The sequence below is a fragment of the Stegodyphus dumicola genome, chromosome 3 (assembly GCF_044657685.1).
Source record: "Stegodyphus dumicola isolate Sdum_Otavi_A_Nest chromosome 3, ASM4465768v1".
Classification (NCBI taxonomy): Eukaryota; Metazoa; Arthropoda; class Arachnida; order Araneae; family Eresidae; genus Stegodyphus; species Stegodyphus dumicola.
In genome coordinates, this window is record NC_140770.1 from 132229437 (window position 1) to 132301525 (window position 72089).

The window sequence follows — 72089 nt, forward strand, 5'->3', positions numbered from 1 at the left end:
GTATACTTCAAAATTAACTGATATATTGATCATTTAATCCTTCTGTTCTAATATATTGCGATATTTAATATGATATCGCTATCTTATAAACCATTCTTGGTGATATTTCATTCTGTAATAAGGAAGTAAATTTAATACTTTTCTGTGAGCTCAAGGATATGATATGTGTAATAAAGGACCAATAATTATGGAAGACGAGAAAGGTGGGAACCTGAAACAACTGGATCATAGGAGAAACTTCGAAGTGAAAGATTAAGTACAGTTGTGACTAAATTGTGCTGAAAAATTGGGTACTCTAATTTTGTGTACTACAAGGAAAATACGCATAGTGAAACCACATAAAAGTATTTCATTCAGTGTTACTTTTCTTTTATTTTCGCCATCGATGGAATAGTTGGCCCACTGGGTTAGTTGCTTTTCGAACTATTGAATCCCGTCGATGTAATTAAAAATAAATAAATATAGTAAATAAAAAGCTTTGCACTGTGTCCTCCAGGATTTGATTACATTTAGAGCTTAGTGATGTGTCCTCTGGGAATTGACCACGCTAAACTAGGGACATTGAAAGAAGTACCAGAACATGGAAAGAATGTGCATGGCGGGACTACTGAGAGTAAGGGGAACACTTTTCACTATTATGGTACATGTTAGGCATGCAGATATATGAAGGATATGGTATAGACCTAGGTACAGATGTAAAGATGAATAAATACATTACAAATTGTGAAATACATTAAATGAGTTCTGGATTAATCATAATATTGAACATAATTAATTCAGTATTACTTCCAACAGTTCTACAAGTTATCTACTTAACTTGGAAGTCGATTTTCCACAGTGAAATTTAAATCTGAATGATTTAGAAGTGCCTGGACAGTAGGTGCGGGGTTGCTATATACACAACTCGACCTTTCCTAACGGACATTCCTCCTCTCCTGTCCTCCGTCATAATGGTTCGTGGCATCGTAGTGAACATCAAGCATTTATATTGTAGGGATTTAACATATAACTAAGTGTAACTTGTGTCAAATCCTTGCATAGATGTATAAGCGACTTACTGCTTTGTCTAAGATGAAAGAGAACTTAAGAAGGATTTTTTATACCCTTCTTAAGTTCAGAATGTAGAAGTCTTATGTTCTTACCTTCAGAATGCAGTTTATGCAGAACTTAAGAAAGTTCTAAAATGAACCTTCTTAAATTCGTAAATTAAGTATTTCTTTAATTCTGCAGTTATGGTGCAATTCAAAAGTGATGAATTCAAATTAAAACTAAGTTGTAAGTGAGCCAAAGGCTACACAGCAATGAATAATGACGAGGCTGGCTGAAACTTACTATATTGGCGAGACAAGCACTATTAGTAAGAATAACGCAGCGGAGAAGGTAGGAATGCTATTATGGAAATTCAACTAGTAACGTGGCCTTCAGCAGACGGAACACATGCTGATTAAAAATCTATGACCTTCCTTTAAATATAACCTCTTTCTGGTTTATTGGAATAGGCGCGAAGTGAAAACTAGCATTCTGGCAATACAATACACAATAAAACAATCAGCGCATAGAGACTTTAACCTAATTGCGTTATTTATTAATTTGTTTTGACAATAATCAGAAATGAAATTTTACGCAACTATAACCAGTTTAAAGTTTTATTTTGTACACAATTTGGTAACAAAATCAGATTAGTATATAAGGTATTTCTCCCACCTTCTTGGCATGCCTTCGTGGTGTGGTGGTCTCCACGCTGGGCGCGTATTCCAGAGGTACGCGTTTCGATTCCCGGCGCAGGCGTTTGCTCATTTTTCATCTTTTCCGCTTCCAAATTACCTAATGTTTCTACAACTGGCGCCCGAACTAAAAGAAGGGTGAATAATGATTCTCCACACCCAGGATTTGGCGATTGAGTCCCCTAAAATAACCCATTCGCCCTTTAGAAGGTGGAGTATATAAGGTATATATCCCGCCTTCTTGCCATGCCTTCGTAGTGTGGTGGTCTGCAAGCTGGGCACGTATTCCAGAGGTCGGCGGTTCAATTCTCGGTGGAGGCTTTGCTAATTTTTCAACACTCCTGCTTTAAAAAAATCCTAATGTCTCTACAAGTATTCCTTTAAATACAAATTTTGAGAAAATGCCGAGAGAGCTTCAGGAATTGAAATTGAAATTATTCTTTTAACTGATGGAGACTGGGGTATGCGATTAATAAGGATAACAGGTCTCTGATCAAAAGGTATATGAGAATCAATAGTAGATATTTAAAATCAGGTAGAACATTTAGTATTGCACATTTTGCAAAAGCTGAGCTGGTAATCCTTTTCACTTGCCTTTTTTAAGGTGAAAAATAACTTTCTCAATATGTCAGTTTGAACTTCCTTAATATTATAAAATAGATTGCATAATTTCTTATTACTTGCGACTTGAAAAAGATATTCAGTTTATATCATTTTTTAAAATACAGTTTTTTCCCGTTCTTACTAAATCCATGTCTATAATAAATTAATGCTTTTTTTACATCTTAAAATGGATCTCTTTTTTTTCCTTCCATGAACATACACCGAAGGCTATGTTTAAATATTTTAAAAAAATGGCAGTTTACAATAAAGAAAGGTTTACGACATCCCTATTATCAACTAATATATATATATATATATATTTAATTTTCTACTTTAATCTACTACACTTTTGGGGGCGCGGTAGGGTATATACTTAGTGACTTAAATAAATTAATTTGGTTTTAGCCGAAAAGGATGTTAGAATTGGCTATTGGTCTCGAAACAGGATTTAGCGACGTATATTTTAAATGTCTGAAACACTTTTCAAACTGAACGGAACTGAACTGAACGCCACTGTTCAGGCTCCTGACCTAAGGTGTTATACCAAGCTGGATAATGTATAATTTCAAATAATGTACACTTTTCAAAAAGTTGCTCCCAAGTATTATACCCTGTATTACTGTTTTAAAGAAAATAAATAATGAAGGATTTACATAAATGTATGTGTGTTTCTCGCAGTAAAAGAATGATGGCACCTAGGGTTATCAAATTTTAAATAAAGCAGTCCTCCACCCGAACCTGGAAGCCGAATATTGAATTTCGAATCTTCTTTTTCAAATTTTGTAAAACTTTAGCGGATTTTTAACAAACTGAAAGATTTGAAATCGAGCAATGGCAACATTTAACTGATTAAAACATTGTTATCTCCAGCGCGCGGGCCTGTATATCATAAATTCTAAATATATGCTGTTTTTAAATATTTTGTGACTTTGCTCAACAACTGAATTTTATCTGGCATCATTGCGAAGATCACGATATTTAATTAATAAATTTAACACGGAAAAACGTTAATAATAAAAAGACAAAAAAAATGTTTTACAAGCCATCATACAAATCTGTACATCGATGTGATAAACTGAGAAAAGGTTGGAAAAAATAGAAAAATGTATGCCAGTGCTTAACACTTCATTGGGAATCTTAAACATATGCTGTTGTTATAATTTTGCAATTTTAATGTTGAATTGTATATGACGTAAGTGCAAAGAAAATGATGCCTAATATTAAAGCTAAAAAGACAAAAAGAAATGTGTTAGCAGGAGTGAGGGCAACAACAGACTGGTAGACTGCGAGCTCAGCGAGAGTATAAAAAAAACTTAAGAAAACCTATTGGGCTACGATTAAAATCTGAGTTCTTTCTGAACTTTTTGCTTCTTTATCTTTATTTTTTTAACATAACGTAAATAATACATGTAAATAGAGTGAAAGGTAGCATTATTAATCTAAACAGGGCTAGTGAAGAATAAATACAGTTTTCTTGAGCGAAAATATTGCCAGCTATATTTCAATCCATATTTCAGCGTAGCAGAGTTTATTGCCATGGCTGTCAGTGATATAGTTAATTTTACCAAGGTGGATGATATTTAGTTTTATGGTTTTTTGTTACGCTTCAGTGTTTCGCGTGATGTCTTATTCCGTGAAGTGTGGGTATTCGTACTATAAGGACTACGTTTGCATTTCATTCAATAATCTTAACTTAATGTTTTGACAGAAGGTCATTGATATAAATTATTACTCTAGTTAATTTAATTATTAATATTTCATTTGCATGATTTGGAAAAATGAGCGCGTAAATACATCATTTTTTCGGTTCATATAGCAATAATACATGAATTCAGAAAATATTCAGGCGTTTTGTAGTGGGATTAAAGAGAAAATGCTTGTATAAATAGATTAATGTAAGGTAAATAAAATAAGTACGTAAATAAAAAGTATATAAAAATTAACAAAATAAATAAGTAAATAAATATAACTTAATTAAATAAATAAAAAACGAAAAATAAAACTTTACTTCATATTTCAGTTGCTAAGCATTTTGCACAGTGGCTTTCAAAACCTATATCACAAGACATAAATATAAATAAAATGAAATAACCAACTATACCAAATTTTTACAGACTGCAAACAGCGTATTCATAAAATATGACAAGTATGCACAGAAAAACAATTAATAAAATATTTAATAAAATTTAAATTTTTAACAGCACCTCCTGCTCTGTGTTCTAATGCTGTTATATATAGGAAGACGATTGTGAATAGCTAATAATTTAAAGAATAAATAAAAAAAGTAAATAATAAAATTGGTAATAAAATCTAATATAAAAATAATTAATCCCTGTGTAATAACAGCATTAATTATCATAAGTCTATCTCAAGGTGTCTGCTTGTGAAAATAAATTTTGTTTTTAAATGCACAGTTTTTATATTTGATACAAAGATTGCTCACATTCATTATACGGATTGCAAATATTGTATTTTTACTTCTTTGTACGAAGTAAAAAAGAAGGATTGTAATCGCGAAAAGTTTCAGGCAGCATATTTCAACGAAAATATCCATTTTGACCGCTTTCGAATGCAATTTAACGATGTATTTGCGTGATATCTGTACGTAAGGATAGGATAAAAGATTCTTTTCCTTCAAAAAAATTATAAAATCGCTTTAAAATGAATTCTGAAGAGAATTTTTTGTGGCGTCTGTACGAACGTATGTACGTACGTATCTCGCATAACTCAAAAACGAGTAGCCTCAGAACGTTGAAATTTTGTATATAGGACTACTATAACATGTAGATGTGCACCTCGTATTTTGGTTGCAATCGGCCGCGCCAAACGTATATATATATATATATATACATATCCACTCTGTTACCCGGCTCAGTTTCTTTACTCTCAGTGATCTCAGTTTCTTTATTCTTATATGTTTGTAAATTGTACATTTTTTGGTTTAAAAATGATTGAATTATGTTATTCTTATCTTTCGGTTGAGGTTTTCATGCCTTTAGTAAATCTGTATGCAATATTTTTAGAATTATCAACAATTTTAAGGTTGTTTAAGTGCCGCTAAGTCTAATAATTTTTTGATGGCGGCCATTGCTTGCTAACATTTGAAACACCAAAGTAGTGGATTTGTTGCCAATCTAGAGAAACGTAGCTTCGCAACAACAAAGATAACGCCTTCATTTATTATTGCGAATTAAACCATGCTTAATGAATTTCTGGAATTTTTTCGAGGAAATAAGTGTTTAAGATTTACTTCGTAATTTTTAATACAGATATTTTGAGTTTTTATGTATTTTTGCCTTGTCGCGAAGTGAGAACTGAATTAATTGAATGAGAAATACTAAATCGTGTGTGAAAAACTGTTTCTTTTTTGTTTGCTTAATTTCTTTTATACATCGTTCTAGCTTTATTATGGTATTTGAATAGAACATGTGGCAACGATTAGATAATTCTTTAAATGATATAAATTTTTTGCATTCTGAGTTATAATATGAACGAAATATAATACTGTTAAGTGAACCTAGCGCCAAAGTGTCGCTATGGTAAACAAATAGTGTGAATTTTAAAGAATGCATTTATTCTATTGTGATTTATTCGCTGTTGGTGAAGTAGGTGTAATTCATTTAATTCAATCCAATAAGTTTAAACGAAATGCAAGAAAAAATGCGTATAACTTAATATTCCGTACAAGGAAGTCATGTGGTGTACACATCAGATTTTTTTATTTTTAATTTGTCTCATAAATTTTATTTGCATTTATCTAAACATTTAGTAGTTTAGTCAAGTTCCTGTGCATTACTGCCTAGGGCTCAATGTTTAAGTGTAATAATTAAAATAAGAATTGTGCTTAGTTTTTAAACGGATTTTGTTTAGAATTCCTTTCCCTCAAAATGTTCTAATTCTACACTTGACATTGTAAAATACACTTCAGTGAAAGCTGCTGTAAAAGTAATTTCCTTCAAAAAATAATGAAAACCAATTTTGGGAATACTACACAATTTAAAGTCGATATGAAAAGCTTAAGAGACATTTAGCACATTAATAACAATTTTAATAACATTTAATAACAATACTAACGTTAGAAAGAAATATAATAAATAAGATTTTCAATTTTTTTAGCGTGCAAGTTTATAAATATTAACTACAATCTATTACAAAACTGATTTTGGGTAAAATTCCATTATTTATGACAAAAGAAAAAAATGAACGGTTAAAAGAGCTTCTTATAAAATTTGTATTCTTTGACAGGATGTATACAAACTTTAAAATATTTGAATTAATAAACTCAGTTTGCGCGAGGTTCGATTATAGCATCGCATCCAAAAGACTTCAGAGAAACTCCGAATGATTTTAATTGCGTCTTTTACAGATCTTTGCAATTTTTTCTATGTAACACTCAGATAAAGACTTCTTTATGAAATGTAGGTAGTCATGCTAAAAAGTTTCGAGACAAATAATTAAAGCAGCATAACCTCATACAACATAAGGGCAGTCCAGATTGAAGATAATGAAGAATGTGTACTCTAAGTCAATGCGTTTAGAGATAATGCCAAGTTGCAGTTACCTTTATTCGCATATTTATATGTATTATCTTGTCAGAATATATACATCTTACATTAAAGCTAACATGCCCTTTTTTCCAACATTTTATCCATTTCCTTAATTTTTAAAACAATTCTATTTTTGAAATAAAATATGTTATTTGCAAACCCATACTACATACACTGAATGACCACAATATTCGAGTCGCCTCCTAAGAAGCCTATGAACGGAAAAGTCTATTTTTAGTTCTGATCGCTACTAATGTTCTTCTAGCCAGGGCTTCTACAAAGTACCCATATCCTTCCTAAGGATCCTATCTTTTTTTGAATTAATGGCAGCACTTATTTCATGCACATTGGTTGATGCCTTTTATAAGCTTTGAACTGATCTTTTGACTTCCACATACAAATGCTAAATAGGTTTGAGGTTAGAGGATTGAGTTAGCCATATAAGCAATCAGCAAATTAAATCATGCTCCTTTAAAAATTTAAGATCAATTGCACTATTACTAGCGTCCTGTTGAAAACGACAGTCTGCGTCACAGCCATAAATGAATGTACATGATCAGCAAAAATATCAAGATAAAGTGCAGTGTTCAGAGCTGATTTCATACATTCCAAGCAAGAATTGTTTCCTATGAAAATATTATTCAGGCCATAATTTCATAATACGTTCTCATTGCACGATATTTTGATCACGTTAAGTGCATGATGGACCAGGAAATGAAATTTAATGCACCAAGGGTCGGGAGTCCAGTTTCAGTGTCCCTGTGCCCACAGCAACGGTGATTTCTTGTTTATGAGTGATAACGTAGGCATTCTTGGCGGTCTCCAGCGGTTAAAACATTTCCATTACAAAATTCGTCGTAGTGTGGTTTTAGACAGGCTTTCTGAGCACCAGAATTTCATAGAGCTGCATTTTTCATTACGCCTTTCACGTTTCTTATTCACCATATTTTTGTCCTTACTGCCTTGATTTATTTTGCTCAAATGACGTTTTATAAACTAGTAAGGTACTATTGCGTAAGTAAAGCCCAGAATCTTATCCGTTACAGACATGTTAGAACCAAACTTTCTTGCACCCACAATCATGCTTCTTTCAAGGTATCTTTTATTTTACAAATTTTAACGCAAACAGCATGGATAACTACTTCTTATAAAACTTATAGTGGCTCACATAAACAGGTCATGGTTTTTGTGTCGGATGTAAGTCATTCTTAGATTGATCCATGGTAAAATATCGGTGAACCTAATATTTTGGCTTCTCGATGCATGGATCATAGGTTCCATGTAAATATGTGACGAGGACCTACGGAGAAACCATTTAAATTTAAATATACGTTTCAAACTTTTTCTCTTGTTTGCATTAATTACTTTCGTAAATAAGGTGATTGGTGCTTTTTTATAAATATTTTGATCTTGGTCTATCAGTTACATGAACGAATTGAACAAAGCTATGCAAAACACGAAAAACCTAATATACAATGATACTTAAATTATGTAAATATAAGTAAATATAAGTAATACTTGTAAATAATAATCAAAATGTTGATGCCGATAAATAATGATGATGATAATGATAACAAAACTATATAAAATTCCAAATCAATGTGTAGCAAGATCATGAGTGTTTAACTAAGCCCACTGACAGTCAATGAAGTTTGGGAATAACTACATTATGCATGATACTGTATTTTCTCCTTTCATATTTCAATATCTGATCAACTTATGTCAAAATACTTATGTATTATACCTAAAATTATAATATATTCTTTGCAGAAATCTTTAGGATCTTTGAAGACGAGAATCAGAAGAAATCAAAATTAATGTGCCTTGCCCAGCATTCGAACTACTGATTAACCAATACTAGTTGCACATGCTAATCATTTACACCAGAAGCACACGTAGGAGGTAATGTGAGAATTCATTACATTCATTTTCATTTAAGGGTAACTGGAAATGAGCGTGGAATCTATCAACCAAATCCCAGAGTTGACGATTTATCATACACCATGCTTTTAGTTTGGACGTCATTGTGGATATTATTATCATTTTCTTAGCGGGGAAAGTAAAACATTATTTGTATTTTCAGCGGGATTTAAACCAAAGATCCTTTAATGAAAGCTCGACGTTAGCATTATCATCACGAAAGCATGCAAGTAATAAGACAGATAAGACAGGAGATGAGATATTTTTTGACATCCTAAAATAAAAAGCTTAGCAAAAATGGACAAAAATAGAAAAGTTCTTGAGGGCCAATAAATGTTAGTATAATAATCTCGTACTGTTAAAAAAACAAATAGAAAACGAAACTTGCAGTAAATACCAAATGAAGAACGAAGAAAGAACAGGGAATTGGAGAAAAATAATTGCATACTTAAATGCTCAAAGGCCATTTGAAAAAATGTAATTGACGTTACCAGCTTAAGAAACAATAACAATGAACAGTCAAATGTTGTTTGAAATAAAAACAATCACTTTTTAATTTATCCTAATTAAACACATTTTATTCATTTTATTAGTTTACAAAATAATACGACAGTTAATCTTTAAGCACAATCGAACGTTTGTGAAATGTTAGTACACACGAGGGACAAATATTTACCCCAGACTAAGTGTCGTAAAAAGTGCACAAAAATCTGATTACAAATGACAACAGTTTTATAGGTATCAGAGGAATCCAGTTTAGCATTTAGATTGTAATGACTAGTAATTTTCTACGAACTGGTACATATGTTTATTTTTATCTTGTAGTCTCCCCCCTTAAGATTTTTATGTGAGTTCTTCAGAAGCAGATTATCGCCTAGAATAAATCAGTATATTAATAAAATTCATATATTAATAAATAACATATTTGAGTATAAATGCGTATTTTAATGTTTCCAGAATGTTTTGAAAAATGTTATGATGCTAACGCTTATTGTATTATTTATTAAGCTCGGTATAAATGTTCTTTCACACCAATAAATCACGTCCAAGAAAAAAGATAAGAAAGCAACTTTAGATTACATTATTTACATATAATGATGAAAACCTTTGAAAGATACATCGTGCTAGAGAGTGCCGCTTTATAATGTGCCCATTCATAGAGTTAAGCTTGGGTACTTTTAACTGACAGGTTATTCTTATGATTCAAAATGTAAAGTTTATTTTAATGAATATGTTTTTATGTTCTTAAAATCTTATTTCTTCTGTCGAACCAGAACTGTGGGAAATTACATAGCGAACGAAAATAAGATAATAACGTTTGGTAACTCAGCCCGGAGCGATATATCTGTCAATCCACCCGCCATGTTAATTCTGGTAATTTAGAAGAACTTTCTGGCTGTTGTTAATATTCATATTTAGAAGTTGCGCTTAAGTAGGGGACGAGCTGACAGGACTTAGGCTCTGTTTTATTTTAAATTTAAACTATCGTAACTAAAACTTGTACATATTTACACTTTGATTTACCTACAGATTATAAAATCCGTGCATGCCTACGAAATCCTAATAGAATGAATGCACATAGAACCAATGAGAGCTTGATAAAATTTATTTTCACAAAAGAAACACTTTACATATCTGGAACTTTCCACAAATGTACTCATACAGTGCTTCTCAATATGGCACAGCACAATCAATAGTTCTCACTTCAAACTTCTAAGAAAGTTAAACATACCTCACTGCAAGGCAATCTAAGGAGCGAACACTGAGTTCTCTCAATACTACGAATTTATCTCTGAACTAAATGCTAACAGCTGAGACCTGATGCTCTATCCAATCTGATATATTTTCCTCCGATGGCCGAGAAATCTCTAGTACGTTAATTTCTCGAAATTACTGAAGGAATATGTACGGCTAAAGTTACATGTGAGGGACAGATAAATTACACTTGCACGTAGGCATCAATTACAGCGCTAATTACAATTATACAAGGAATGGACAGAATTGCCACCAAATGGTCGCGAAGATTGGAAACTTGCGGCCATTTCTCGACAAATTTGGTGATAAAATTTAGTTGCCAATGACATCGCCAACTTAGCGATATGTCGTCAATTTAACGAGATAGGCATTTACCTCAATATTAAATAGTCTTGCTATTGTAATCTTAGTTTTTCAAGAAAGCTTTCGTCTCTTCAGACTCTTCACGTATTATACAATGGACACTACAATTTCACATATAACTTCACTTGAATTATTTTCATATATGCAAAATTCATAACATTATAAAGAAAGTTTTAGTTTGATTTTGCTCTTGTTTTGCTTGTTGGACTATATGACTGATTTATGATTATATGGGATAGAAGGCCTTTTCTTAGAATTTCCAGGGTTATTGATGGCTCTCTAACCACTTTTCGGAGTCCATCAATCGTGGCGCGTTTAGCTTAAAAAGAGCCGTTTTTCAAGACACCAATGGCACAAATGTAACAGTCTTCATGTTTTCAAGGAACGCATTCGTACTTATCACTCTTTTCACTGTGTTTAACAAGTTTGTTTTGTATGCGTCGTCTCGTCTCACCATGCTCGGGCACAGATCAGAATACTATCTAGGGTAAGCTTATGTGGATCATTATTAGTTCAGTTCTCAGCTGTTAGTATTATTAGTGTCATTATTGCATCGCAGCAATAAAACGACGATAGCTACCTTTTGAAGAGCATATGTTCAACAATTCAACAAATCAAAATAGTAGCAAGAGCGAAAGCAAATTTAAAAAAATGCAGTTTACATTTAGTCAAAGAATGGAAATTGCAGATAGTAAGTAGAATAATGTAAATATTCTCAAATGAAAAAAAAAATCTAATAAAGCCTAAAGTTTCGAGATATAAAGAAGTTAGTAGGAAAGCGTTAAAATGCACCGTTTTGCTATGTGAAGTAATCTTCAATTAAAGATGCACCTGTGTTTAATGAGGGAACTTCGGCAAACTTTTATAAGAGTAAATATTGACGAGAAACCGTTCCTTAAAACTTAAAGTCCGTTCCTTAAACTTAGATTTGCGCAAACATAGTTAATAATATACAAGCAAATGTAACAATTTCTTGCATTTTTACTTGAGAGATCAAACATGAATACTAATAGGGAAAACAAGCTAAAAAATTTACTTTTACCAAAGGAAAAAAAGTTTCAGGTACGAATTATTTTAAATAATGTTCTGGGAAAAGAATTGTTGAAGCTTTGAGGAGAAATAAACTTCAGATAGAATTTGACTTATAGAAAAAGGGTAGTTAAACTTTAAAAGAAAATGGTTGTTAAAGTTATAGAAAAAAGTATTTAAACTTAATTTTGCATCGAATGAAAGCTGTTATAATAACACAGTAATCAGACGGAGTGAAATTTTTCCTTTTCTGCGTTGTTATTCACAACGAGAATTACTGTAAATAAACAAGGAAAAAAGAAACATTTTGAGAAATAACGACATTGCTTCGACTTAGCATATAAAACCGAAAGATTTAAATTATTATAACTTAGATTAATATATTTTAGACAGTTAAAATGCTGAGATTTAAGTAATTATTTTATAAACAGCTTAAACATGTGGTGCTAAAAAGTCAAGATTTTGATACTCTTAATCGACCGAAATAATAAATTTTATAAGGTATTTCTTCCGTTTTCTTAGTATGCCTTCGTAGTGTCACGTGGTCAGGACGCTGGACGGGTATTTCAGAGGCCCGTCGTTTGATTCTCGGCGAAGGTGCTGCTCATTTTTCTTTAAAAATAACCTAATCACTCTACAGTCTTTCAATTGATAAAGAAGGTTAGTGATTTCCATAGATATATATCCGTTTTGTTTGCGTTCAAATTAATAGTAATACCACATTCTTCGCCATCTAGTGGCAACTTTTGTAACTATTACTTTGAAACTGACATATAGCAATCTTAGAGCTTTTACAATAAATATACCGCTTGTTGTATTCCTCTTTCCATCTTCATTTTTCGAGACGCTTAATTTTGAAATCAGGGACTCATTTGCTGTACGCCCTGTGTATATATACACTGAAGTGACAAAAGTCATGGGATACCTCCTAATATTTTGTCGGTCCTCCTTTTGCCCGGCGAAGTGCAGCACCTCGACGTGACATGGACTCAACAAGTCGTTGGAAATACCCTGCAGGAATATTGAGCCATGCTGCCTCTATAGACGTCCATAATTGTGAAAGTGTTGATGGTGCAAATTTTTGGGCACGAACTGACCTCTCGATGATGTCCCATAAATGTTCGATGGGACTCATGTCGGGCGATCTAGATGGCCAGATCATTCGCTGGAATTGTCCAGAATGTTCTTCTAACCAATCGCGAACAATTGTGTCCCGGTGACATGGCGCATTGTCATCCATAAAAATCCCATCGTTGTTTGAGTACGTGAAGTCCATGAATGGCTGTAAGTGATCTCCAAGTAGCTGAAGGTATCCATTTCCAATCAATGATCGGTTCAGTTGCACCAGAGGACCGAGTCGATGCCAAGTAAAAACAGCCCAGACCATTATGGAACCACCACCAGCTTGAACAGTGCCTTGTTGACAACTTGGGTCCATGGCTTCGTGGGGTCTGCGCCCCACTCGAACCCTGCCATCAGCTCTTACCAAGTGAAATCGTGACTCATCTGACCAAGCCACGGTTTTCCATTCGTTTAGGGACCAACCGATATGCTCACGAACCCACGAGAAAGAAAGTATTTAAACTTAATTTTAAAAGTATTTAAACTTAATTTTGCATCGAATGAAAGCTGTTATAATAACACAGTAATCAGACGGAGTGAAATTTTTGCTTTTCTGCGTTGTTATTCACAACGAGAATTACTGTAAATAAACAAGCAAAAAAGAAACATTTTGAGAAATAACGACAGTCGCTGCAGGCGATATCGTGCTGTTAGTAAAGGCACTCAAGTCGGTCTTCTGCTGGCATAGCCCAAGGAAGACAAATTTCGCTGCACTGTACTATCGGACACGTCCCACATTGATTTCTGCGGTTATTTGACGCAGTGTTGCTTGTCTGTGAACATTGACAACTCTACGCAGATGTCGCTGGTCTCTGTCATTAAGTGCAGATGGTCGGCCACTGCGCTGTCCATGGTGGGATGTTATGCCTGAAATTAGATACTCTCGGCACACTCTTTACACTGTGGATCTCGGAATGTTGAATTCCCTAACGATATCCGAAATGGAATGACCCATGAGTCTAGCTCCAACTACAATTCCGCGTTCAAAGTCTGTTAATTCTCGTCGTGCGGCCATAATCACGTCAAAGCCTCTTCACATGAATAACTTGAACACAAATGAAAGCCCTGCCAAAGCACTTCGCATTTATACATTTTCTACGCGATACTACTGCCATATGTATATTTGCATATTGCTATTCCATGTCTTTTGTCACTTCAGTGTATATGTATAGGTGCTCGTATGACACAGATCTCCTGGTAATGAATGCACATATCAATCCAAATTATTTAATTATTTAGTCAAAGCTGCAAGATGATGTACACAAATTAAAAAACAACAACATAACAATGATCAAATATTACAATAAAAGTAGTGCGTCGTTCTGTTGTAAAGCTTCTTTTCGTTCTATCATCTGAAGCACTTTTCTTTGGTTTCAAGTTTAGCTGCAGCGCTCCTCATATTACACTCGGTCATCCTGATACGACACGTCCTCCTGATCGTGAATATGCAGCAAAATTTGAAATAATTAAATTTAAAAAATATAAAAAGAAAAAAAAATCCTCTGTGTTTCTTTGGATCATGCTTAGGGACGTCTTAAAGAGAAAAAAAAGAAAGAAAAATCTCTTCTCCAGAGCATCTTAAATGCTAAAATATCTTCTTGAGAAGCATCGCTGGAAACATCTTGGCGAGGAAAATAACTTTAACGTCCTAAAAATCTTGTATATATATAAATTCTAGTAGAAGGAAAAGGAAGAGAGAAGAAGTAAGTCATTTCAGTCAGTTAAAAGGAATTATTGTATAGAAAATTACTATTAATAGGAATAAAATGAAATGAAAAAAATAGTAAGCAACAAAAAGAATAAAAAATCATTAAATGGAAAAAAATTCATGGATCAAAGAACAGAGCTATTAAATATTATATGTCCATTTGAATGGTACATAATTCTAAGTAAAGCTTTCAGTTTGAAGAAGTCCATGGCTTTTATCATATCAGGAGATGTGAAAGTTTTATTGGGGTCCTCATGTATTCTGCCTTTTTATACTTCATAACGGTTATCTGGCTTATCATTTGCGACTTTATAGGATCCTAAAAATTTTGGACGGAGTTTCATTCCAGTTCCAAACTGAGTTCGTTGAAGAGCTATTTTATCACCATCTTTATATAAGGTTCGACATTTATGGCTTTTAAGTAACGTCTGTTTTCTTCTTGAATTTTGGAAATACCTTTTTTCGTTTTATCACGTAATCTTTCTTTATAAAGAAAGATTAAGGTGGAAGAAAAATGCTTCCCTTTAAATATTTTTTTTTAAATTTTAATAGCTTTAAATTTTAATATCTTTATTTTTCATCTTTATGCCAAAACGTAGCTCAAAGAGTGTGCAATTGGTGGTTTGAGATGTAGTGCTACTGATAACTGTTTGAACAGAGGTAAGGTGTTTAAAAAATTTTTCGAGTTCTTGTAAGGATAACGAGATTATAACGGTAATCAAAATAGAGTGCATTCTTTCAATGTGTCCGTTTCCATGTAGATTGTCAGTAGTTTTTGATACATGTTCTGTATTGTAGTCACGATAATGATAGGTTGAACCTCAATTGATATAAATGAAGTTCAGTTGAAGTAAAAGCTGCACCTTTGTCTGAGGTAATGCGGCTGACGTTATTAAAAATTGTTTGTTGTAATTTCAGCTTGTCGAGAGCGTCTTGCGTCACTGTTAATGTGACAGAATAAAGCCAAAGAAACTTTGAGAACGCATCAACAACTGTAAAAATATATTTATAGTTGTTTGTTCAACTTATTGGTTCCAAAAAGTCTATATGTTAAGCACCAAGTAGCGTACTGCAATTTAGTGGTGAAAGAAACCTTCTGCCTTACCAGATTTCCTGAAAGACTTAAAATGAGTTTTTATTACAACTGTAGACAAATTACGGATGTAATAATCACATTTAGCTACAACTTCCGTTTTAAGGGTACAGAAATGAACTTGAAGTAGCAAGTAGCATTTTTTGGTCTCTACCGATTTTATACAGAACACTATTCTTTCAAGAGTAGTTGTTTAAATGAGTTCTTGATAAAGTTTGCTTGATCCCAGTAATGAACTTATCATTTGATTGCGCATTAATAAATTTTTGAGTAACACTTTCGGTGGAAATTTACATAACAAAAAGCGACTTAGAGCATCTACATCTCTAATTAGATGTTCAGATCTGTAATTAAGACACGATAAAACGCCGAACAAATACTAATCCAGAAGTCAAACAACAAAAATCAGTGTTATATTTTCAAAGGACTAGATTCGATGGTTTTACCGAACCACCATCCTCAGCTGCAAAAGCGCAAATGAACGAGATAGGATATAATGATCAGATAAGATAAGAAAGCCCGTACAGAAAATAAGCTCGTGGCGCCATCTATTGATGAAACCAGAACTAAAACATAATTTCTTTAAAGGCCGAAGGCAAAGAGGGATTGGAATTAGGATCAAGAACAGAAAGATTTTTTTGAATGTGAAATGCCTCTAGAAAATCCAGTTCTCTGTTGTGTACATAATTGTTTGATCGCGTTATAAAAAACCAGGTGAATTATTTTTCTGATTTAAGAAAACCTTAATTTTATTTAATACTCAATTATTATTTTAATGCTTTAATTTTGGGGAAAAACAGATGTTTCTAAGAATATTATTTATTTAAAATTTTTTGTCCAAGATTCGATTCATTGTGATAAGAATTCGGGAAGGGAGGCGATTTTGCTAAGTCATGATTTTCGCGGGTTGTTTTTGTCACTTAGAAAGTTCGAGAACAAATTTCTTTTGTGCAATTGACCTTTTAGACAGGATGTACGTGACGGAAAGGTCAGAGGTTGGCAATTCACCTTCGATTTAAGTCATCCTGTTTGGCGATCGGGAAGTCCGGTTGTTGGCTAAGTGAAGAGGGGCGCGCATGTGTGATCACCCTATTTCGGTCATTCGGGGGAAGAAGCGCAAATTTAGTCCCAAATACGGGAGCGATAAATGAAGCCATTATGGGAGCCCGTGTTTGTGACAGACGAAGAAAATTAGAGTTTGAATGACTTTTTGACAGACACTCAGATTTTAGACTAGTTGTGAAGTGAGGAAGGAAAAAGATGTAGAGGTCTTCGAGCTGTGCTTCCGGCGGGGAGCGGCAATTATGCTCCCCGGCTGCGTGTTTTAGCTACGAATTTTGAGAAAAGGATATAGAGGGCTATAAACTAAACTATTGCGCGAATAACTAATAAAAAAATTAACAGAGACTTTGGTCTTTATCTGGATCTGCTAAGGCCAGGACGATGTCTTTTGACTTCGACTTGAAGCTGAGGGAAGGAATTATGTTACCGGTGACCAATGAAAACCTGCGTCAGCCGTTCTCTTGAATACCTAGCTTAATAGTCTACGTTTTCCCTTGTTGAGCGTAGATTCTATTCCGACAGCCGTGCGGCGCAAGCTCTTCTCCTGCCTTCCAGTGGGAATTTTTTTTTTCTGTTGAAACCAGTTGCAGGCGTGAGAATCCGATGTCTCACCCAATCATTTCAAAGCCCTCTTCAAGTCGTCTACTTAATAGATAAGTGTTTTTGTGTTATCAATTTTTCCTATGAACTTAAAAGAAATACCAAAACATTCTTTAAGACTTTATACTTCATATTGAATCTCTAAATTAATTCTAAATGGCTGAAATTGGCTCCGTTTGCCTTTATTTACAGAGACTAAAATGGAAAATCTTAATAAGTTAATTATGGTATAGAAATATAGTTTGTTTTTGCGAAATTATCCTTAGCATAGATATTGAATTTCAGAGGTGTACCTGTAAAGAGTAAAAATGTATTGTTTTGATCGTCCTAGGATTTACTGCAGTAGTTCTGGTTAAAATTAAATTAAATAGGTCCTAAAGTGAATTCTGAGACTAATTTCATTAAGTCAATTGAAAAGAAAATGAAATTTGTTAATCCTTAATTTTAATGTGTAAATGATATAAACTGATTAGTTTACATGTGTAACTGAAATAAGGAATTGAGTATTGATTACCTAGGATGTGAAATTTAATTAAAAATTTTGCGGAATCTGAATAAACTTGTATTTTAATCTGGAAACCTATTTTTATTGTTTTCTGTATTTCTATTTATGTGTTTCCTTTATATTTTGTATTTACCTGCTGTTTATCCGATCCTCTCACGGCACGGTCCCGGATGCATTAACACAACACAAATAATTTTACCACTAGTATGATCACTAAAAATATTGAAACTAACTAGCCATAAGAGTTTATTTTCAGTTTGGCATTTAGTTAGTTACGGTTTCACCTGCCTGTTTCTGTGTCGGTATTTACCTTAAGATACCGATATAGAAATAGAACATCTCCAATGGAAGTTGTTTTTTGAATAATTTTGTCAGCAGAAAAATTGAAAGTGGGATTTTCGGACCAACAAAATTTTGTTGGACGACAGAAGACTTCTGTGTTTCCTTTTTTCTAACATATGCCTCATGTTCCTTGACGCGAAATTTTAAGGCTCTCTTAATTTGGCCAATGTAAATTAAACCACACTGGCAATTTTTCCTATAAATCAAGTCCGGATTGGGGTCATGTCCGGATTGGGGTCCTTGAGTATGGAAATCGGAATTTTATTGATGAGACAATTAACGACCCAAAAGTTAAATTTCTGCAAAATATGTGCACCTTTATAGCTAATTGATGGAAAGAAGGGAGTGACTACAGAATTTTTATAATCTCCTAAAACAAGAGTGTGCCTTTTAGTGTGTTCAGATGAGAATTTTTTAACTGCTTGATTAATAATGTTGGGTGAAAAGCCCCTGTCAATAGCTATTGCTTTTAAATAATTTAGTTCTTCATCAAGGACTAGTTTGGAGGAGCAAACTTGAAGAGCACGGAAAACATAGGAATAAAATGAAGCTAACTTTTGTTTAGTCGGATGACATGATTTAAAGTGAAGGCAAACCGATGAAGGTTTACGGTAAACCGTAGTACTGAAGTTGGATGTGTTACGTGTGACCAGAATGTCGAGAAACGGAAGAGAATTGCAAGTCTCAAGTTCAAAAATGAACTGAATAGCAGGATCAATAGAATTCATTGTTGAAAGAACTATTTAAATCATTTTTATTACCTTCAAACAGGGTAAAAGTATTGTCTACGTAGCGGAACCATGCCGGGAAGTTTAAAGTTTCAAACAATTTTGATTCATAATAATGCATGTAGATATCAGCCAGGATGGGACTGAGGGGGCTTCCATGGTCAATCCCTCAGTTTGCTTGTAATATTTATTTTGGAAAACAAAATGTGTTTGTTTCAAACAGAGTTGAGTGAGAGAAATTAGCTTGTCAATTTCGATTCAAGAGAAATGAAATTCGCGAAGTTTGGTTTCTAGACATCTTAGTGCACCCTCCACTGGAACATTGGTGAATAATGATTTGATATCAAAAGAAACCATGAGTCAATTTCTAGGAGAAATGTTTTTAACCTTTTTTTACAAACTCTATTGAATTTTTTTATGGTGTAAATGTTATTGTCTAATAGACTTGAAAATCTAGAAACTAAATATTTAGCTAATAGATACGAGGCAGTACCTAAATTTGATACAATAGGAAAGGACTACCACTTTTATGAATTTTGGGAAGAGCATATAATCTGGCACAATTCCCAACAGATGATCCTCAGCGCTTTTGCAGCTGAAGATGGTGGTTCGGTGAAACCATCGACACTAGTCCTGTGAAAGCTTGAAAATATAACCCTGATTTTTGTTGTTTAACTTCTGAATTAGTCCAGATCTGCGTTTAATAGCGCAATCAAAATTTAAAGGTAATCAGCTCATCCAGCAGCTTTAGGTGTTATACCCATTTTAGATATGGTTTTCTTCAAAAGGATAAAATCCGAGAAAATATAAATTTTTCTCCAGCTTATATAGTGCCTAAAATTTAAAAGAGATTCGAAATGGGATCCATGGAAAAATAAAAATGTCCATGTTTCAAGTCGAGAGATGCAAAGATCTTAGCAGCCTCTAAATTACCAATAATGAGAGGCAAAGGACCTATGAGAGGTAATGCCTTTGCCTATGAGAGGCACAGGACATTTTTTCGCTATTTTCTTGTCAAGACTTATGTAACTTATGCATAGTCGATAAGATTTATTTCCTTTTTGGAGAGTAAAACAGGAGCGGGAAAATCATAAAAACTAGGTTCGATATTATTCAGATATGTGTAAGCGTTCAGAATGCTGACCAATGGGTAAAATTAAAGTCATTTTAAATCAATTACTTAAGTCTTATAGGCTTGCAGAGAACTATTAATCGAATTACAATTCTCCTGGTTTTAACTGTAATTTTAATCAATTCTGCACTTTTAAACTTAGATGAATTTTTTTAAGAAATATTCTTTGAACACATTAAAAGTTTTGACACCTATATTTACAAAACTTGGGGATAGCCTGATAAGCTTAGTACAGCCTGATATATATATATATATATATATATATATATATATATATTGTAAATTTAATTTTGTGCGTGGAATTCGTAATTATAGTTAGTTGAAATAATTCAACTAAATCATTTAGAATGATTCTATTAAGTTTTCCTGAGAACCATCAAAAGGTTTTACGAATTCGCTTGAAAAGCGAAAAAATATTAAATCCACGCTTTTCGTTCACAACCTATGACATTCGTATCCGTTATTTGATTTTTATGTAAATAAGCTATCTCCATGCTCTTTTCTAACCGTATTTTCCTTTTTCAGGTCATAAATATAGATCTTAGACAAAACAGTAGCATGCATATAGTATATACACAAAGAGATAAAGCTCTCAGAGTGCAAGTTTTGGGTAGCTGCCAAATAAGAAAATTATGTTTTGTAAGCGTTTTGAGGAAAGAATGTGGTTGTATTATTGCTTGTAAACTGCAATATCATTTTCGAAAATTGGATCTTCTTGGATTTCTAAGTCACTCACGAATCACGAATCAAAAAACCCTCAGTGACGTAGTAAGGAATGAAACAGCAAATTTTCTTGCTAATGATTTAATTATTAAATCAACAATTTAAATTATCAAGATCCCGTGGCCAAAATGTTCATTAAAGGAAAATATCTGATGTAGACACCACGTTATTTCGTTATACGACCTATATTATACCATTTTTAGCTGCATTTCATATCAAACGTCATTAGCGATATGTTTCTCATTCAATTAACTCAATTCTCACTTCGCGGCAAGGCAAAAGTACATAAAAACTAAAATCATGATTAAAAATTGTAAAATACAGGGAAACATAGAACACCAAATACAGATAGAAGAAAAATACAATTAAAATTGGAGTTGTCATCCAAAACCAAACAATTTAGCCAGCGGGCAGGAAGAAAGATATTTCAGTGCACAGAACTCAAAGTTACATTTAATTCCACTCCGATAAAAGACACTGAAGTTGGTGCCCAAACTGAATTCACTATTTTACTAAGAGTTTCAATTGTAAACAAATGGCGGCCTCGTTAGTATTAACATCACTTTAACTTCTAAATTGCCGATAATTCTACATATATTGCATACAGGTTAACTAAAGGCTCTCAAACCTCAACTAAAACGTAATTCAATCCCATTTAAAGCAAAAAATGCTTAATTTACCAACATATAAGAATAAAAAATCTGAGCTCACCGAGCCGGATAACAGAGTGGGAATATAGTATATACATACGTTAGGCGCGGCCGATTGAAACGAAAAAGGAAGGATCACAACTACATGTTATAGCAATCCCATACACAAAATTTCAACGTTCTAAATCTATTCGCTGAGTTATGGGAGATACATTAGTATGTACGTACAGACGTTACGAAAAAATCTGTTCTGAATCTATCTTATATCATTTTTATAAACCATTCTGAAAAAAAAAAAAAAAAAAAAAAGAGAGAGAGAGAGAATCCTTTATTCTGTCCATATATACAGAAGTCAGGCAAATAACTATTCAAATGGATTCGAAGTCGTTCAGACTGGATATTTACATTGAAATATGATACCCATCATTTTTTGAGATTACAATGCTTTCTTTACTTCGTGAAAGTAAGTAAAAATTGAGGGAATGAAAATAAAATATAGCAAAAGAGAGGAACCACTATCAATAAAGCCTCGAAATTAAACAATCTAGGAAATTTCAATAATTCATACATCAGGGGGCTATTATCTAACAGGGCACAGACCCTCGCTATATACCAGGTGTATCTGTACAACGGTGAAACATTTTCAGGAGAGACAGACTACACTTAGACGATGGGAAAATATAGCAATGCATGGTCGGAAACGCTTTCCTGACGCGGGTAATGACGATACAAAACGCAAAAAAAAAGGAGGGTACAAACAGTGAGACAAAACGTGTTTTATTATATTTAGTACAGCAGAAAGCAATAAATAAGAACAAAAACTAACGACGATCGTGGGAAAGAAGGTGTTCGAAATTTACGGCCCCAGACCGTGACACAGGCCTTACTTCTCCGGCGCATAGAAGATCTGCATTACGATGGACGATCGCATGGAAGATGCATGACGCACCGTCCTTGTATCACGTTCCGGATCATAATTTAGAACACCTTTTTTTATGTCAATCGTTGTCTCTTTAGGTTGTTTTTTCTTTGTTTTTGCTGCACTCTGAAAAAGTAAACATATTTTCTCAGCCTATTCGTGTCCTTTCTTTCTTGATTTTTGTGACATCACTACCGAGCCAAGAAAGCGTTTCAGACCATGCAAGCAGTGTGATTTTCCATCGTTTAAGTTCTCTATCTCTCCTGAAAGTATATCACCCCTGTATATTTTATTCCAGAGAAATTTCCAACACAAAGATGTCCATTTGTAGGGAAAGGGGTGACCCCGACCATTACATGTTCAATTGCAATGTGACAAACGATATCCACATTAGACATACAAAAGATATGCAAGCATACAAAGAATAATATATCATTAAATCAAAGCATCCAAAAACAAAATAAAGCAGTAAATGTAGTTAAGTACGATTAGAACAAAGAAGTTCAGTACCCTATATCAAGTCACGAAGACAGCAACATAACAAAGCAAGCACCTGGAGGGCCACCAGCAGCCGAGCGGTACATTCGCTGAACACTAGTAGTTCGGTCCGTAATTCGAACCCCGACGAACGGGCTGGCTGATGGGTGTTTTCGTGGGTGTTCCCATGTGTAACGTATATACTAGCCAGCTTCTCTTAGAAATGCATCGCTCTCCTTAGGAAGATAGTCCTCATGTGCTTTGACCTAATTAAATAAACCAAACCATGATCTCCTAGTGTTTCCTGCGGTGGCGCCTGGAGCTCAGCTTTCGTGGGCCCCTAGATGGGGGTCATTTCTGACATTAGCCAGGATCAGCGATACCTCAATCACCAATCATGCTACAGAAAGGCTAGACTAGTTTTATATTATGCCATATTATAGGAATAAAATCAACATATCGAAATTAATTAAAGCATTCACGATTTTATTATAACATTCATCAGCGGAAATGGAGCATTCCAAATTAGAAACATTAAGAATTAAAATTATATCCGAGAGACAATATACTTAATAAAGTTTCCTTAGTTTTGAGAGTTTGAAAAGAATATCTAGGCCACTGAATTCACGAAGCCATTTGCGATGTGCGTGGTCGTCATCCGTATTACCACATTGGTAACTTAATGGCTTTAGTTAAAAAAGATATTAATGATTTAGTTATATATCCTATATAATTTAAATTGTATATGTCATGACGTGATGACCACGTATGCGTAGTTTAGCCGAACGGCTTGCAACGTCTATCTCTCACGTGACTTACTACAGAAGAGAGGAGACTGTTAGTAGCGAACTAATGAAAGTAGCCCACTGTATGCCAGCGTAATTATAAACATGCTTTTATTTTTGTGTCAAATGTTTGCTCTTGTTTTGTTTGTGTGTTAATAAAGTGGTGGTGACGTTAAATGTCTGGTTTTAAGGGATGCACATATGTAGCTCACGTTCCACGTTACGCAAATATATATCCAGGACCTACACGCCCGAGAAAGAAAGAATATGACTGTACACTTCCTCCATTTAAATACTTCCAATAATAGCTACGGTTTCAAAAACCATTTCCGGTTTCAAAACGTAGTTCAATTTCATAGAAATTCAATTCAAAATATTTTAAAATTAATTCTCAATTAATAATCAAGCTTAAATAGATTACTTACACGAGGAAGTAACCGCCCAGGAATTTATATTATTAAGAATTGGCCAAGCTGCCATGTGACATAAGTATTCATATGATGAATGCACGCATACATATAAATTACTTAATTATATAATTAAAGCTGTAAAACTGATATATACAAATTAAAAAAGGAAAAATGATTATACACACAGGTCAAGTACTGCAACAAAAGTAGACCCTCTTTCTGTTATTTAGACTCTTCGTCGTTCTATCACTTGCGGCATTTTTACGGCATCAATTTCTCTTACTACCTAGTTGTGTTTAGCTATAGCCCTACAGATACTTGCATATATAACCTAATTTGAAAACAAAATATAAAATGCTCAACCAAAATCAGTAAAAGTCGTGTAAAATGCAGTGAGATTTGTGGGAATAAAATAAAATGCTTTATTAATTTTCCTGAATTGGTGAAGAAAGAGACCCTAAAATGAAGAACACAAAATACAGAATAAAAGCTCTAAAATGATGCAATTAAATCAGAAAGATGCTTATCAAGAACACCAAATACTAAAAACAGTTGATAATACTTAATTTTAAAAAAGCGTTTTTTGGATTTCTTTTTTTTTTTTTTTTTCTTTTTTTTTTTTTCTTTTTAGGATTAACTTATGTAATATTGTGGGTAGATTAGTAAGCTCCGATCGAAAATTAACACACATAAAATGTCGCAGTAAGTGCTTGTTCTTGTAAAACTACATTGGTACCATAGATAGCTTTTGATTGACTAATTAATAACGATTTAAAATTTATTATTGTCTTAAATTTTATATACTTTGTAAGGTATATCCTAAGTTTATAACAGTTACATTAAGTTCATTTACCCTTCCTGTCTCTTTTAGCTTCAGCTTACAATTCCATACCAAGATGAGTTTTTAGAATCGAGTTAAAAGCAAATGAGAAATAGTAGTATTTAAGTTCCACTGTCTTAGAGAGAGAGAATTTGGATGCTTGAATAGCGCGCGTTTTCCTTTTAACTACGTTTCTCTAAGTTATTACTACTCTCGGCGGTATTACGTGCCCTTGATAGCTTCGCTAGCTAATTTAATATTACGGGCCAACTAGTTTAGAAATTGTGTTAGCTTCGGCTAAATCTCTTTAGTTAGTCATTAGTTAAGTTCTTATTTCTTACATTTTTTAGTTTAAGCCCAAGTGGAGGTGTACGTCCTGAGAAAAAGGGACCACTGTTAATCTTTATATGGATCAATAATATTTAATTAACCTTTCTTGAGTTTACGTTTCTATTTTTGGACTTATTTATAACGATTATTCGCTTAGTAGTTCACTAAGTTCCCCAACGCTTAGTTAATAGATAAAAGTAAGGATCCCTACACAGTTAATTGCATCATAAGTGTCTTGCGTGCATGTATGTTCGTAATAGATTGAGCGCACACAGAATCACAGATAATTTGATGAAATTTATTCTCCCAAAATAAACACTTTACAGTTCTGGAACTATTTTATAAAAACAGTCGTACCGCTCTTCAAGTATCACAGAGTAAGATTGTACCAATTATCAGTGATACTTCAATCTACAAAGAACGTTAAACACAACTCAGTGCAAAGCACATTTAAAAGGCAAAACCTCTCTCGGTTACCTCAATACTTTAAATTTAGCTCTGAACTAACAACTAGTACTACTCAGAAACACCAGAGACACTGATGCTCTCCCCACTCTTATATAGTCCCCCCAACCGCCTAATCTCTAGTACTTCTCGAAATTGCTGGAAGACATATGAGGGCCGGATACGGTAACAGCTATACTTGGAATCAATTTACAGTTATTCAATTACAATGCACATTGCAGTGAACAGGGACCGGATCTAAATATTTGGCCAAGTTTGGCGTTTTTTGGCGATGTTTCGCGAAATTTTGAACAAAAGTTAGTTGCCAAAACTATCACCACCTTGGTGATATCTCGCAAGCTTAGCGAGATAGTCATTTATTTAATGTTAAATAGACTTACCCCTGTATTGTTACTTTTCCTGAAAAGCATCGCCTCTTTGGATATTTCATGTTACATCGTAGAGACATTAGGTATTTTGTAAGAAGAAGTTATGAAAAATGAGCAACGCCTTCGCCGGAAATAGAACCACGGACCTCTGGAATACGCGCCCAGCATGCAGACCACTACACCACAAAGGCACGCTAAGAAAGCGGGCGAAATACCTTATAAGTAACGAATAGAATGCTATATTTCATATATATAGAGAATATATATATTTCATATATATATATTGTTACGAATTTGGTATTTAAAAAGCTAATGTTAGTTCAATTATAAATTAAATGGTTTTATTTCTCGCGCAGTGCAGCGCGTGACGAATATTAAAAGAAAGCTAAGCCGGAAAAATTAAAAATACAAGAGCGCGTGCGTTGAATAAATAAATATCTCTTTTTGATTTCGAGAAAGTGCTGGAAAATTCTAGCGCGTGATTTTAAAATCTTATAAAAGGAGGAAAACATCTCAGTTTGTAGTAGTTGCTTAGTTTGTTGTTGTTTAGAAAACTACTGTTGTTGATTGTAGCGAATTCGCGGATTAGCGTTCTTTAGCTGTTTTGAATTACGTTCTATTGGACATTTGAGTAGTTAAAAGATAACTACTGTGAGATATTGTAATACTGCATCATAATTTGAGAAAATTTAAGCATTTTTGTTGTGATAATAATAAATTTTTGTTCATTTTTCATCGGACTTGTGCATTCATTTCATAACGAACCCGTACGCACGCAACAATATGTATATAAAATTTCGCATATAATTCCACTAAAATTATTTACTTAGATACAAAATTTGTAACAAACGCTTTACAAGAATCACATGACAGCGATTAACTTAATGACGCAATTTAGAAAGCAACTATTGTTATATAAACTTACTATTTTGGGGACGAAATGGTCAGTATCCGAATTAATATACAGAGTTAACAAATTATTGCGAGTTAAGTTTAGAAGGGTGCTTACACATTTTTTATCTTAATCTTACATATAACATATATCTCTATATGCGTGTGTGTAAGCGTTGTTCTTGAAATTTGAGATTGTTTGCTGAGAGAAATCTCACGAGAATTAATAAAGATTAGAACCGAAGTTTTCTCTTCCTGGTTGAAGATATTTAATTGCTACTTTAATTATCCAAAAAAACTTCCTTTATTGAATCTAATATTACGCAAAAAGGAATATCAAAATTTCACGCAGAACTAAATATTTTATCATTGAAACTTCTTATGATAAGTACGAAATTCTCCCTTCTCAGTTTAATGAATATATATAACCTTACCAAAAATCTCAGTAGCATCTTAGATCACTTACTGTTAGAAACTCATTCCAAATATTTATCCTGAATGAATTTCCTCTTTTAATTTCGCGAAGAGAGAGAAAATTTAATTAATGTCAAAACCGCAGTCCAACTCCAAACGTAATACATAGCATACTACGTAGAATAATTCCTGAAATGCTTCTTTTAGATTAAAAAATTGTTTGTTTTCTCTCCTCTACGCGCAATGAGTGTCTTCATGGATAGCGCAGATCGTACGCAATCACATTATTTTACATTTACTTTACCGCGTAATTTTGCGATCTTTTAAGCCAATCCCCGATAAAGTACAGCATGTGTTATGCTACTGAAAGTATACTTTCCAAGGAACATTTTGAGAAGAATTTTAATAGAATTAATAAATTCAAAACAATAAATCGGAAAACTTTCAGATTTTATATTCACCAAAGGGGAGTTTTTTCATTTACACACACATATTTGTTTCGAGAGTAATTGAACTAAAGCAACTTTGGGCTAAAATATTTAAAAACAGCATATCTTTAGAATTTCCTATAGACAGTCTCACGCGCTAGAGATAAAAATAGTTTATTCCCTACAATGTTGCTACTGCTATCTTTAAAAGTGTGGAGTTTTTAAATTAAACAGTTTTACAAGATATGAAATATACGATAAAAGAAATTCCAAATCCGGGCTTTCAGGTGCAAAGGTTCGGGTGGAGGACTACGTTAGTCAAAATCTATTGCCGCTGATTTTCACTATGCAGTTGTTTTTTTACAATGCAAGAAACATACATACCTTCATATAGATTCATCATTGTTTAGTTTGTTTAATTATAATACAGGGCGATAATATTTCGTGACAACAATGTGAAAAGTATTTCATCTATTAAACGTGATTCAACGCAAAATGCCGTTTTGAGACTAATAGCCTTTCTATGCTAACTAACATTTGGGCAAAAAATACTAATGATGAAACAGGGTTCTGAATAAAAGTGTTCTGTATCTTCTGTATACTGAAAAAGGTGAAAACATATAACCTAATTCTATAAAATATTGAAAGCTTCTATATTTAGTTTTATCATGAGTTATATACATTTTCATTTATATCAATCAGATGAAAAAGTAAGAAACAATATTCTTAAGGACTGCATCTGTTATTATTTAAGAGATTAATTTGTTTATCAATAGCAGACATATTAAATTTGAAAGATAAATATATCTTACGATTTCTTGAATGGCGACAGACTCAAATGAAAAGTAAAAGAATGAGTTTTCAATGAACGACATTTACACTATAGATCTGCATAACAGCGTTTGGATACTATAAAAGTCCTTTTGGGTTAAAAAGCACATTTTTAAATCGGAATCCAATGCTTCTCGCGCTGACTGGAAGGTTGCTATTGGATTTCAAGTGCATTTATTACCGGTAATCGTTAATATAAAGGCTAACAATGATTAAAACAAGAAAGTAAATTACAGTAAAGAAAGTCGCAAGAATATTGGTTTCTTAAATCAGTAATTGCATTGAAAAATACAGTTTTCACTTGCACATACAGGCTGATTCAGAAAGAAAGTACAATAAAAAAGGTTTTCATACAGTAAGCTTTAATTTAAAATAGCCATGACAATTAATGCACTGAAAAAAGAAAAAAATAATTATTTATCATATAGTTTGATAGGAATAATAGATTAAATAATTCGATTTACATAATGCATCTACAATTTTATACAGCGATTAATAAAAGTGTAGCGTGATGATTATAAATTTAACAGATTACGCCTTATGCTCTTAACAATGGAATTAAATTATTAGATTTCTTTATTTAGGCGCTCCACGATCTTATTATTTGTGATATAAAATTGTAAATCGAATATTCTGAACATTTTTAAAACTTCGTCGAAAATTCAGAAATTAAATTAAGATATTCATGCAAGTTAATTGAAAAGATTATTTTTCTCTGTATTATGTCGTGCAAATCGTAACATTCTGATATGTTTAACTTATTTATTAAAGGAAGTTATGTGCAAAAATCGTTGAATCATTAAAGAACAAAGTCTAAATCAAATTTTGAAAGAATTCCCTTCCCCATATTGGATTGTCATCGACCAACCGATTCAAACTTGATAGCCTATCAGCAGTGTACAAAATTTGAACTCGACAGCTTATCTGAAAGTAGGTTATAAGGTATTTCTCTCGCTTTCTTTGCGTGCCTTCGTGGTGTAGTGGTTTGGACGCTGGGTGCGTATTCTAGAAGTCCGTGGTTCGATTCCTGACGAAGGCATTGCTCATTTTGCACCTCTCCGGCTTCCAAGAAATAACCTGATGCCTCCACAGTGGCACCCGAACTAAAAGGGTGGTGGATAAAGATTCTCCACACTCAGGCTTTAGCGATTGGATCTCCCCAAAACCCAGTCGCTGTTTAAAAGGGGTACATATAAGGCATTTCTCCCGCCTTCTTAACGTGCCTTCGTGGTACAGTGGTCTGTACGCTGAGTGCGTAGTACAGAGGACCGTGGTTCGATTCCCGGCGAAGGCTTTTCTTAATGTTTATAGTAAATATCTTTGAAGTAACAGAAAAGAATATCTGTTGGTTTGGTAAGAATAAAATTGGAAATAGTTATAATTTTGTGCCCAGATTTACCTGTATTTTAGCTATTTAAATAGGATTAAAGTTCGTATTATTAAAATATAGAGAAAATTCGTTTCACTTACTTTTACTCTTTTTTTTAATTTGAATTAAATATTGGGGGCTTCATTTTAAGAATTAATTTTAATCGAACTTTGCTGAGGCATTTGCTGTAGAATTTTTGTTTTTCTTTAAAATTTGAAATGCAGAGACCATGACCATGTCCCACACGTTTGGAACAAGGAAGTGGATATTTCCAGCTCATAATTATCAATCACTTCAAACTGTACCCGAAAATCTGGAGGAAAAAAATTTTCTTCTAACAGAATTTTCTACGATCTCATCAATAAAGTTGTCACGTATGTACCCGAAAACAGCCATTACGAATGAAATTCTAAATTAGTTTGTCTACTTCCTCAACCATACAGTACTTCTACACTGACTACCAATAAGTATTTGGACACCTATGCAAATGACGATATCTGCGGTCCAAAGGTATGTCACGGACTCCGCCGGTATATATTGTGTAGGAAACAGCATCGGCTTTAGTCGCATGCAAGATGCCTCGCAGTTCGGAGCTCTCTGATTTCGAGAAAGGTATAATTATCGGGTATCACAAATGTGGCCGATCCTTAAGGGACATATCTAGCTTTCTGAAGTACCCGAAATGGACAGTGGCATATGTGATTAAGACGTGGAAGGTGAGCGGTGATTGTCGGAATGTGCCCCGAGTCGGCAGACCAACGAAACTGGGATATAGATAGAGACCGACGAGTGCTGTTCAGAGAAATTCGGAAGAACCGCACCCAACCGATGGCCCTCATCCGCGAGAAGTTTCAACAGGCATCCGGGAGTATTGTTTCAATGAATACCATCCGTAAGGAAGCACATCTGCTCGGTTTTCATGGTCGTGCTGCTGCCCATAAGCCTTTGATCACAAAGTCCAACCGCGCTGCTCGGTTAATGTGTTGCAAAGCACATCGAAATTGGACCGTAGATCAGTGGAAACGGGTTCTTTGGAGTAATGAATCAAGGTTCACCCTTTACCGTTCGGATGGCAAAGTCTGGGTCTGGCGTCTACCTGGAGAACGTCTCCTGCCAGAATGCATTGTGCCAACAGTAAAGTTCGGCGGAGGTGGAATTATGGTTTGGGGGTGTTTCTCCTGGAATGGGTTGGGACCCTTGGTCCCCATTCATGGTAAGCTCAACTCCGATGCCTACTGCACTATTCTGGATGGCAATCTGCTTCCTACGTCGTGGCAGTTTTACGGGTTACTTTCAGGACGACAATGCCAGTTGTCATGTTTCGACGTTAACCAAGGCTTGGTATGGTGCCAATGGAGTTCATCGAATGGACTGGCCTGCCCAGAGTCCAGACCTGAACCCTATCGAGAACCTCTGGGACGAGTTGCATCGCCGAATTCAGGGGTGCACTACCCGTGCAAAATCGGTGAAAGAACTTTTATGTCTTCTCCAAGCCGAGTGGGAAGAAAATACCACTAGCTGTCATACAAAAACTTGTGGAAAGTATGCCCCGGAGGGTCCACGCTGTAATTACCTCTCGTGGAGGCTCTACCAACGATTGATATTGAATAAAGTTAATTTTTCTTTATTATCAAAGGTGTCCAAATATTTATTGACAGTCAGTGTAGAAAATGACTGAAATGCGTTTGAACTCAATAGTTCTTGAACTTAGCTTACCGTACTTTTAATTCCGTGACTGAAGTCTTATAATTATAAAATGTATGTTCTTTTATACCTTTTCATTAACGGTTTTTGAAAAATTAATTCTAATGTAATTTTGATGCGTTTTTTACACAACTATTACACATATATATATTATATATATATATATATATATATGCAGGATGACCCAAATAAGATCTACTAATGTTAAATACGGATAACTCTTGTAATAATAATTTATTTTGATTAATTTTTTATACATTAAATGCATTTTATGGAAATTGTGCATGAACTATGATATCAGACAAATGTCTGTAAGAAGCTCCGGAAATCGTTTCCGGCGTTCCATCCTCATTCACGAAGAAATATGAGTCGATATCTCTATTGGTCATAACACCGCACCAAACAGTACACTTGAATTAAAATATTACCGATATTTACGCTGTGTCATAACAATTGATCGTTGACAAGAATAAAAAAAAAAAAAAAAAAAAAACTCGATAATTTTAACGCGTTGTTTTGTACTGTATGGTTCCATAATAAATTTCCAAGAATTCAATTATAACCTACAAAAAGAAAAAAAGTAATTATATCAAAAAATACAAACGTTATTTGTGTTTCATATTGGTAGGTCTTATTTGGCCCACCTTGTATAATCAAAACAGAACTGAGCCTTAATAATATTGTAAAAACATTGATGGCGTAGATATGTAGAATGTTGAATCTGTAATGAACAGCAAGAATTTTGATTGCGTAGAAATGTTGATCCATATTGAAAAGCAAATATGGCAATCAACATGGATTAAATATTCATCTTTATTTCTATTGACATCTCCAGCCACAATTCATTTGGCACTCTAATTGTGTCTATTCAAGGACATTTACATTTTTTATATTGTTACGATGGGAAGGGAGCAGGAACACAGCTTGCTAATGAGAACAGAAGTAGAAGCATGCGTGCGCAGTTATAAAATATGGCAGTTTATTAACAGAAAGTTTTGGTTCAAGCTTCGAATTAGCTGTGTCATCAGTGTTATGGAAGTCATATGGCATGGAGTAATCTAAAAATGACACTGTACAGAAAAAGGTATTACTATTTTTAGAATTGAGAGGAGGAACTAAGGAGCTATTTCTTTGATTTACATATTTTTTATCCTATATATTCCAAAACGAAGAACTAACTTAGCAGCCGTGGCAAATTAAATACTCATCTTTATCTCAATTGTATTAAACACTTTGCGGCCACAATTCACTAGGCTTATTAATCGTGCTCGTATCAGCATACTTACATTTCAGAAATTATTGCGACAGAAAGAAAAGCATCAAGCAACTCCTTAGCGAGAACAGAATTAGAAGATGAGTGCTTAGTTATCCAATATGGCAGCCTGCTATAAGAAAATTTTGGGTTAAGTTCTGAATTTGCTACATCAACAGTGTTATGCAAGTCATATGATATGGACTTATCTAGAAACGACGCAGTGCAGAAAAAGGTATTACTATGTTCAGAATAGAGAAAGGAAATAAACGGGCCATAGCTTTGATTTACATTCATATTCATGATATATTCACGCTTTGACAATATATTTTAATTATAGATAAAATATAGTGAGCTAATAAGAAGAGGCATTAGGAGAATGAAAATTGCGTATGGGAAATTACATTTTAACTAGTTACGGAATCTTATCTTTTGAATGCAGCACAATCTTGTTACAAAACAAAGTACTCAACTTCAGATTCCGGTAGAGTCTAACGCTAAATGCATAGGAAAATGCAAAACAATGTTCTTGAAAATAAAGATAAGACAGCATATTTTTAAAAGTTTAAATAATGACATAAGGAAGAGTAGCTTAATTTGAACCAATTTTGTATTTTTCACTATATAGAAGGACGGGAGAAGTGCCAATAAAAATTAAGTAGTAGAAAATAAACTAAGTGTACCTTCAAAATAGAACCATTTATTAAATTTTAAAAATTATTTATAACGGTGAAAAATGAATTATAAAAAATCGTGTCATCGGTTCAATTTAGGAAACCGGTTTCCTTATTTGGACCGCTAGTTTCCTAAATTGGACCATAAGCTTTCTTAGCGGGAATTACAACAAAAGAACCTTTTATGCAGCTTTAACACCAGCACACCTAGTATATATCCAAGCTTGACATTTCATGCATTCTATCATTTCTTCTTGCTTGGTTTCTTCACATAATATACAAAACCATGAATCACCAGTTTCTTTTTTATATTTCTGAATTTTGTTATACTTTGTTGAACTGATTTTTTTAAAGTTTTGGTATAACAGCGATTTGTAAGGGCTGCTTGTTATTTCCACTGCTTTCTGGGCTATTGGTGCACTGCAAGAAGACAAAAGTCCAGTTGAATTTGGATTTTCTTCGCTCGCGGTGATATTTATTCAAGAACTGTCCTAAATCCTTTATTTTCGTTATCACTTCTATCTTCCTCATCATCACTACTAGAAGGTGAAACAGGGGTCTGCAATATTTCTGCAATTAGCTTTTAAAGTAAGTTTTCAGCACCCTTACGCATAACACTTCTCTCAATGTAACCACGAGGCGTTTCTTTACAAACGCAATTTCATTAACCTCTTCTACATCTACGTATAACAAAATGCATATCTCAAATCTCGCAGATATCATCAGTCTTTTTATATCATAGCGGTCCAAATAAGGCTACGATCCAAATTAGGCTGCCTTTCCCTATATTTCTTAACTAAATTGCAAAAGATTTGTTAATTGTCTATTTAGCTACATTTACGACAATATACGTGAATCTGGTCTTCGTAAGTTTTAATTCAAGGACCTCTGTTATATTTTAGTTCATCATACATAAAATTCAAGCGCAGTCGCTTGTAATTTGAATTTACATGGTGATAATCTAGTTTAAATAGTTTTCTGAACAATACGTAACTACCAGATTGATGTTCTAGAGAATAGACTAATATTTTAAATTGAAGCAGAAAATGTTGAAATATTCTACCGGTTTCAGTATTGTATCATACCAATAGCAGATACATGTTTATAATACTTTGCACTTAGTTTGTTAGAAAAACTTATTATCCTCGCCATAATTAAATCTTTTGTGGGATCTAGTCTTCTTTGCTAACATACAATGTAACTACACCTAATTAAAGTCTAAGTTGCGACTTCAGAAAGAATCGAAGATAAATACAACAGGGCAAAGGCGAAAAAACCCTTTTATTGAACGTAAAAATTTGCAGACGGCACGGACTTACGTGCTTATGCAATCACCAACTACTTGTGGTGAGAAACTTAAAAAAAGGTAAAGTAGCAACTAAATCCAAAGGTGAAGAGTGGTGCAAGGTTACACAATTGGTTTAACATAGCAGGTTTACTCAAGAACTTACACCGGCAGAAAAACAACCTCGGCAGCAAGAATGCGATTCCGAGTTTAAAAGTTATCAGCCAGTAGAATTAACAATGTGCGTTCACAATAGCGAAACCATGCTATAACTAACTATGCTTTCGCCGTTCACTCTCGTTCAACCTAACTGATTTACATACTGGCGAGGAAACGCGAGGGAAATAAGAGAAGACAGAAAAGGCTTAAAAATTAAAATAACTATTAGTAAAAATAATAGAACTCTACACCTTCAGCCCATGAAAAATAATATGAGCCATCAATGGCAGAGAAGTTAGATATTTTAACAAAGATTGGATATTGTGACATGAAAAATAAAATTTTATACAATTATTGCAGAAATCTTGTAAATGGCCAAAACGCTACGAAACGGCTGTTCCGTTTTATGCAAGTAGCTTTCTTTACTTTATTACTTCCATACCACAGGAACATTGGTATTATACAATTTCACAAAATCTCCAAAGTTTTAAAAGACGATTTAAGATTTCTTAAAAAAAGGGCGTGGCAAAATTTAATTATTTATAGAATATTCTGAACCAACAAATTTTTGTTTTAGCAAAAATTGGACATTTGGACATAAGACTTAAAACAGATAAAGCAGCAGCTATTCAATAATATTAATACACCGAATATTTATAAGGAAGGCATATTCTTTCTTGACGTTTCTATATAGGGAAAGGTTATCTAAAGGTACCCCCTAAGACAAAATAAGTTTAAAAGCATTGTTAGATCCAACTATGAGTAATAAAACCCGAATTTTACCAAGTAAATTAATACATGAACTACATTAAAAAAATCTAAGAAATTAAGACATCGATGTATAAGAAGAAATTAAAACTAAGATCCTAAAACATCGATTGGAACAAGAAAGTAAACAAGGGAAGTAATCGTGTAAAGATTAAACAAGTATGCAAAACATTTTTTTTTAATCTTCCCTGCCTGGAGCTTAATAACAGAACAAGGAAAGTGAAGTGAAAAGTATTTTGAAGCTCAATAATTAGTCGATTAAAAAGAGAGCCAAGACAAATTTCGTTCTGACATTCATTGATTTTTTTTATATAATTTTTTACACGATTACTTCCCTTGTTTACATTCTTGTTCCAATCGATGTTTTAGCATCTTAGTTTTAATTTCTTTTTTCACATCAACGTCTTAATTTCTTAGATTTTTTTTTACTTTTATGTAGTTCGTGTATTAATTTACTTGGTAAAATTCGGGTCTTATCACTGATAGTTGGATCTAACAATGCTTTTGAACTTTTAAACTTAATTTGTAATTTAGCAGCATTTTGCGCTAATTTATTCTCTTACTACTAGCGTGCTTTATTCTTAAATCGTTGACTACTTCTTTTCTAAGACAAAATAGGTATAAATACTAGGATCTATGAAAAAATATGCATTATGTGTAGTAATAACACCTTGTATTGTCGCTGCTGATATTTATTGCAATAAATTACATACAGTCTTCGCTCTTGGATAAACTTGAGACACTCTCGGAAATTTATGAACATGAACTTAATACGACTTAGACAGCCAGTGTTTTAAGTCCAGTACCACATACAAATTTAGTTGCACTAAGTTTAAAATATGACAATTATAATTAAACTTTTTCCACTTAGTTTATTTACACAATTAATTACATAAATGATCACAAAGATATTCTTTTCATTTTCTTGTCAACTCCCGCACATGACATCCGGTGTCAAAATCTTGAATTTTAGGTTTTGAATCATATTCATTTCGGGATCTTCTTCACATATATTATAGGGTGACGAATACGATATGAAACAATAGGTTGACTAGAGTGTAACTCGTTTTACCGAGAGAGATGTAGTTGGCCTGATATTACGCCTAATATTTAAAAGGTACGTCTTAAGCGGTGGTATGCAACCTTGCGCAACCTTACCCTACATCATTTTTTAAATTTTTTATGCGTCCTATTATTCCTTTGTGGGTCTTTAAAAGAAATAATGCATATAAGTGGAGCCTAAGAAATATTAAACTTCTAAAAATAAGAAAACTAAAGCTATTTTTTATTAAACAGACAAATTATCATTGCAGTTGTAAAAGTTGTGACTCTATAGTTGAATACACATAAATTGAATATGAATTCCGGAGAAAATATAAATAAAATGCAGATAAAACATCTTATCATTGCTGGATAAAAGATATCAATAGATTAATAAGAAGTCAAAAAATATTTCTATTTGACAGGTGCTCAATATATTTTTATTCAAAATAACACTTAAAAACGCATGAAATTGACTGTTTGCGCAAAGGTCCAGTAAAAATATAGAAATTCCTGTAAAACATACATGTATAAAATGTAAAAATTGTAAAAGATCAGTGCGAGTAACATTTGTCGTTTTTGCGGATTTTGAATATCTTTTGGAAAAACTAGATAGGTGTCAACCAGATCCAACAAATTCTTACGTAAAGAAACACCGGAAACATGAAGCCTATAGTTTTAGTTATTATATTAAATACGTACATACATGAGTTTTATAAACCACTTGTTCTTTACAAAGCAACTGACGCAGTTCATTAATTTGCATTCATGTTAGCAAATAAGGTTCCAGAAATTAAAGAATTTATTGATGAGCAAACGAAAAAATATTAAGACAGACAAAAAAAGATTACAGATCATTGCTAATTTAAATGTAAAATATAGAGGATCAGCATACAATATTTGCGATTTACGTTATAAAATTTCTAATTTTATTCCTGCAAAAATTCATAATTTAACACGAGACGATGCGCAATTATTTATAAAAGAAGGATGAGATAAACTCAGTGCTGAAATTTTTGCGAAAAGCGAAGAAAGGTATATGTATATTTGTAAGTTCCAGGACAAAGATTATTGCCGTTTCTGGAGGTCTTGGAAGCAACTAGGGAAATCTTCAACTGCGATGCTTTAAGCTCATTTGTCAGGAACGTCTAATTGTCTTGGAACGTTTCTCACAAAGGATGTAATTTTAGGACAAAATTGGAGGAATGCAACTGGTTATAAGGTTTATAGATTCATTTAAATTTATGCCATCTAACATTGATAATTTATCTCAAAATCTCAGACGGAAAATGTTTACAAAAAATTCAAGCTTTTATTTTGGTAAAAAATTAAATTTTATTAAGCAAAACAGTATTTATTGTTCTGACTACATTCATTCTGAAGAAAGGTATAAAAATTAATACCTCAAGAGAAATTTTATAAGGTATTAAATGAAAGTAAATGTTCCAATGATGAATAAATGTAAAAAAGCCAAAAATTACCGCGCCACGATTAACTTAAGAAGCAATTTTAAACATCACAAATATTGAAGTAGAATTACTGAGTGATTTGATATGATTTTGATGTTAAAAAGAGAAACGGGGGGGGAGGTTACTCAATGCTGTGGAAATATGGGAAGTGTACAATATGGAAAAGAAAATACATAAAAACAATGATAAAAGTAAACCAACTAGTTACTTAATGTATCTAGATGCCAATAATTTATACGGATGGGCTATGAGTTAATTTCTCCGTATAGTGAATTTAAATGAAGCAACAATCATGTTAGGCTTAATAAAATGAATGATTCAGATATTGGGAATGTCTCACAAATGAGTTTAAATATTCAAACGAATTACATGATAAATTAAGACACAATAACCCGCCGAATAAATACTAATTCAGAAGTGAAACAACAAAAATCAGCGTTATATTTTTACAATTTTCACAGGACTAGTTTCGATGGTTTTACCGAACCACCATCCTCAGCTGCAAAACCGCAAATGAACAAGATGGGAAATAATGATTAAGATAAGATAAGAAAGCCTGGGAAAGAATAAGCAAGTGGCGCCATCTGTTGGTGAAACCAGAACTAAAACATAATTTCTTTAAAGCCCGAAGGCAAAGATGGATTGGAATGAGGATCGTTAACTAGAACAGAACGATTTTTTTTTAATATGAAATGCCTCTAGAAAATCCAGTTCTCCAATGGAAGATTTTTTTGAATAATTTTCGCAGGAGAAAAATTGAAAGTGTGATTTTTGGACCAACACTGTTGAGCAAAAGAAGACTTCTCTCTTTCCTTTTTTCTAACATATGCCTCATGTTCCTTGACGCGAAATTTTAAGACTATCTTAGTTTGGTCAATGTAAATTAAACCACACTGGCAATGAATCCTATAAATCAAGTCCGGATTGGGGTCATGTCCGGATTGGGGTCTTTGAGTATGGAACTCGGAATTTCAATGATGGGAGAATAAACAACACGAAAGTTAAATTTCTGCAAAATATGTGAAACTTCATAGCTAATTGATGGAAAGAAGTGAATGACAACAGAATTTTTATAATCTCCTAAATTTATTATAATCTAATAATACTAATAATACTAATAATACTAATTTTTATAATCTTATATGTGTGCATTTTAGTGTGTTGAGATGAAAATTTTTTAACTGCTTGATTAATAATGTTGGGTGAAAAGCCCCTGTCAATAGCTATTGCTTTTAAATAATTTAGTTCTTCATCAAGGACTAGTTTGGAGGAGCAAACTTGAAGAGCACAGAAAACATAGGAATAAAATGAAGCTAACTTTTGTTTAGTTGGATGATCTGATTTAAAGTGTGGTGGAAGGCAAACCGATGAAGGTTTACGGTAAACCGTAGTACTGAATTTGGATGTGTTACGTGTGACCAGAATGTCGAGAAACGGAAGAGAATTGCAAGTCTCAAGTTCAAAAATGAACTGAATAGCAGGATCAATAGAATTCATTGTTGAAAGAACTATATTTAAATCATCTTTATTACTTTCAAACAGAGTAAAAGTATTGTCTACGTAGCGGAACCATGCCGGGAATTTAAAGTTTCAAACAATTTTGATTCCCAATAATGCATGTAGATATCAGCCAGGATGGGACTGAGGGGGCTTCCCATGGTTAATCCCTCAGTTTGCTTGTAAAATTTATTTTGGAAAACAAAATGTGTTTGTTTGAAACAAAGTTGAGTGAGAGAAATTAGCTCATCAATTTCGTTGCAAGAGAAATGAAATTCACGAAGTGTGGTTTCTAGACATCTTAATGCACCCTCCACTGGAACAATGGTGAATAATGATTTTACATCAAAAGAAACCATGAGTAAATTTCTAGGAGAAATGTGTTTAACCTTTTTTTACAAACTCTATTGAATTTTTTAAGGTGTAAATGTTATTGTTTAATAGAGTTGAAAATCTAGAAACTAAATATTTAGCTATTGGATACGAGACAGTACGTAAATTTGATACAATAGAGCGGAGAGGAATACCACTTTTATGAATTTTGGGAAGAGCATATAATCTTGCACGATTGGCAACAGATGGGATAAGAGAATGTTTTATGTTGCTTGGAATGATTTGTGAAGATTTGATCGCAGTTTTTATTTTTGCCAAGTCCGAAGGTGAAGGATCTTTAGGGATCGGATTACATGGTCCTTCGTTTAAGAGTTTAGTGATATCATCCACACATTTTATTCCTATGTTTTCCGTGCTCTTCCTTCAAACTAGCCCTTGATGAAGAACTAAATTATTTAAAAGCAATAGCTATTGACAGGGCCTTTTCACCCAACATTATTAATCAAGCAGTTAAAAAATTCTCATCTCAACACACTAAAAGGCACACTCTTGTTTCAGGAGATTATGAAAATTCTGTAGTCATTCCCTTTTTCCATCAATTAGCTATAAAAATGTACATATTTTGAAGAGATTTTACTTTCGGGTCGTTAATTGTCTCATCAATAAAATTCCGATTTCCATACTCAAAGACCCCAATCCGGACTTGATTTATAGGATTCATTGCCAGTGTGGTTTAATTTACATTGGCCAAACTAAGATAGCCTTAAAATTTCGCGTCAAGGAACATGAGGCATATGTTAAAAAAAAGGAAACAGAGAAGTCTTCTGTTGCTCAACAGTGTTGGTCCAAAAATCACACTTTCAATTTTTCTCCTGCCAAAATTATTCAAAAAAAATCTTCCGTTGGAGAACTGGATTTTCTAGAGGCATTTCATATTTAAAAAAATCGTTCTGTTCTAGTTAACGATCCTAATTCCAATCCATCTTTGCCTTCGGCCTTTAAAGAAATTATGTTTTAATTCTGGTTTCACCAACAGATGGCGCCACTTGCTTATTCTTCCACAGGCTTTCTTATCTTATCTAATCATTATTTCCCATCTTGTTCGTTTGCGGTTTTGCAGCTGAGGATGGTGGTTCGGTAAAACCATCGAAACTAGTCCTGTGAAAATTGTGAAAATATAACGCTGATTTTTTTGTTTGACTTCTGAATTAGTACATGATAAATATTCAAGTATGGTTTTAGCTCCTGAAAATAGCTTTTCAGATGGCTCAATTACTAACAACTGACTAAATACGGTCAGTTAAGTAACTAACAACTTTATATGATAATGAACACACTGCTGCTCATTACAGAAAGAAAACAATATTTTAAGACGGGTTTAAAATTTGAAAAACGTACATACAGTATTCGAATTTAAACGATATCTTTGATTAAAGAAATATATAGATCTGAATAGAGAAATGAGAACTGAAACTATGAATGATTTTGAAAATGATTTCTAAAAACCGATAAATAATTGAATATTTAGAAAAACAATGGAAAACATTAAAAGGGAACTGATGTATGATTATTCTGTACTTATGAAAAAAGCTAAAAAAATTATTCCTAAACGAAACTTTAAAAGACGGACTATAATTGATGAAAATTTAGTTGCTGTTCAAATGAATAAAAATTTAATCACATTTAATAAACCAATCTTTGTTGGAATGGGTATATGAAATTTATCAAAACAAATTATGACTTCTCATTGTAATATTGTTGCGTTCTGCGGGTTGGAGGATTTTGAATAAATGATGATAACACATGATGGAGAATCAAAACACAATTTATTTATCAGTATTACACAGGAAAGGTGAAAAAAACGTTTACAGTCGTCGAAAAACTACAGCAAACACGCTGAAACAATCAGCAACATGGCCTTGAGGTTATAGCGGTGAAGGCAGTTTCACGCCAAGCTCTAAAGTACAGCTCCCGACTCGGTTACCAATTTAATCTCAAGCCGCACAGCTTTCTCCCCGTATATGCAGGGTATATACTATATATATAGCTTAAACTTACATTCGACATTATTCCCGAGAAAACCAGTAAAAATGCAATCTAAAATGTTCTCACTCCGTCTATGGCATATCCCCAATTTGTTCGATAAAGTCAAATAGGCGATTTTAGTTATTTTATTAAAGTTGATGATTTTTATGACGATATGAAGGATTATCTTAGTACATAAAAATAATAAAATAATTTTAATGTTCACATGAAAATAAGAAAGTTTAAGAAAAATTAAAGATAAAAATCTTTATATATATAAGCGAATAAAGTGCGTGCCGCCGATAATTTATTGTTGCCACTCTGAAAAAGTGAGCGCGGAAATTAACGTTTCCGCAGTTTTTAATTAATATCTCAACCGATTAAAGTCGTACGAAAATGAGAACGGTATCGATGGATTCGGAGAATTTTTTGGAATCCGAGGAATTTCAACTCGGCGCCGTTCCGTAGATATTTGGGAAAAACGAATTTGGCACGTAGCCAAATCCCTCTAATAGAGAAAACCCAAGAAAGGAAGTGGAAAATGTAGGGAAAACGTAGGGCAAAATTAGTTTTTACTTTTTAGTTAATATCTCGGTTAATTAAAGTCCTAAGAAGATGCGAATGGTCAAAATGGCATGCCACGGACATGCTGAATCCAACGGTGGGCTTCGCTAAGCCCGGGAGCTAGCCGTTTCGGAGGAGATCATGTTAATTCACTCTCTCCATATATATATGTGGCTTAAGTGTTTGTTTGTCGCCGGTAGTTTATTGGTTGCTTGCGTAACTGTACTAGCCAATGGGGTGAAGTTGCCACGGCACAGGGTTGCCGTTTCAATTAAGACGTAGACAATATCCTGTAAAACTTGCCTTTGCTATGACCATCCATAAGTCTCAGGGCCAAACGCTTGAGCGTGTTGGCATTTTGTTACCTGAGCCTGCATTTGGATACGGTCAACTTTATGTTGCCTGTTCAAGAGTTCGTGAAAGAACGGACGTAAAATTAAAAATATTGTATGGTCCTCTGCAAGGCGAGCTTAAAAATGAATGAAAGATCTACCCAAGAAATGTTGTGTACAAAGAGATCTTTGACATGTGAATTAACATTTCATTATTTTAAATCACCTTTATTGATTGAGCTAGCGGTGGGCTCTTAAGGAATGTACCGCCAGTGGTTTCCTTCATTGTACTGTAAGCAATTAAGCAAGTAGAAGGGGGAAACTCCGTGGAGCAGTGAGCAAAGGGCGTCCTCGCCACCTGCCCTGGGTAATTCAATTTAAATTAGCAGACACTTTTGCACAAATCATTTTAAGTACAATTTATAATATCTAGAACAGATCACTGAGCCGGGTAACAGAGTGGATAGATATATAAATATATTTAAATACGTTTAGTGCGACCGATTGCAACCAAAATACCAGGTGCATATCTACATGTTATAGCAGCCTTATATACAAAATTTCAACGTTCCGAGGCTACTCGTTTTTGAGTTATGCGAGATACGTACGTACGTACATACGTTCGTACAGACGCCACGAAAAACTCTTCAGAATTCATTTTAAAACAGTTTTATATTTTTTTGTGGAGTAAAAGAGTATTTTATTCTGTCCTTGCGTACAGATATCACGCAAAAACATGGTTAAATTGCATTCGGTAGCCGTCAAAATGGATATTTTCGTTGACATATGCTGCCTGAATCTTTTCGCGATTACAATACTTCCTTTTTACTTCGTACAAGGAAGTAAAAAGTGGAGAAAAAAAAGTATTTTGAAAAGTTTAACAGTTTTTCCATTTCTAACATTTCAGAAAATTCGTTTTATTTTGTTTAATTAAAACAATTTCTGCAATTTAATGTTTTATTTTAATATGAAAGATGTTTAATAGTACAGGATATTTTTTTAATTGAAGGAGGTAGTTTATCATGCATAACTGTGTAAGTAAAATAAACAATGATTAACATATTCATATTTCAAGCAGTCATCCTCTAATTCCTCATTTTGAAGGCTTAACTATTATATATTCCATGTGTACATATTGCTTCACATTTGAAGTAGTAATTCAAAGTTTGGGGGAGAATATTGTAACATGGAAAAAACACATTTAAATTCAGATAAATCAAATTTATCTTTAAATCTTAATTTAAAATATGATTCATAAAAATAATTTAAACTCTAAAATTAAACTTTTTTTTTTTTTTTTTTTTTCACATGGGAGTAATTACAGTAGAAAGTTTAACAGGGCGATGCATAACCTTAATTTCACCGTATTCACCCAACTTCCGCTTAAATTTAGGGCGTTTAAGTTAAATATATAAACATTTCAAATTTGGTTGGGAAATCCTGCCTTTCAGGGCAGTGGCAGCTTCATATGTCCCGTATTCAGGATCTCGTAAATATAGATTCATGAAAGTAGTTGATACCATTTTTGATCATGAAAAGTTTTTGTAGGAACATAATTATGTTTAATAGTTAAATAATTATACTTTCCAGATGCACGTTTTTTTTTTTTTTTTGAAGCTGCGAGATATACAAAGGGTCTGGTTTATGAAAGACTTCCTAGAATTTTATTCCAGCTACATTTTATTCTTGAAAACTGAACAGTGATGTTAAATTATCTGAAGAATTTTGTATGAATCTTCCCATGAAAATGCTGTAGAATGTAAACTCATGCAGTAAAGCTTAAACCATTATAGCTTAATTAAATCTTAATTGAATTATAATACCCAGTTGTACTAGGACCGGACTAAAATATCGCGAAATAATTACCGAGTTTGGCGAATTTTGGCGATTTTTTGTCAAATTTGATGAGAAAAATTAATTTTCAAAACCAGCGCTAGCTTGGCGATATCTCGCCAATTTAACAAGATATAGCCATTTACTCAATGCTAATAAACTTACCGCTGTATTCCTACGTTTTCGGCAAAGCCTCGCTTCTTAAATTTTCACCTTACATTATACAAAAAATACTACAATTTCATATATAATTTCACTAAAATTATTTACATATGTACAAAATTTGTATCAGTATTACAAAACTCATTTTGATTTGAAAATATATCCTCGCGATATTTTGGTGTCAGTAAATAAAGCTCTTAATTTTCTTTAATTACAGCTGAATATTGAGTGATATAGCATGGTAGTACATCTTCGTTTCCCATAACACTGCATTCCATAACACATTAAATAGTCTCACTGCATTCATCAAGAACTTCAATCAAACTGTAAAGATCGTGACTTGTAAAGATCATGACTTGTGAAGATCGTGACTTAAAGAGAACGTGAAATATAAATAATAGGACAAGAACTTGCATTTTACGGTGTGGCAACAAGAAGAGGATTCGAAAGATTTTTATATATATTTTTGTTTGGAGAGTTTAAGATTTGAATTTTTTTATAGTTGTAAGAGTTTTAACTGCAGTAGATAAGAGTTTAAAATTTTGATAGTTTAGAGCTGCAGTATTTATTTTTTTTGGTTCTGTTTTAAAATTTAAATAAAAGTATTTTGTTTATTCTGAAATATTAGCTTTATTCTTCCTACAAGATTCAATATTCATTATATTGAAATAAGGAAAGGATTTTTACTGGCGTAGTCGGCAGGATCGGAGTTTCCCCGCATATAATTACGAACCAAAATAACTCAGGTGAGAGCTCAATTTACCTTGTAAACGTAAAATAATTAATTAAGATTATGAAAAGTTAATTATTGTTTCCGTCATGGAATCTTAGTTTATTTACTTGTCAAAGTAATGAATACGCCAGTATTCAAATGTAATTTCGTTTGACTCGCCAGAGTAAGTGAACAACACATTAAGTATTGATTCCACTGATTGATTTTCGTGCCGAATAAAATTAAATTCATTGTGAATTATATTTAAATAGAAAAAGAAAAGAGAATTTTTTTTTTTTTTTTTTTTTTTTTTTTTTTTTATAAGCTAAGAGTCTATTGGCTGAATAAAATCGAGACATGGCTTTTATGGGACGTGGGAAAAAAGAGGATTTGCTGGCTTTAGCTGCTGAATTAGAAATTCAAGTAGATCCAAGTATGAAAATCGTGGCGATAAAAGATGAAATAATTCAAAGGGATACATATGATGAAGCATTTACTAAAGAAGTGTTTTTAACGATTATTGAAGAGAGGAAAAGAAAAGAAGAATTAGAAGCACAGCAGAAAAGAGAGCAAATGGAGTTTGAATTGAGGAAACTCGAAATTGAATCTCGTGTTCTCCACCAACAAATGAAAATGGACATCATAATTTTGGTTTAATTAAGCTTATTCCCAAATTCAATTTAAGACACGATGATATTGTGATTTATTTATCCTTATTTGAAAGACAAGTTAAAAGGACAAAGATTGATCCTAAAGATTGGGTTTCATGTTTATTGACTTTAATTCCATCTAAAATCATTCAATTAATTGGTGGGGAATCTGAAGAAAATTTTGAAGATTATGAGTACATTAAGGCTATTTTATTGAAGAGATTTAAATTAAATCCTGAAAGCTTTAGAAAAAAATTTGTGATGCACCAAAAGAGCGCTGAAAAATCATGGAGAGATTTTTGCTACGAAATGACAAGTTATTTTAAAGAATGGATCAATGGTCTTGAAATCACAAATTTTGCCTTGTTAAAAGACTTGATTATTACTGACCAAATTAAGAAAAGAGTACCCTATGAAGTAAGAGACCATCTTCTTGACGACTGGGCGAAGTTCGTTTCTCCAACCAAATTAGCTGATAAACTTGACGAATATGACAGTGTTCGTAATATCTCAAAACGGACTGGTGGTAATCCATCAGCAGACAGAACTAATAAAAAATGGCAACCTCATTCTCCACTTCCAGAAAGAGCTTTCAGAAATAAATCGCTGTACGCTGAAAACACGCCAAGAGTGTACCCATCCCGTAAGAGTGACGAACCACAAAAGACTAATTTCAAATTAACTTGCTATAATTGTGGAAAAGAAGGTCATACATCTAAGTTATGTACCAAAAATCGGATACCAAGAAGTGCTTCTGCAACAGCACAAAACAACTTAATACAAACACAAGCACCCCTTGCAGAAAAAGAAAAACCAGAAGTGCTAACTGCCAAGATCTCTATTCCTTTCTCAAAATCAGTGGACGTATCTAGAAACATAGATGAATTAAAACTGGTCAAAGTTAAATGTGGAGATATTATTCTAAATGGAATCGTAGACACGGGAGCACAAATTTCAGTAGTCCGTGAGAAATTGGTTGACAACATACCTTGCGAAGGAGAAAGTAAAATAGAGATATCTTCTGCTTTTGGTGAAAACGAAATTACTCCACTAAAGATTTTCCAGATGAAAATTGACGATGATTTTCACGGTAGAGTGTCCATTACGCGTGCTGTTTCAAAAAAGCTAGTTACCGACTTGCTATTGAGTTCTTCAGCTTATGAAACACTCTGTGGAAATATCGAACTGTGGAACTGTGATCGTCATTGGGATGCATCCCCCTTAGAGTACAAAGAGACAGATGATAAACCGTTACCAGTTGAAGAAAATACTACAAATTTGGCTGTTGTTAATCAGCTTTCCCAAGAAAACATAGAGTCTGGGAAAACAACGAATAGAGTAAGACTAGAATTCAAGACACATCAAGAACAAGACGAAACTCTGAAAAAATGCTTTGAATGGGCAAATAAAAATCAAAATTCATATACTTTCGATGATGGCATATTACTTCATTTCGAATATATCTGTGGTGAAAACATTAAGCAAGTTGTGTTACCTTTAGAAAAAAGAAGGGAAGTCCTAAGAATGGCACATGAAATCCCTCTTGCCGGCCACCTCGGTGAGAAAAAGACAATTCAACGAATCAAGTACTCATTCTTTTGGCCTACTATTAAGCAAGATGTTAAAAAATTCTGTGGAAGTTGTAAAGAACTGCCCTTTACAGAAATGGAGAAAACAGAAATGATAGAAGATAAAATTGTTGAACAGGAAGCACAGAAGGAAGAAATTATAACAGGAGAAACTAAGAGGGTAGAAACAGAAGATGAACTCAAAGAGGAAAAGTTAATTGACAGCAAAATAACAGATGTAGAAATTATTCCACCTGAAAGTAAAAACGAATTTATGGGTGAGACTGAAATCCCAGTTGAAAAAGAAACTGTCAATGAAAGTGAAACTCAAGTGAAGCCAATAACCAAAACAGAAAATACAGATGATGCTGAAACTGCAGCTGAAAAAGAAATAATTGCAGATGACAATGAAACTCAAGTAAATCTTGATTATGAGAACATAGAAGAGAAAGAATATATTGCTGAAATTGGAAACGAGAAGGAAAAAGTAGATGATAAAAAGAATGACTTAATAATCCATAAGGAAAGTATGAAAGCTGACTTAGTAACTGAAAATGAAAATGTAAATCACACAGAAGCTGCAGATCTTGAAACTGAAAATAAACTTGCAGATAACAGTGAACTATTACAATTTACTGAAAAAGAAATTCTGGATGATAACAGAAACAAAAAGTACAATAAGGACAGCATAGATACTGTTGAACTGGGAGATGAAAAAGAAAGTGTGGATTATACAACAAAAGTTGAAACTGAAAAGGAAAATGTCATCCACAATGAAACTGAAAACCACAGAAACCTTTCAAGTTCAAGGGTGAAAACATGGAAGATTGAACAGAAAGTTATTCGGATGAAAGCGAAGAACTGGAAGACGAGAAAGAAACGGAAGGAATTGCTGAATTAATAGAAGAGCCCGAGTCCGAGGTAGACGATCTACATCATGTTGATGAAGAATTATTAGAAAAAGCAGAAGAAAAAATTGCTGAGATTTTTTTTAGTTTATAGGACTTTCACCAAACACAGAAATCCCATATTTGAAGAAACTGATAAAGCTGAAACAATTGATGAATGGTATGAGCTATTTGACAAAGCCATTGGAAAGATGGAAGAGCAGAAAGATGACAAGGAACAACAGCTACTAGGATTGCCTACCATAGGTGAGAATGATAATGAAGATAAGCCATTTACAAAAGAAATGCCCATAGCATTTTTCAGCAATAAACTAACGCCCTGTCAACAACGATGGTCAACCTTCGAACGAGAAGCAGTTTGTGTCATCGAAGCCTTGAAAAAATTTGACACATGGATTTTCGGTGCCAAAGTGCAGATTGTGCCTGATCACAATCGCCTTACCTACTTGACCCAAAGCGCCCCTCATGAAGCTAAACTGTCTCGTTGGGCCTTAGCGTTACAACGGTATAACATGACTGTGACATACCGCAAAGGAAGTTCACATGGGAATGCTGATGCTTTGTCAAGGTTAGCTGTTAACTCTTTCTCTCTCAATGAACTCTGAGCAACATTGTCTCTACGGTGACGAATGTGCTTCTTGTGGGGGGACTTGTAAAGATCGTGACTTGTAAAGATCATGACTTGTGAAGATCGTGACTTAAAGAGAACGTGAAATATAAATAATAGGACAAGAACTTGCATTTTACGGTGTGGCAACAAGAAGAGGATTCGAAAGATTTTTATATATATTTTTGTTTGGAGAGTTTAAGATTTGAATTTTTTTATAGTTGTAAGAGTTTTAACTGCAGTAGATAAGAGTTTAAAATTTTGATAGTTTAGAGCTGCAGTATTTATTTTTTTGGTTCTGTTTTAAAATTTAAATAAAAGTATTTTGTTTATTCTGAAATATTAGCTTTATTCTTCCTACAAGATTCAATATTCATTATATTGAAATAAGGAAAGGATCTTTACTCAAACATAATACACAATTACTTCAAATAAGCTTACTATTACTCCTCGACACGTCAAACTCTCGGTTCTCTGCAGTTCAGCTAAAAGTTCTCTTTGGGTTTCCTTGTTTTATCGGTTGGACCGATAATATTACTCCTCTCATATAAATAGGTTGGCATAAGGCAAAAGGTGGGAGGACACACAGGTGGAGTGCAATCCATGGAAACTGGGAAAGCCCCAACTTTCCTTGTATTTCCTAAAGTATAAATAACAAATGCGTATCGTGCAATTATTTTAGTCAGAATACTTATGTTGCTCTTGCAAATAAAAGGTAATGTATTATACTTGTAAATAGTTTATTTGAAAGGGTAAAAGCGAAGGAAGATAGGATATAAGAAACAAAGAATGTAGGTAGGATAGCCACTGTATAAGAGCAATTCTCATCCAGCATCACGCTCACCCTAGATCGGCGTGATAACACTAAATACGAGGTGTCAAGAAACTGAAAAGGAAAAAATTGATTGATTTACTTAAAGGAAAGGAAAAACAAATTCTGACGTAACGAAATCTTAAAATACTTATTTACACAGATATAATGCACTTATACATAGGATTGTATCAGTAATGCAAGACTATTTTATTATTAACTTATCAATACTAAATTGTAAGAAGTTCAATAATTATTAGCTACTCCCTTGGGCCTGTCTCGCATCGCAATGTTTTCCGAAGGAAGGTTTAATATTAGAAATGGGAACTTTGATTCTTTTACTATATTTAGTTGAGATGGGATATCTCCAAAGCAGCCACAGCAGAAAATCTGGTTTCGCAAAGGCAGAACGTTGAAAATGGTAATACTATACGAGAGGGGGAGAGAGAGAGAGAGAGAGAACGGAGGACGTGGGCACTATCCCCTTATCAAAGGGTCTATTTTCCAGTGCAGAAAACTCATCATCTATCCTTGCTCAAAATTTATTACTTAATTGTCCTTTGATTTTGCCACTTGCCGCGAAATCTATGAAGATTTTTCTTCGGGAGTGCAGAGACCTTAGAGAGGATTTTAAAATGGATCTCCACTCATTATTTGCTAACAAGTTGTCGTCAATAATAAACTTTAAAATTCTTTCATATGATGACTAAATGATTTTCAGTGCTTATAAAAATAACTTGTTTTCCTTCAGCCTTGCCTGTGATATATTTTGATGTTTCCAATAAAATAAGAACGAAAGATGTCGTCATCCATTTTGTACATGAAATTACCACCGATGTAAACTCGTCGAAACAGAAGTAGCATTCGTATAATAATCGCCAACTGTTGTCTTCACCTTTCGAACTTTGCATTCGTATCGTTAATCCGCTTCGTAATAGCATTCCAAAACATTTTCAAAAATTTCGAAGTTTTTTTACTTTATATTTATGCTTCACAATTTCAGTTTTCTGCAAAAGCAATAATTTTATCACCAGTATCCAAAATGCGTGCATTTACTCATTGATTTGAAGATTCAAGGTATTTAATTTCTTAAATATTTCAACTTAGTAGCTTAGTTTCATCCCAAATAAACCTTTAGAATCTTCTGGGCTCCTGCTCGGTTTTCCTCCTCTAGGAAAATGGCGATTTCTTCTCTGAATTCATTAAAAACGTTGAAAAACTTTCCCACGTGATAAACATCTTGCCTTGCAATAAAAGAGTAAAACTGAATGTAATGTGCCCATGTTTCTACAAAGTTTCGGAAAGATTGTTGAATTTAGGGATCTCGATTTTACATAATTTATTCTGATTATAACGGTTTTTATCCCAATATCCCAGATCATAACTCGTTTCTTTGGAAACCAAAACTTCCATGTGGATCATGCAATGTATCCAAACACCATTGTGGAGATTTTTGTTTCAGAAATACTTGTATAGTTTAAAAACTTTCAAATATTAATCGAGTATCATCGTATTAATATTCCAACGCAATTTTTTCTTTCTATACTTGCCTCGTTTATAAAATGTCTTAAGATTAGCAAATAATGCGAGTGCCGTTTTTTTTAGCTCCATTGGTTTGTAGAAAAAAAGGTCTACTGCTGACATACCATAACAAAATCGAATATAAGTATTGAAATGAGCATCTTTATTTTTGTCTATTGCCTCGTCAGGTTAACTGAAATAATTAGTCCCTCAACTTGCCGAAAAGTTAATGCTCTACATTTTCAGCTATACCACTAGTTTGACAGGCAACTAGTTTGACATATCACAAGTTTGACAGATGTATGGACTGCAATTTTTTGCTAAACTATCTCCAAATATACTAGTCTCCAAACAATATCACTTGAAGCCGGTAAAATAATCTCTTTATCAATGATGTCGGTGTTTTCAGATTTGGCTATTTTATATGGAACTTTGTAAGAGGCAAGTAAAACTTTATTATTCAGGGACAAAGTTTCTTTTAAAAATGATTTTTGCTTTTTGTATTATCTTAATTGTGATTCGAAGAATTCTTGGGGTTTATTAACGTACTCACTACGAAGCATTTCTAAATGCGGCTTAAGTTTAGTAGATTTCATGCTGTCTGCTGACAAAATTTTTGAGCAAATGACACACAGAGCTTTTCTTCTTCTTTTACTTCAGTGTTTGTAAACCCAAAGTTTAAGTATTCTTCAGAGTATTTTCTTAATTTTATTTTAGGAATCACAGTTGTCTGTGCACTTTTTAAAATTTAGCGACGATTATCTTATATAAATCTGTTGTCGTGAATACTGTTTAATATATTGAACTGCAATTAGCATGCAAATTAAAATATACACATTCACGAGGGTTTCGATAGCTATAGAAGGATTGATTCGACTGAGGCTGGCTGAAATATAACGAGGTGCAACATTTATAGCCGTTTGCGAAGTGGTCTCGCAGATGGTCTAGAATGTTTGGGACAAATCGTAACTTCTCTCTAAGCCGCGAACAGAGAGTTATAGAGAGGCATCGACACTGGCTTTGAGAGAGCTGCGGATTGGTGTTTGCCAAATATTAATAAATTTACTTATTCTTGGTAGTTTGTAATTAAGCTCGTAGTGTAGCTTTAGCATCAAAATACAATATTATTGCTTGCATTGTTACGTGCGATGAAAAGTGTGATTAAAAATATGATAGCAAATACTGAAAGCTTGAGAAATGTTGCCATATGATATTGTGTCTCCCCACCACGACTCGGGTAGTAGAGCTGATTGTCTGATTCATATATGTAAATACCGAGACGAAGCTCTCTATTGCTAAATACGTGATAGCTTCTACGGCAAAAGTACTTTCGGCGTGTAAAGTACCCATGTTATACTCATTCGTGCATACGCTTTAGAGAGTAGCAGCCTCCCACTGTTTAGCTCGTGGGATGTTGTAAGCTAAAATATCGTATAACGCTTTCACTGATCGCCATCCCTGGACCATCGTAGTCAGCTACTTGAGTAACTGAATTATTTCAAGATTGAAAAAGTAAAGAATATTTTATATTATTTTTATGTATGTTTCTTTGAAAAGCTATATTTATCTATTCATTTTCTTTCAAAATATTCATAGAGTTGAATAATATTTTGTACACGTAATTTTTCAGAATTTTATTTTTTATTTTAATTTTTACATCATGGCTACCAGGATGTAACTGTATTATGAAAATTTGTTTATGAAACGTTTTTGGCTCAAGACCCTAAAATCAAAAATAAAAGATTATCAAAAGTCAAAGATCAAAACCTGAGTTAAATATAACCCCTTCAAAAAATATGTTTCATATTTTTAAAAAACTTGTGAAGATTTAAAATGATTTTGTGAATGCATCAAAATGTTTCGTTGGTCTTTCCAACTAAATTTGAAAGGAAATTGCGGTTTGAAAAAAGAATGGATTTTATGATTTAAACAATTTAAATGAAGCTCAGCAAAAAATACGAGAATAGTACTTGTAACATTGATTCTTTCGTAAAATTGGAGCAATTTCGAAATCAAAACAGAATAGAATGTTACATTAATTGACAATATAAAATAAATATTTAAAATTATAATATGGAGTTAACGGCCAATATAATATATTATAGCTAAATTAATAGATGTTTGTAATATGTTTCTTACTAAAGCAAGGATTGGCATTTAGAGGGGATAGGGAAGCTACTGAACAGAGATAATTACACGAACTTGCTTATTTATTAAGTACGTCGGTAAGCAATTAAAATATATTCAGAGAAGGCTGCTGTTTATAGTGACTTATCAGCCACTATAAACAGCAACCAACAGCAATAGACAGGGTGCTGTTTATAGTGACATAATTCAAAATGATCTCTTTAATTCTTGAGAAAAAGTCTTATTGGGAAAAAATTAAAAAAGAACTTGTAAACGCAAACTTTGCTGTCATTATTGTAGACGAAACAACTAACATTAACCACAAAGCTGAGGTGTTGATTGTATTTTTTCCTTACATGCAAGAAAACGGTGACGTTAAAAAAAGAGTTCTTGGCTTTACTAATATGAATGAGATTAAAGAGGCAAATTTAGTTATTTACTCACATCAAGATACGCTTTAATGAGTTTCAGTACACTAAAAATTTAGTCACTGCAACGGTACTGCTGGTAATGATCGGACAACATGATGGTGTTCAAGCCAAAATTAAAGAATTATTGAAAGATGCAATTTTCGTACACTGTTATACCCAGGATTTTCTTAATTTTTTTCCTAAGTCTTCTAAAGAATTATTGAAAGATGCAATTTTCGTACACTGTTATACCCAGGATTTTCTTAATTTTTTTTCCCAAGTCTTCTAAACGATCTCGTGACCAAGAAGTCAAAATGCATTGTCCTGCAGTCACAGTTATTAGATGGAAATTAGAATAACAGGATTGTGAACTGCGTTATGGAATATAAAAATGAATTAAAACTTTTTGTTATTCAGTATGGTTAAAAGTAAAAAAAAATGGCATTGTGATACATCAATTGCTGCAAGAAGATTATATCATTATTTAAAAGATTTTAATTTTCAGTTTTTGTTGCTAGTTTTTCATCCAGTATTTGCACAATCAGATACCCTATTTGATATCTTTAAAAAAATTAATAAAATTTAAAAAATTAATGTAGGATATTTTATTAGAATAATAATCAATTATAATCAATTTATTGAATTTTTACAACAGAATATGAATAATTTGGATTTGGTTTGGGACACTTCAGCAGACTAAATTTTTCAAAAATGCAACCGAAATAAATAAAAAACAATAATACTTATTGATAAAAGAAGTCATGTAAAAGTCTGCTTTATGAAGTAATGGATACACTGATACAAAATTGTATTCATAAATTTTGAGACACAACATCTTTCGAATTAGCTTTACTTTTAGAAGTTAATAATTTTAAAAATTACGCAAAATAATTTCTCGAAGCCAGTTTTAATTCTTTAGGTAAATATGTAGAATATTTTTTACTTATGTAAGTTAAGTAGTGAACTGCAATGTATACATTCAATGTCTAGACAGCAAGTCAATCTCAGGCACAAAAAATGTTATTATTTATGACTATCTGAACAAAGATGTACTTTTAATATCATTAATTTTTACAGTCCATCTACGAGCGCATTTACTAAGAGCAGGTTTGTAACTCTGAAGCGAATTTTTACATTCACAAAGAATGCGATTTCGGAGGAGATTGTCACCGCTGGCGTTACTTTTAATAGAAAAACAGCTTTTAAATAATATGATGGAAACAACGGCAAGAGATGTTTAGGATAAAATAATTATCGACTTTTGAAGAAAAAACCGCTATTTTTAGTTAGTTTGTGAAGTATAATAGGAACAAGATCTTATATCTTTTCTTCATGCCATTTCTATTTTAAAATCAAAATGTTAATTTTTGTCATTTTTGTTATTTGTTTAACATTTTTAGAAAAACGCAGCTTTTAGGTCACTAAATGTCATCCCACGCTATTGGGGCACACACAGACAACTTCTCAATAGGCCACGCTTTCGCGGTTCGTATTCGTACTGAAAATCAAGATCAAGCCCTTTTACCCTTTTACTCTACGCGAGGTTTCTGTCCTCGCTGAGCTCGCCTTAGGACACCTGCGTCTGCCTGCGTTACCTTTTGACAGATGTACCGCCCCAGTCAAACTCCCCGCGTGACACTGTCCTCAGAGCGGATCGTGCGGGACTCAAATTCCCCACACTTAGTGCTCGAAACGTGGTCCCTTCGGACCGCTCTCCGCTTCACTGAGTCAGTAAAGACACTAGATTTATGCAAAATTCGAACATAAATCTTGAATTTCGTAGATATGTCAGCCTTCGCAACCACTCTACTGACCAGAAAAACTTCCTGCTACTTGACATCATTCGAACTCCAGTCTATTGCAACTACTTGATAATTTTTTTCTTATTATCCAAGATATATCGTATATTCTAATTTATATAATTTTTGTTTCTTTTATACACATTGCTGAAATTATGGGTCTAAATGATAAAAATCTGTTTTGTTAGTATGTTACTCATAATAATGTTATCAAAACCTAAAATAATTGCGTTTTCAACTAAAAATGTATTAGCAATTATCCATTTTATAATAAATAGTCAAAGATAAACAAGGCTTATGATATGAAAAATCAACATTTTGTATGAATCCATTATTTTATAAGGCTTTCCTTCCGTTAACTTTTACGAAAATTCTAATTTAATGACAACATAATGAATTTAGGTTTTGAAATTTTTATTATTTGAAATCGCTATTGTTTCAAGAATAAATGATTAGCTACATGGAGAGGCGTTTCAAACATAAAACGCGACTATACGAATCCATTTAATTTGGATAATCGAATCGCTGATGCATTTCTATTCTGTTTATTTTTGTTTCTCATATTCCTCTTAAGTGATTCTCTTAACAATCAGCTAAGCTTTTGACGTGTGCTATTCAGACTAATGTTTTATGCATTAAAGTTATTTAATCAACTATTCAAATAACAGAAAACAGATTGACAGAATCTGCCATTTCCCGTTTTGCATTAAGTAAATTTTAAATATTCATTATAAATTAAGTCTCTTTGTAACGAATACTTTTTGTAGTGAATTTTGTATCGAATGCGTGTTACATATATGTTCTAGCCCCTATAAAAGGTTTAGAACATTTTGCTTTTAGAATGTTGCATAAGTGTTCTTGAAATCTGCTATAAAGTCTACCAGCGACTGTTTCTTTTTCTTGCATAATGTATATCATTAAAGCCCATTTAACTATTATAGCTAACGCATTCTTTGTAAATAATTTTATAAAGATATACAGAGAGAATCTTATTGTCTTTAGTAGAATTTTGTACTCCAAATTTTTAAACGCCCACATTAATGTATTTTCTGCAAAATCTTTGAAAGCATTTCAACACTAAACAAGAGAATTTCACATACAACTAGCACGTCTCTTTTATAGGCTAACATATATATGCAGCGAAACGAACTTAGATGTAATTATGTAGAAACATTGATAGCCTAGATATAGAAATATTGCATTTCGTAGATGTCAATTCGTAACCAAGAACAACTTGGCAGCCAAGGCAGATTAAACATCCATTTTTATTTCGGTTAAGATTTTCGGCCACAAACAAACTAGCACAGTATTCATGGCTTTTCAAGAAACATTTATATTTTAGATAATTTTACCATAAAAAGAGAAGCAACAAGTAGCAGTCTGTGTAAGCCGAAGGGCAGAAAGCAAGTGACTTTGTTCGGAATGAAATATTAATTCAAAATGAGAGTGTTTCGGTTTGAAATTCATTTGATTGGATAATTAAAAATGCTGTAAAATTATTACTGGCTATTTGAGTTTTAGTTCCATCGTTATCAGCGTTGTTAATCATATGACAGGGATTAGTCTCGAACTGTTGCAATGCAGAAAAAGTTATTACTATTTTTAGAACAGAGTGGGGAAAATACCCAGATTAAGATTAAGCATTAAGGGGTTATTGCTAATTTAAATTATAATTTATATATACATATTTTTATCTTTCTTACATATCCCTTCCATCAAGGAGAAAAAGGGTTAGTGTCAGAGAAGCCTTTATAAAGAAAAGCATTAAAGCAGTAGCAAATGAACAGAAATGTAAATAATAAAATTTTAACTAACATAATTAATGAATAATCGCAAAATTTAAGATTTTTTAAAAATAAATGTAATTTTTAGAGTCCTAATAAATTTTTCAGTATTTCAGACCGAAAGTCTTTTTGTTTTAGAGTCAACATAGTGAAACTGTTTAGGGAAGGTTTTTGTTCTCACAGAGTATCACAAATAAAACCTTTTACATAGCCATTACTTATTGTAATTAACTGTCACACATTTAAAAATTTAAGATACTAATTATTAATTTTCGTCATCATAAATATAGCACAAATAATACTGCAGAAGTTATGGACTCACATTCATTTGCATTTTCTTATTTTAATACAATAAAAGGCCTCGCAGTACTTCTAAATAAATATTTTCATCGATAGGGCATATCCATTTGAAGTAACTGGTGAGTTTATTCTGCACCACGGATGCTATGGAAGTTACTTGAAAAGGCCCTTAGTCCTTGCATATGGTAACTGGGTTTTGTGAACTACAGTATTACATTCCATAATAAAAAATATAAAATAATAAAAATATGGAAAAAATTACACTTATTCATAAAACAAAAGCCTTCAAAATTACATTATATGAGGACGGCAAAAGGAACAATTGTACATATACATATACTAATAGGGCTGTGTTTCTCAACCAGTCTCCCACAACATGCAATTATCCATAAATTTTCATATCAATTTACGATATTCATATTACTTGCATATATTAATTTTACCTTTTTAATTTGAATTACTCGTCATTAATTTTATTATAATTACTGATATTTTTATGTTCATTATAATAATACTCATTATCAAAATATTACATATTTCCTGTATAATCCTATACCTCCAGAACAATATTTTATATTCATTTTTCTGTACTAATATTTAGAAATTATTTCATTCTTTTTCTGTTGTTCACCTTATTTTCAGAATAATTATAAAATTTTTAACATTAATTCAAACATTTTTATAATAAATTTAAAAAATATAATCTCTCTCTATATATACTATATACATTACAGCGATAAAGAATTATTTTGTTAAAATTCTACATTAAGTAAAAGTATTATTTTTGATATTTAATAGACATGAGTTTTATAAGGTATTCAAGTAATAACATACAAGTATATTTTACAGTTGAAATATTAAGCATATGATTTTCGCATTCACTGATTGTAGCATTATTTAACAAAAATGATCTGAGATATTTTTGCAAATAATGATTAACGTTATATTTCTTTAGCATCTACTAAGCCAACTATAGTTGTTCATGCAAATTAAAAACAATTAACTTAACACGTTTCCACAAGTCTACATAACACCATACGAGAGAAAAAATCATATTTCTTGGACGTGTTGCATATTGCTTTTATTGATTCAAAAGACTGCAGTGAAAGGGAAAGGTGCACAATAACATAATTTTTATTCCAAGGTAAAAGTCTACTTCCGTATTTACGTTATTCAGTAACTTAATATATTTGTATCATTTTTATTACTAAACCAGTGGTTAAAAACTGTCATCTAAATATAAGAGAATGTAATTTTCCCCCTTTTGATGGATTCTAAGATTTCTGTAATAGATCCATATCTTTCATCGATTACTTATAAAAGTGCAGAATTTTTTTTTTTTTTTTTGGGGGGGGGGTTATTTTCCTGCTGCTTTACCTGATAGTAATATAATCAGCTATGATTTAATACTTAAGACTTCACTCTAGATATGGATTCCTGTGGTATATTTAATATTCTTGACAGTATGGTTTATTATATATTTGCTATACAAGAGCAGCCTTGAAATTATAAAGTAATGAACATAAGGTCTATGAACGAAAAAAATTATAAATTTACTCCTGCAAACTATTTCTAGTCGAGAAATCGCATTTTCTTTAAATAAAGTTATTAAAAATTATCCCATTAGATAATTAGACTTCTGCAATTTAGTTATTATCTTGGATGCTTTTCATTTACAGAAAAATATTTCAGTTTTGGTTCCTTATCCTAATTCCCATCTCTATTTAGCATCAGCTTTTCAGAAATCCATTTCTTTGTGGCATAAAATTTTATGAGCACTGTGTAATACAAATTTTATCTCAGTGAAATGTTTATGTTATTTACAAATTAGTAGTGAATATTGGAAAAACATTTTGGAACAATGGGAAAACTGGTGGTAAAACGTACAACGAGGCAGAGGAGATTTTAGATTTATCCCAAACATCAAAGAGAAGAACAATAGCGTTAAGCCTTACATAAATTGGTATAATTAGCTAGACATGGCCGCTTCCTCACATATTTCTTTGAGAGAAATACCTCTGAAAGTGACACATGTGTATGTGGAGATATCGGTGATCGGAAGCACTGCATTTTTGATTGTCTCCTAACAGAGGAACTACATCTTAAAAAAAGAACTCAGAACTTGGATCCATTTTTAAGATACGTAACAGCAAATAAACACCTTCGAATAAAAATACAAAAAAGAATTGAGTCCTTATCAGCAAAAGGACAAGAATTATGTGCCCCCATGTAACTTGATCCCTCACAGCTAGTTATACCATACCATATATGTATATCATATATAACTAGCGAAACGCACGATAGTGCAAATAACTGTATATAATAACTGAGTACTTGTACAATCATAAAATAAATTAAAAATTCAAATTAATGTCACTACGCTACGTCATGTATATTCATAACAGCGATATGTTAAATAGAATTAATATGGTTATAATGGTTATTAATATGGTCATTATGGTTAATAATAGACCAAATTTGAAATTTGGAATTTGTTTTATTATCGATTTCATATTTTGTAAAAGTTTAACGAATTTTTTATTAACAAATTCAAGGATTTCAAACCGAACAAGGGCAAAACTCTGCGAAAAAAAAAAAAAAAACTTTTCATCTCCAGCGCGCGGGGGGCGTTATTATGTTTAAAATCTGAAACCTTTCAGTTTTTCAATAGTATTATTTCTTGTATATTGTTTCTCTTTTGACTTTATAATATCTCTTTTGACTTTATATTTATTATATAAGGATCAATTATTAATATTGTTGAGGAATTGCCTTGCTTTGACTCCAATTTACTTCTAACTTTAGATGCTCTAAGTTTATTTTACTTCAGCCTTGCAGCTATAGCGCAGGACGGGTATAAAACATTTGTATTTAATTTTTGCCTCTTATTAGGTTTCTTTATGTATTCATATATATATATATATATATATATAATAGCTTAGTTTCGTCTTTGCTAATTCTTTTAAGTTAAAGTTCTACGATAAAACGTTACTTTTTCTTATAAACGAAGCTATAAGCTTCTCTAAATGGCTTCTTTTCTTATGCAATGTGAATTATTAACTATACATGTTAGCGGAAATTGAAACTGGTGTCTTACGATGTTGATCTTCCCTTTATTTCCGCTTCAAATAACACGAAAAGCGTTTCTGCTATACAAACAACATAATAATTTAAAACATTCATTCGGAACGTCTTTAAGCTTTCACTTTGCAACTGGTAGAAATTAGATTTAACTTTGTCTTAAATTTGAGACCCTGGGAAATCTTGTAAAAGTGTTTGAAATTTAAATAGAAGTTTAAAGAATTAGAAATAAAATGCAATGCTTTGATCTTGCAGAATTTGTAATGAAAGACTTCTGTGCTCCTAACTTCCTCCATCTACGTCATATGGGATTACGACAAAAGGTAAGTAAAAATTATGTTTGCCTACAGCAAATGTAAAATGCCCATAAGAATTTTTTGACACTTGCGATGGATTTCATTCAAAAAATATGCCATAATATTGTCATTATGCATGACAGTGACCATGTTATAACTTCTGAAAGTATTTCACTGTCAGTTTTTAGCCCTAGTCTAAACATATGCAGACACAAACAAGACAAATGCGTGAAATTTGCAGCATTTTAATTTCAGTGTTAGGGAGTATAACATATTTTCGATACAAAGAATGCATGACGTGTTTCATCCAGGACACTAAAGTTTAGGCTGTAGAAGAAATATTAAACATGCATCTTTCAATAGTTTGGACTGATGCTGCACATTGTGCAATTTACATCTTAAGTCTGAGATTGCCATCTAGCGGATAGACAAATTATTTATGCCTACTAATTAAACTGCATGTGCTTAAATTACTTGAATCTGCTGAATCTCTTTATGATATATATAATAGATCTGATATAAAATGCATCGTAATGTGATATCGTTTTCAATGCCATTACCCAAATTATGACTCCTGATTAATTTCACGGACGATTTCCTTGTCTATTTTAAAAGTTCGCTGTAAAGTCATATCAGATGCGTGAAATTTGCAATTTTTTTTAATTTGTCTGTTAGCGAAATTTAGCATATTTTTAATAGATGAAATATCTCAAGCGTTTTATGCGTGAAAAGTAGTTAGTAATGTAGTGCCCTTAGACGCACAAAACTTATCTTTGAATTATTCGGCTCGATGCTGGTTTTGAGCAACACCATTTTAGCAAAAATGCCTCAATTTCTTTCGTAATAAACAGATTCGTGTTATGCAAAACTAACACTTTGTTCCTCCTCTCTTCAACATCATTCTGCAAGGTAAATAATAGCAATAAATTTGAGCTGCTCAAAATGATGCGACTGCAGTCTGTAATTAGATGTCATAACAAGCATTTTCCATGCTTCCAGGAAAGGTATGGATTCTAGAAGGTTACTGATGAACTGTGCTTTAAAAGTGACTAGGTAATAAAACCTTAAATTTCAAAAACGCCTGCTCTACAAGCATCTTTTGTAAATACGCGTACGCATGCTTTCTGTGTGCAAACTCATTTAAGTTTATTGAGTTCACAGGTATCAATGCAAATCTTCCCCCTTCCTTGGGATGAACAGCATTTTGTAAAATACCACTTTTGGGGTAGCTTTAAGAATTAGGCAATAGTTCTGCCTTGCTTGATATGTCGTTTTCTGCTTCATGTGCGGCAGAGCGAATGATAAAAATGGGTTGCGTCCTAGAAAATATTTTATATCGCACTTTTTCTTAAATCAATAGGAATGCAATAAAATTCTTAAAAAACAATATTTATTCTAATTTTAAATAACTTATGAAGAATTAAAAAAATAACTAAGTTATTCTTAGGTATCTTATTACAATTAAAATGATAATTAAAGGATTATGCCTCCTTTTTAATATAAAATTGAATGATTCGATTTAGCATAAAAGTAAATGATTAGATTCAGATAATATCTAAGAAAATGAGTATCGTACGCAATTAACATAGATTTAACTTTTCAATCTATTTCATTATATTTTTCTTACTCAATTTTGGAATATGCTGAAAATGATCAATTAATTCTGATCGGTTTCAATGTTCTGCAGAATCATAGAGACAGGACAAAAATGCGAAAACCAGCTTAATAATGTTTAATATAAATGAAATATGTCTAAGGAATAGCAGGAAAACTGATTGTTTTCAATTTTAAAATAATGCCTTAAACACAAATTTAATTAAAATTAAACATGGATTAAAATTACTCTCTGTCGCATATACAGAGACTGTTGCACATTTTTAGACGAATTTTCTTGTAGTTACAGAAATATCTAACCTACAGTTTTTCTATTTTAAAGATTATGCTTGATAACCCTTATTCCTCCTTATCTTTCTACATCGTTTTAATTGAAAAACAATATTTTGTGGTGTCGGAAGAGGTACTTTATCGTGTCCCTCTTGACCAGCTTTCCAGGAGGGTTGCAGGTCGACTGTTGAACAATCTGCTTTTTAAAAGTGCTTTTGCACAAAAAACTATGAGTCATCAGAATATTTAATAGGGATGTGAGAGAAGGGTACAGTCTTAATAGCCGTTCTTTCATGTTTGAAAAACGGGTATTAGGTATGTTCTTAAAAATACGTAGAATTGCTCTAAACTATTTTCTCCACTGTCTTTATATTTATTTAATTTAACTTTCTATGAAAAACCAGCAACGATCCTATATTCCTTTGAAAAAAATTTATTTGGGCTCTTTGAACCACTTTTTAAGATATTTTTCTCCTCTTTGATGATAATAATGGATTTCTTTTCATTGTAGTCATTTAAATGCACCCAAGATTCATCTATTATGATATTTTTTTTTCTTTATTTTTATCCGGATAAATGTTTCTCACAAAGAATTTGACAGTGCTTTCTGCGTTCGGCGATACGTCATAGAAAAAATGATGCAAGTATGATTTTTCGAATTTTTAAGCTTCAAATTAGCATTACCTACTTTATTTACAGTTGACAGTAAGCATTTGAATGATTTTTCTACTGTCCTTTGACATGGCGGAATTTCGTATAAGATCTTATCTTTGCAAAATTCAAAATATTACTTTTTTATATGTTTATGAAGCAATTTTTCCAGTTGAAGCCAAACTTGGATGTTTTTTTTTTCCTTTCTTATACAATTCATTGACATATATTTCATTGACACATATTTCATTGACAATATTACATATCGTAGCTTTAGATATGGCAAGGTTTCTTAAACGTTTTTCAGTCGTGAATCCTTTTTATCACTGAGACATTTTACGCGACCCCCATGACCCCATGATATTCACGAAAATTTTGTGGTACCCCATAAGCATTGCGGAAATTCGACACACGCGTGAGTGAAAATGTCAATTTTTTCACTTGTACTGTAACATAGTGTTGCGTTTTTCTTTTCTGACACCAGTTGTTACGTTATTTTCTTCCTTCATGTTCGTATGGGGTTTGTGAGGATTTGGAGTGAATAATGACAATACTACTTGATTAAGTATCGAAACACACTTTATTGGCCAGTATTGTCAGGACAGCTCTAAAACACGTTTTTACAGTCGTCAATGAACTACTATAAACACGCTGACACGATCAGCGACTCAGCCTCCAGGTTACCAGGCTATCACGGTGGAGACAGCTTCACGGCAAAGCACTAAAGTACAGCTCCCCACTCTGCTTGGTCGTTCTCGGAATTCCACGTACTCTCGAGACCCTCCATGCTACAACTCGCGATGCAGTCCACGACACAGAGAGCACAGCTCCCGACTCCTCGGTTCATTCGTTCCCGGACTCGACGACCCACTCGGCATTCGCTACCCGGCTGTCAACTCGATCGACTCCGCAGGGATTTACTTGCTAGACGAGACACCAACTCGATACTAACTCTCAGCTCGCTAAACGAGGCACACACTGATTCTCCCTCTCGACGAGGCACACTCGATACTAACTAACTCGCCGCGTACTAGCAGGGTTTATGTAGCTTTTGACTGGTGTTCGAGAACAGTCTTGACCAAACCGGTAAGAATTTGTTCCAGAAGGTCCTCCATCCGTCCATGGCATATCGCCAATTTTGTCGCCAAATGTGGCAACCCGGCCTTCCCTTGCCATTTTATGGCAACCCTAAAACTGCTTTGCGGGGAAGCTATCTCAACGCGCCTGTACTTTTCGTAGCAATAGTATTGCAGTTTTAAGTCATTACCTTTAATTTCTAATTTTAAAACACAGAATAATGTGAAAATTTTAAATAAGTAACAGAGGAAATGACAACGTCACGTGCAAAGCAGGTAAAATGAGCGTTTATATTATAAAAATGCGTCGAGACGTTTTCGTTTTTTCTTTGTCTGTATTGTTTTATCTTAATCTATTTTCATATACATTGTATAAAAATATTTGGTAATTGTTAAATTATTATAGTAAGTGAAAGCAACATTAAATCTGCTAAATATTTTGGCGACCCCCTGCTGCAGGTCACGTGACCCACAGTTTAAGAAACTCTCAGATATCGAAACACCATGAATTTCACGGTGTTTTGTAATAATTAGATTCAAATAATTTTCCTTCGAAAGACCACAGATATAGTCTTTCATTCATTGTTTCTTTAGAACCACCATTTTGCATGCAAATAAAACTGTCAAGTAGATGTATATAATTTGATTTTAAGGAAAGAAAATGCATTTAAAATATATCAATTTTCAGGCTTATTAGAATACGAATCATTAATTTTAGTAAAGGTTTTCTGTAAAAGTTTTAAATGTCTTTCTAATAATATGCTAGATGGAGAAAAATAATTGATATTTATGCTTTGTTGAAGATTCCAGGATGTAACGAATTCTAAACTTTCTCTGAAGTTTCCTTTAATAAATATCTATTTCTATACATTTTTAAAAGAATATTTTATATTCGGATGCATATTGTAACACGTACATTGGTTTGTCAGTGACAAAGTACGAAATAGAACTACTGGCGAGAGATAGAGGATGGAGTGAAACGTAAATGCCCTTTAGCAGTTGTGCATGCCAAGAAAAACTTCAGGAATTCGTCCTTCACTCTTTTATGTATTATTCTAACTGTTAATATCACTAGCTGTGCTATAACGTTCTTTTTGGTAACACGCCTCTGTACAAATATTGATGCTAATATTATATAGAGAGTGGAAAAAATTAAAATCGACAAAATTTCAGATTATTACAAAGTTGTTGTGTTACTGATTTTATATTTTGGTTCTATTTACATAAAAGCCTGCATAGGCTAAGTAGCAACAAGTATTGTGTATCAGAAAAGATTTTCATTGAAAATAAATTTATTTTTATACTTTTGGAACAAGAAACTTTGACACAAGACAGTGAAAGTAAACAGGGTGTTCATTTTTAAAACTTCAATGGATATCTAAAATCAGAATCAATAGATTTCAGATCAGAAGAGTCATATTATTTTTACGGCTTTTAGACTTCAGCTATTTCTTTAAGATATACATGCACAATACAATATTGTAAGAAGGATATAAAGAAATAAAATATAATGTAAAGAAATGTATTCATCCTTTCCCAGAATAGAATTCACAGATTGTTTACTTCACAGAATGCTTTTTCTGTATTTTGTTGTAGGTAGGTCTTCAAACGTACTTATTTGTTCAGTTGTAAAATAATGGTTTTGTGTTTGCCTTCATTGTTAATTTATTTTGTATAAATTTATATAATTCTAATTTGATTTTCGTTGTTCTGTATAAAATAGTAATAAAAAATATTCATTATTAATGAAGAGAGAAGACAAAATTCCTTTAACAAACAGAAGAGCAAATAAATGTATTTAGTTAAAATTTCCTTAGCATTATTATTTATTAATCAACTATATTATTTTTTCAGAGAAAATGCATGTTTGCGTAGTATCAAATAACTATCTTTTGCGATTTTCCTATTGTTGTCGATTTCCACTAACATATTTATTAAAGTTGAGAAATAAAAAAAAGGATTTCATATTATAGTATCACATTTTTTTTAAATTTAAAAACATTATTATTCAAGCTATTTCAGCGCAAGGTTCAAAATTTCTTACTTTTAGTCTACATATATATATATAAAGTTAAAACTTCGTAATAGCATTTTTTGCATCTAATGGTTCTGTGAGACTAAAGGTGCATCCAAGAGATAATAAGAGGTTTTGCAAACAATAACAACATTTATTTACAAGAAAATATACGAAAATTTCAATCAATTAGAGATATATTATTAGGCATCTCTGCCTTCCATGTCCTACACCTTTAGTATCCTGCCTGCCACTGACTATTAGGACGAACGCAGCGTCCTCTAGTCAGAATGACTCCGGTAATACGTAATACTCCCCACCTGAACTCACTTGAGTTCACTTACCATTAAATTTTAACTAAATTTACATTCAGGAACCATTTAAAATTACAAGAATAAAAATATAAGTAGCATATTATATCAAATACAAAGCTTCAAAATTATTCAGTGACTTAACATACAAAAACAAATTACACTTTTAAATTTCAAAGAAAAAATTTTCAAATATCAAGCATTAAAATATAAGCACAATTAAACTATCACTAATACACAGATAGAACATTAACAGGTTGCAACTCAATTAAACAAACACAATAAAGGATTAATTTCCAAATTATACACAAGTTGTACTGAGCGTCTTATTTGTCCTTTAGGAGTCTGAATAAGAAGAGAACGAACTTTTCCATCTCTTCCTGGATATAGCTCTAATATTTTCCCCATCATCCACATATTTCTGGGATAACGCTCATCACTAATCAAAACAATATCATTCACTTTAAATGAAACTATTTTACCTGGTTGTGGAGAAATATAAGCTGATCTTAGATTAAGTAAATATTCCTTTCTCCACCTGTTCCAGAAGTGATTCAGAAGTGTTTGCTGATATTTATATTTCTTTACCAAATAATTCCAATTAACATTTAAATTTTAATTTTTATGTTTTATTACAGGTAAAGACACCAACCTTTTACCAATAAGAAAATGAGATGGGGTGAGTGGAAAGGGTTCTGAGGGTTCGTTGTACAGATACGTGATAGGCCTGGAATTAACCAGAGCTTCAATTTCCGAAAAAACAGTTTCCAATTCCTTCAAAGAGAGAGAGGATCGTCCAACAATTTTCTTTAAGCAGGTTTTAACCGTTCGTATCTGTCTCTCCCGGAAACCTCCCCACCGTGGACTTTTTTCAACTATAAAATTCCAAACTATACCTTTAGAAGCAAACAAATTTTTAACTTGATCATTATCTATCATATTCCACCATTTTTTCAATTCACTATATGCTTTTTTAAAAGCTTTGGCGTTATCAGAATATATAGTGGAACATAATCCTCGACGAGAAACAAATCGTCGGAATCCTAACAAAAAGGAATCAGCACTTATGTTAAGAACTACTTCTAAGTGGATACCTCTTGTCACTGCACAGCTGAATATAAGTAAATAACACTTTGAATTAAAATCACGAACAAAAAATGGTCCAGCAAAGTCCACACCGCATATATCAAATGGTGGATGCTCTTGAATTCTATCAGGCGGTAAAAGGGCAACCACCTGCATTCCAGATTTCACTTTGAATCGTCTACAAATCAGACAGTTATTTAACACTTTTTTCACAAATTGACGACCTTTAACAATCCAGAATTGTTCTCGTAAATGTGTTAAAGTTGCATCTACACCTAAATGGCACATTTTAGTATGAGAATCACAGATAAGTAGTTCAACAAATTTATCATTAGATGGAAGAAGCCAAGGATGTTTAGCTCGCATATCGTTACATGAAAACTGTAGACGTCCCTTTAAACAGAGTAAGTTATTATCATCAAGTTCAGGATTCAAATTAAATATGCGTGAACTCTTATCGATAGTTCCTTTAGAAAGAAGTTGGGTAACTTCTGTACTATAATGTTTGAATTGAGTAGCTTTGATCCAAAAACGCAAAGCTTGCTCGAGTTCTGGAGCACATATAGGTCCATTTAATTTTGTAGAATTAGGTTTAGAATTGTGCACAAACCTTTTAATCCAAGCAGTAACACGTAGTAATCTACTTAATTCGCTGAAGTCATTAACGTCCAGTAACGACGACATAGGTAAGTTTCCATTAGCTGAACTGGTTACCATGGAATTAACCAGTGCAGTCCGTCGCTCTTTCACTATAACGCGTTCATCACAGATGTCATTAAAATGTTGTAGCGATTCTTGAAGAGGCCACGAGTAAAGTGGTTTAGACAACCAAACAGGGCCTGACCACCAAAGAGAACCTCCTAACCGATTCTCCTCTAGTCTGCGCATTGTCTGCGGGATTGTCGGAGCCACTGCAATGGTTCCAACACTCTGGTAGAGTCAGCGACTGCACTCTAGCTACTCTGTTGGCGACAAATGGTTTCCATTGTTTAGAAGATCCTTTCAACCAATGAAGGACGATTTGAGAGTCGCTCCAAAATTAAATTTGTTTCGCGAAGTTAGGAAATAGACCTTGTAAATAATTTCCTAAACGTGCAGTGAGGAGAGCTGCCATTAACTCTAATCTTGCAAGAGTCAAAGTTTTTAAAGGAGCAACTTTACTTTTTGACATTATAAAGCTCACTTTGATTTGGCCATTGTAATTCACGTACCTTAGGAACGCAACAGCCCCATATGCCTTGGAACTGGCGTCACAAAGCACATGAAGAGAAACTTCACTTATTTCTACACTTTCAAAAAACCTTCTTTCAATAGATACCGATTCAAGTTCACAAAGTTCAGAACACCAGGTTCTCCATTTATTTTGTAGGTCACTTGGCAAATCTTCATCCCATTGTAGACCACGTTCCCACATCTCTTGCAGAAGAATTTTCACAGTGATTACAAAGGGACTAATCAGTCCACATGGATCAAATATCTTTGAAATAACTCTCAAAATGTGACGCTTGGTGATTCTAGCATCCATGGAATCCCTAACATCTCTTAAATCTAATTTAATTTTATCCTCAATCGGATCCCACTTCATTCCCAAGAAACCTGTTCCTTGCCCGAAGTCAGTATTTTCCTCATATCCGTTTTCATTCCAAAGTTTATACAGTTCCGGACAATTAGTTTTTAACTTCCTCAAATGAAATCCCGCTGCTTTTAATATCTCTATTGCCGTAGACGTCAAATGATAAGCATCTTGAACGGTATTGGCTCCATAGCAGAGATCATCAACATAAAGAAAAGAGTTTAACATGTCATAACATTTTGGATGATGTTCCTTAAATTTCTTTATGTGAAATTTCAAAACGCAAGCCAAGGAAAATGGCGAAGTAGTTAAACCGAATGGGAGACGATTTAAATGGAGAGTTTCGGTTGAATCACCTACCTCTTCGGGAAACCACAAAAATTTAAGTTATTTTCTATCTTCCTCCGCAATCTCTATCATAAGAAAAGCTTTCTCTAAATCTCCGCAAAATGCAACTTGATATTCTCGAAATTTAAGAATTATGTCCAATAAATTTGCATAAAGATTTACTCCCTATTCTAGAGACTCATTAAAAGATTTATTATTTTCATTAGCCTTACTGCTACAGTCATAAACAATTCTAACTCGAGTTGTTTCCTTGTCATCCCTAATTACCGCTCGGTGGGGCATATAATATCCTGAATTTTTATCTTCATTAACACATTTTCCCACAATCTGACACTCTAACTGATCCGATATAATTTGTTTATACTGGTCATAAATTTCTTGATTTTTATTTAGTTTTTGCTTTAACGAATCAAAACGCTTTTTCGCAACCTCATAATTAGAATTCAACCCAACTGCAGGTCCCAAGTTTTCCTTCCACATCAATCTACAAACGTACCTTTCCCCATTAAATTCCAGAGAATTTTCAAATTTTTCAATCAATTGATTGTCCCATTCAGAAAAGTTTTGTTCGTCTGACTGAAATTCTTCTATTTCCCAAAATTTTTTCAAATCGCACAAAATGGAAGAAGAGTCCATGACTAAACATACATTTTCATAATTATTAGTCAATTTATTACTTTTTTTCACTCCCGCTAATAACCAACCGAAACAAGAATTAATCGCAGTAATGTTTTCATTTAACTTTACTCTCTCGTCATAAACAATATCCCAAAATGAATCGCATCCGATAAGTATTTCCGTCTGGCAGTCGCCAGAAAATGAATCAGCCAAAGGTAAACCTCTTTCCTTCAACGCATTGCTAATAGATACATCAGGAAATTTCAAGGACAAATTAGATATATAATCCGTTATGACAGCTTCTAACTCGTACGATTTCGAACTTTGATCCCCATTGCGCAACGTCAATGAAACGATACCGTATTCCTTCTCACGTGCTATTTTGTCTCCGAAAGCAAAAATAGCTATTCTTTCGTAGCGTATTGGCTTTAATTTTAATTCTTTAACTAATCGAGATGAAATAAAACTTCGATGACTACCATTGTCTAAAATAACATTAGTTAAGACTGAATTTTTATCCGAACAGGCTAAAACTGTACATGTTTGCAAAAAGGGCTTATTTTTGGTACATATATTACTATGAGACACAGAAATATTCTCGGCGCTTTTATTAGATTTAGATTGTGAGTCATTCAAAACAGTTTCGCTTTCCACTCGCTTCTCACAATCTTTCATCGTAACATTAACGGGTTTATTTTTTCTACACACTGACTCATGATGAAAATTGCTTAAACAATTTTTAC